Below are 72,089 nucleotides of genomic sequence, written 5' to 3' on the forward strand. Positions count from 1 at the left end.
GTAATATAGTTTGAAGCCAGGAAGTATGATGCCTCTGGCTTTGTTCTTTTGGCTTAGGATTGCCTTGGCAATGCGGGCTCTTTTCGGTTCCATATGAACTTTAAAGTAATTTTTTCCAATTCTGTGAAGAAAGTCATTGGTAGCTAGATGGGGATGGCATTGAATCTTTAAATTACCTTGGGCCCTATGGCCATTTTCATGATATTGATTCTTCCTACCCATGAGCATGGAATGTTCTGCCATTTGTTTGTATACTCTTTTATTTCATTGAGCAGTGGTTTGTAGTTCTCCTTGAAGAGGTCCTTCACGTCCCTTGTAAGGTGGATTCATAGGTATTTTATTATCTTTGAAGCAATTGTGAATGGGAGTTCACTCATGATTTGGCTCTCTGTTTGTCTATTATTGGTGTATAATAATGCTTGTGATTTTTGTACATTGATTTTGTATCCTGAAACTTCGCTGAAGTTGCTTATCAGCTTAAGGAGATTTTGGGCTGAGACGATGGGATTTTTTAGATATACAATCATGCCATCTGAAAAGAGGGACAATCTGACTTCCTCTTTCCCTAATTGAATAACATTTATTTTCTTCTCCTGCCTGATTACCCTAGCCAGAACTTCCATCACTACGTTGAATAGGAGTGGTGAGAGAGGGCATCTCTGTCTTGGGTCAGTTTTCAAAGGGAATGCTTCCAGTTTTTGCCCATTCAGTATGATATTGGCTGTGGGTTTGTAATAGATAGTTCTTATTATTTTGAGATACATCCCATCAATATCTAATTTATTGAGAGTTTTTAGCATGAAGCATTATTGAATGTTGTCAAAGGCCTTTTCTGCATCTATTGAGATAATCATGTGGTTTTTGTCTTTGGTTCTTTTTATATGCTGGATTACACTTATTGATTTGCATATGTTGAAAGAGTCTTGCATCCCAGGGATGAAGCCCACTTTATCATGGTGGATAAGCTTTTTGATGTGTTTCTGGATTTGGTTTGCCAGTATTTTACTGAGGATTTTTGCATCGATGTTCATCAGGGATGTTGGTCTAAAATTCTCTTTTTTTGTTGTGTCTCTGCAGGCTTTGGAATCAGGATGAAGTTGGCCCCATAAAAAGGGTTAGGGAGGATTCCCTCTTTTTCTATTGATTGGAATAGTTTCAGAAGGAATGGTACCAATTCCTCCTTTTAACTCTGGTAGAATTCAGCTGTGAATCTATCTGGTCCTGGACATTTTTTGGATAGTAAGCTATTAATTACTGTCTCAATTTCAGAGCCTGTTATTGGTCTATTCAGAGCTTCAACTTCTTCCTGGTTTAGTCTTGGGAAGGAGTATGTGTTGAGGAATTTATCCATTCCGTCTAGATTTTCTAGTTTATTTGCATAGAGGTGTTTATAGTATTCTCTGATGGTAGTTTGTATTTCTGTGGGATTGGTGGTGATATCCCCTTTATCATTCTTAATTGCATCTATTTGATTCTTCTCTCTTTTCTTCTTTGTTGTTCTTGCTTCAGAGTGCCTCTCCTCCTCCTAAGGAATGCAGCTTCACACCAGCAATGGAACAAAGCTAGATGAAGAATGACTTTGATGAGTTGAGAGAAGAAGTGTTCAGATGATCAAACTTATCCGAGCTAAAGGAGGAAGTTCGCACACATGGCAAAGAAGTTAAAAACCTTGACAAAAAATTAGATGAATGGCTAACAAGAATAACGAATGCAGAGAATTCCTTAAAGGACCTGATGGAGCTGAAAACCATGACACGAGAACTACATGATGAATTCACAAGCCTCAGTAACCAGTTTGATCATAGAGCAGTTTCAAAACACCCTGTTTGTAAGGTCTGCAAGTGGATATTTGGACCTCTTTGAGGCCTTCGTTGGAAACGGGATTTCTTCATATATTGCTACACAGAAGAATTCTCAGTAACTTCTTTGTGTTGTGTGTATTCAACTCACAGAGTTGAACCTTCCTTTCGACACAGCAGATTTAAAACTCTCTTTTTGTGGAATTTTCAGGTGGAGATTTCAAGCGCTTTGAGGCCAATGGTAGAAAAGGAAATATCTTCGTATAAAAACTAGACAGAACCATTCTCAAAAACTACTTTGTTATGTGTAGGTTCAACTCACAGAGTTTAACCTTTCTTTTCATAGAGCAGTTTGGAAACGCTCTGTTTGTAAAGTCTGCAAGTGGATATTTGGACCTCTTTGAGGCCTTCATTGGAAATGGGATTTCTTCATATAATGCTAGACAGAAGAATTCTCGGTAACTACTTTGCATTTTGTGCATTCAACTCACAGAGTTGAACCTTCCTTTAGGCAGAGCAGATTTGAAACACTCTTTTTACAGAATTTGCAAGTGGAGATTTCAAGAGATTTGAGGCCAATGGTAGAAAGGAAATATGTTCGTATAAAAACTAGAGAGAATCATTCTCAGAAACTACTTTGTGAAGTGTGCGTTCAACTCACAGAGTTTAACATTTCTTTTCATAGAGCAGTTTGGAAACACTCTGTTTGTAAAGTCTGCAAGTGGATATTTGGACCTCTTTGAGGCCTTCGTTGGAAACGGGATTTCTTCATATAATGCTAGACAGAAGAATTCTTAGTAACTTCTTTAGGTTGTCAGTATTCAACTCACAGAGTTCAACCTTCCTTTAGACAGAGCAGATTTGAAACACTCTTTTTGTGGAATTTGCAAGGGGAGATTTCAAGAGCTTTCAGGCTGATGGTAGAAAAGCAAATATCTTTGTAAAAAACTTGACAGAATCATTCTCAGAAACTTCGTTGTGATGTGTACGTTCAACTCGCAGAGTTTAACCATTCTTTTCATAGAGCAGTTTGGAAACACACTGTTTGTAAAGTCTGTAAGTGGATATTTGGACCTCTTTGAGGTCTTCGTTAGAAACGGGATTACTTCATATAACGCCAGACAGAAGAATTCTCAGTAACTTTTTGTGTTGTGTGTATTCAACTCACAGAGTTGAACCTTCCTTTAGACAGAGCAGATTTGAAACTCTCTTTTTGTGGAATTTTCAGTTGGAGATTTCAAGCACTTTGAGGCCTATGGTAGAAAAGGAAATATCTTCGCATAAAAACTAGACAGAATCATTTTCAGAAACTACTTTGTGATGTGTGCGTTCAATTGAGAGAGTTTAACCTTTCTTCTCATAGAGCCGTTTGGAAACACTCTGTTTGTAAAGTCTGCAAGTGGATATTTGGACCTCTTTGAGGTCTTCGATGGAAAGAGGATTTTTTCATATAATGCTAGACAGAAGAATTCTCAGTAACTTCTTTGTGTTGTGCATAATTCAACTCGCAGATTTGAACCTTCCTATAGACACAGCAGATTTGAAACTCTCTTTTTGTGGAATTTTCAGGTGGAGATTTCAAGCGCATTGGGGCCAATGGTAGAAAAGGAAATATCTTCATGTAAAAACTAGAAAGAAGCATTCTCAGAAACTACTTTGTGATGTGTGCATTCATCTCACAGAGTTTAACCTTTCTTTTCATAGAGCAGTTTGGAAACACTCTGTAAACTCTGCATGTGGATATTTGGACCTCTTTGAGTCCTTCGTTGGAAACGGGATTTCTTCATATAATGCTAGAAAGAAGAATTGTCAGTAACTTCTTTGGGTTGTGTGTATTCAACTCAGAGAGTTGAACCTTCCTTTAGACAGACCAGATTTGAAACACTCTTTTTGTGGAATTTTCAGGTGGAGATTTCAAGCGCTTTGAGGCCAATGGTAGGAAAGGAAATATCTTCTTATGAAAACTAGACAGAATCATTCTCAGAAACTACTTTCTGATGTGTGCGTTCAACTCACAGAGTTTAACCTTTCTTTTCATAGGGCAGTTTGGAAACCTTCTGTTTGTAAAGTCTGCAAGTGGATATTTTGACCTCTTTGAGGCCTTCGTTGGAAATGGGATTTCTTCTTATAAAACTAGACAGAAGGATTCTGAGAAACTTCTTTGTGATGTGTGCATTCAACTCACAGGTTTGAACCTTACTTTCCAAAGAGCAGTTCTCAGACACTCTTTTGTAGAACTTCCAAGTGCATACTTAGAGTGCTTTGAAACCTACGGTAGACCACTTAATACCTTCATGTAAAAGCTAGACAGAACAATTCTCAGAAAGCACGTTGTGATCTCTGCATTCAACTCGCAGAGTTTCACCTTTCTTTCCATAGAGCAGTTATGGAACACTCTCTTTGTAGAATTTGCAAGGGTGTATTTAGAGGGCTTTGAGGCCTATGGTAGAAAAGGAAATATCTTACAGAAAAACTAGACAGAAGCATTCTCAGAAACTAAGTTGTGATGTTTGCATTCAATTCACAGAGTTCAACATTCCTTTTGATAGAGCGGTTTTGAAATACTCTTTTTGCAGAATCTGCAAGTGGATATTTGGACCTCTTTGAGACCTTCGTTGGAACGGGATTTCTTCATATAGTGGTAGACAGACGAATTCTCAGTAACTTCCTTGTGTTGTGTGTATTCACCTCACAGAGTTGAACCTTCCTTCAGACAGAGCAGATTTGAAACACTCTTTTTTTGGAATTTGAAAGTGGAGATTTCAGGCGCTTTGAGGCCAATGGTAGAAAAGGAAATATCTTCGTATAAGAACTAGACAGAATCATTCTCAGAAACTGCTTTGTGATGTGTGCATTCAACTCACCGAGTTTAACCTTACTTTTCATAGAGCAGTTTGGAAACACTCTTTGTGCTGAATCTGCAAGTGGATATTTGGACCTCTTTGAGGCCTTCGTTTGAAACGGGATTTCTTCACATAATGCTAGACAGAAGAATTCTCAGTAACTTCTTTGTGTTGTGTGTATTCAACTCACAGAGTTGAACCTTCCTTTAGACAGAGCAGATTTGAGACACTCTTTGTGGAGTTTGCAAGTGGAGATTTAAAGCGCTTTGAGGCCAATGGAAGAAAAGGAAATGTCTTCGTATAAAAACTAGACAGAATCATTCTCAGAATCTACTTTGTGATGTGTGCGATCAACTCACAGAGTTTAACCCTTCTTTTCATAGAGCAGTTTGGAAACACTCTGTTTGTAAAGTCTGCAAGTGGATATTTGGACCTCTTTGAGGCCTTCGTTGGAGACGGGATTTCTTCATATCAAACTAGACAGAAGAATTCTGAGAAACTTCCTTGTGATGTGTGCATTGAACTCAGAGTTTTGAACCCTCCTTTCATTACAGCTGTTTTGAAACACTCTTTTTGTTGAATTTCCAAGTGCATATTTAGACTGCTTTGAAGCCTATGGTAGAGGATGAATTATCTTCATATGGAAACTAGACAGAATCGTTCTCAGAAACCACTTTGTGATGTGTGTGTTCACTTCACAGAGTTTAACCTTTCTTTTGATAGAGCAGTTTTGAAACCCTCTTTTTGTAGAATCTACAAGTGGATATTTGGGCCTCTTTGAGGCCTTCGTTGGAAACGGGATTCTTCATATAAAACTAGACAGAAGAATTCTTAGAAACTTCTTTGTGGTGTGTGTATTCAACTCACAGTGTTGAACCTTACTTTGGATAGAGTAGTTTTGAAACACTCTTTTTGTAGAATTTCAAAGTTAATGTTGTGTGAACTTTTATGCCTATATTAGAAAAGGAAATATCTTCAAATGAAAACTAGATAGAATCATTCTCAGAATGTATTTTGTGATGTGTGCCTTCAACTCACAGAGTTTAACGTTTCTTTTGAAAGAGCTGTTTTGAAACACTCTTTTGGTAAAGTAAGCAAGTGGATATATGGACCTCTTTGAGGCCTTCGTTGGAAATGGGAATTCTTCTTATAAATCTAGACAGAAGAATTCTGAGAAACTTCTTTGTGATTTGTGCATTCAACTCACAGTGTTTAACCTTTGTTTTGATAGAGCAGTTTTGAAACACTGGGTAGAATTTGCAAGTGGATATTTAAAGCTCTTTGAGGCCTACGGTATAAAAAGAAATATCTTCATACAAACACTAGACAGATTCATTCTTAGAAACTTCTTTGTGATATGGGGGTTCAACTCACAGAATTTAAACTTTCTTTTGATAAAGCAGTTTTGAAACATTCTGTATGTAAATTCTGCAAGTGGATATTTGGACCTCTTTGAGGCCTTCGTTGGAAATGGGAATTCTTCATATAAAACAAGACCGAAGAATTCTGAGAAACTTCTTTGTGATGTGTGCATTCAAGTCACAGAGTTGAACCATACTTTTGAAAGGGCAGTTTTCAAACACTCTTTTTGTAGTACTTCCAAGTGCATACTTAGAGTGCTTTAAAGCCTATGGGAGACAACGAAATATCTTCATGTAAAAACTAGACAGGATCATTCTCAGAAACCACGTTGTGATCTGTGCATTCAACTCACAGAGTTTAACCTTTCTTTCCATAGAGCAGTTATGAAACACTCTCTTTGTAGAATTTGCAATGGTGTATTTAGAGGGTTTAGTGGCCTATGGTAGAAAAGGAAATATCTTACCATAAAAACTAGACAGAAGCATTCTCAGTAACTACTTTGTGATGTTTGCATTCAACTCACAGAGTTCAACTTTCCTTTTGTTAGAACAGTTTTGAAACCCTCTTTTTGCAGAATCTGCAAGTGGATATTTGAACCTTTTTGAGGCCTTCGATGGAAACGGGATTTCTTCATATAATGCTAGACAGAAGAATTCTCAGTAACTTCTTTGTGTTGAGTGTATTCAACTCACAGAGTTGAACCTCCCTTTAGATAGAGCAGATTTGAAACACTCTTTTTGTAGAATTTGCAAGTGGAGATTTAAAGCACTTTGTGGCCAATGGTAGAAAAAGAAATATGTTCGTATAAAAACTAGACAGAATCATTCTCAGAAATTATTTTGTGATGTCTCCATTCAACTCACAGGGTTTAACCTTTCTTTTGGTAGAGCAGTTTTGAAACACTCTGTTTGTAACGTCTACAAGTGGATATTTGGACCTCTTTGAGGCCTTCACTGGAAACGGTATTTCTCCATATAAAAATGGACCGAAAAATTCTGAGAAACTTCTTTGTGGTGTGCATTGAACTCACAGTTTTGAACCCTCCTTTCTTTAGAGCTGTTTTGAAACGCTCTTTTTGTAGAATTTCAAAGTGCATATTTAGTCTGCTTTGAATCCTATTGCAGAAAAGGAATTATCTTCATAAAAAAATTGACAGAATCATTCTCAGAAACCCCTATGTGATGTGTGTGTTCACCTCACAGAGTTTATCCTTTCTTTTGATAGAGCAGTTTTGAAACCCTCTTTTTGTAGAATCTGCAAGTGAATATTTGGACCTCATTGATGCCTTCATTGGAAACGGGTTTCTTCATACAAAACTAGATAGAGGAATTCTCAGAATCTTCTTTGTGATGTGTGTATTCAACTCACAGTGTTAAACCTTACTTTGGATAGAGTAGTTTTGAAACACTCTTTTTGTAGAATTTCCAAGTTAACATTCTGAGAACTTTTAGGCTTATATAAGGAAAGGAATCTCTTCATATAAAAACTACAAAGAATCATTCTCAGAATCTATTTTGTGATGTGTGCACTCAACTCACATAGTTTAACCTTTATTTTGAAAGAGGTGTTTAGAAACACTATGTTTGTAAAGTAAGCAAGTGGATATTTGGACCTCTTTGAGGCCTTCATTGGAAATGGGATTTCTTCTTATAAAAGTAGACAGAAGATTTCTGAGAAACTTCTTTTGAGGTGGACATTCATCTCCCGGAGTTGAACCTTCCTTTGGCAGAGCAGATTTAAAACACACTTTTTGTAGAATTTCAACGTAAATATTGTGAGAACTTTCAGGCCTATATTATGAAAGGAAATATCTTCATATAAAAACTAGATAGAATAATTCTGAGAATCAATTTTGTGATGTGTGTGTAAAACTCACAGAGTTTAACATTTCTTTTGAAAGAGCTGTTTTGAAACACTCTGTAAAGTAAGCCAGTGGATATTTGGACCTCTTTGAGGTCTTCTTTGGAAACGGGATTTCTTCTTATAAAACTGGACAGAAGAATTCTGAGAAAATTCTTTGTGATGTGTGCATTCAACTCACTGAGTTGAACCATCCTTTCGATAGAGCAGTTTTGAAACACACTTTTTGCATAATTTCCAAGGGCATATTTAGAGTGCTTTGAAGCCTATTGTAAAAAAAAGGAATATCTTCATATAAAAAGTAGACAGAATCATTCTCAGAAACCACTATGTGTTGTGTGTGTTCTACTCACAGAGTTTAACATTTCTTTTGATAGAGCAGTTTTGAAACACTCCTTTTGTAGAATTTGCAAGTGGATTTATAAAGCACTTTGAGGCCTATGTTAGAAAAGCAAACATCTTCATAAAAAACCAGACAGATTCATTCTCAGAAACTACTTTGGGATGTTTTCGTTCAACTCACAGCGTTCAACATTGTTTTTGTTAGAGCTGTTTTGAAACACTTTTTTTGTAGAAGCTGTAAGTGGATATTTGGACGTCTTTGAGGCCTTCATTTGAAAAGGGAATTCTTCATATAAAACAAGACAGAAGAATTCTGAGAAACCCCTTTTTGATGTGTGCATTCAACTCACAATGTTGAACCGTACTTTCGAAAGAGTAGTTTTGAAACACTCCTTTGTAGAAATTCCAAGTGCATACTTAGAGGGCTTTGAAGCCTATGGCAGAAAATGGAATATCGTCATATAAAAAGTAGACAGAATCATTCTCAGAAACCACGTTGTGATGCGTGCATTCAACTCACAGAGTTTAACCTTTCTTTCCATAGAGCAGTTATGAAACACTCTTTTTGTAGAATTTGCAAGGGTGTATTTAGAGGGCTTTGTGGCCTATTGTGGAAAAGGAAATAGCTTACCATGAAAACTAGACAGAAGCATTCTCAGGAACTAATTTGTGATGTTTGCATTCAACTCACAGATTTCAACATTCCTTTTGATAGAGCAGTTTTGAAACACTCTTTTTGTAGAATCTGCAAGTGGATATTCGGACCTCTTTGAGGCCTTCATTGGAAATGAGTTTTTTTTCATATAAAACTAGACAGAAGAATTCTCAGTAACTTGTTTGTATTGTGTGTATTCAACTCACAGAGTTGAAGCTTCATTTAGATAGAGAAGATTTTAAACACTCTTTTTGTTGAATTTGCAAGTTGAGATTTAAAGCACTTTGAGGCCAGTGTTAGAAAAGGAAATATCTGCATATAAAAACTTGATAGAATCATTCTCATAAATTACTTTGTGATGTCTGCGTTCAACTCACAGAGTTTAGCCTTTCTTTTGATAGAGCAGTTTTGAAACACTGTGTGTGTAAAGTCTGCAAGTGGATATTTGGACTTCTTTGAGGCCTGCATTGGAAACAGGATTTCTTCATATAAAACTAGACAGAAGAATTCTGAGAAACTTCTCTGTGATTTGTGCGTTGAACTCACAATTTTCAACCCTCCTTTCTTTAGAGCTGTTGTGAAACACTCTTTGTGTAGAATTTACAAGTGCATATTTAGACTGCTTTGAAGCCTATGGTAGAAAATGAATTATCTTCTTATAAAAACGAGTCAGAATGATTCTAAGAAACCACTTTGTGTTGTGTGTGTTCATCTCACAGAGTTTAAACTTTCTTTTGATAGAGTGGTTTTGAAACCCTCTTTTTGTAGATTCTGCAAGTGGATATTTGGACCTCTTTGAGGCCTTCGTTGGAAACGGGTTTCTTCTTATAAAACTAGACAGAAGAATTCTCAGAAACTTCTTTGGATTAGTGTATTCAACTCAAAGTGTTGAACCTTACTTTCGATAGAGCAGTTTTGAAACACTCTTTTTGTAGAATTTCCAAGTTAATATTTTGAGAACTTTTAGGCCTATATGTGAAAAAGAAATATCTTCATATAAAAACTAGATAGAATCATTCTCAGAATCTATTTTGTGATGTGTGTGTTCAACTCACAGAGTTTAACCTTTCTTGTGAAAGAGCTGTTTTGAAACACTCTGTTTTTAAAGTAAGCAAGTGGATATTTGGACGTCTTTCAGGACTTCATTGGAAACGGGAATTCTTCATATAAAACAAGACAGAAGAATTCTGAGAAACTTCTTTATGATGTGTGCATTCCACTCACAGAGTTGAACCTTCCTTTAGGGAGAGCAGATTTGAAACACTCCTTTTGTAGAATTTGCAAGTGGATATTTAAAGCGCTTTGAAGCCTATGGTAGAAAAGGAAATATCTTCATATAAAAACTAGACAGATTCATTCTCAGAAACTACTTTGTGATGTGTGCGTTCAACTCACAGAATTTAACCTTTCTTTTGATAGAGCAGTTTTGAAACTCTCTGTTTGTAAAGTCTGTAAGTGGGCAGTTTGACCTCTTTGAGGCCTTCGTTGGAAACGGGAATTCTTCCTACAAAACAGGACAGAAGAATTTTGAGAAACTTCTTTGTGATGGGTTCATTGAACTCAGAGAGTTGATCCTTACTTTCAAAACAGCAGTTTTCAAAGACTGTTTTTGTAGAACTTCCAAGTGCATACTTACAGTGCTTTGAAGCCTGAGATAGAAAATGAAATATGTTCATATAAAAACTTGACAGAATCACTCTCAGAAACCACCTTGTGATGTGTGCATTCAACTCACAGAGTTTAACCTTTCTTTTGATAGAGCAGTTATGAAACACTCTTTTTGTAGAATTTGCACGGGTGTAACTAGAGGGCTTTGGGGCCTGTGCTAGAAAAGGAAATATCTTACCATAAAAACTAAACAGAAGCATTCTCTGATACTAATTTGTGATGTTTGCATTCAACCCACAGAGTTCAATATTCCTTTTGATAGAGCAGTTTTGAAACATTCTTTTTGTAGAATCTGCAAGTGGATATTTGGACCTCTTTGAGGCCTTCGTAGAAACGGGATTTAGTCATTTAAAACTAGACAGAAAAATTCTCAGTAACTTCTTTGTGTTGAGAGTATTCAACTCACAGACTTGAACCTTCCTTTAGATAGAGCAGATTTGAAACACTCTTTTTGTAGAATTTGCAAGTGGAGAGTCAAAGCGCTTTTAGTCCAATGGTAGAAAAGGAAATATCTTCGTATAAAATCTAGACAGAATCAATCTCAGAAACTACTTTGTGATGCGTGCATTCAACTCACAGAGTTTAACCTTTCTTTTGATAGAGCAGTTTGGAAACACTCTGTTTGTAAAGTCTGCAAGTGGATATTTTGGCCTCATTGAGGCCTTTGTTGGAAATGGGATTTCTTCATATAAAACTAGACCGAAAAATTCTCAGTAACTACTTCGTGTTGAGTGTATTCAACTCAGAGAGTTGAACCTTCATTTAGATAGAGCAGATTTGAAACACTCTTTTTGTGGGATTTACAAGTGGAGATTTAAAGCACTTTGAGGCCAGTGGTAGAAAAGGAAATATCTTCGTATAAAAACTAGTCAGAATCATTCTCAGAAACTTCTTTGTGTTGTGTGTATTCAACTCAAAGAGTTGAACCTTCCTTTAGATAGAGCTGATTTGAAAATCTCGTTTTTTTGAATTTGCATGTGGAGAGTTAAAGCACTTTGAGACCAGTGGTAGAAAACGTCATATCTTCGTATAAATACGAAATGTCTTCGTATAAAAACTAGACAGAAGTAGTCTCAGAAACTACTCTATCAAAAGGTCAACATTCCTTTTGATAGAGCTGTTTTGAAACACTCTTTTTCTAGAATCTGCAAATGGATATCTGGAACTATTGAGGCCTTTTTTGGAAACGGGACTTCATATAAAGCTAGACAGAAGAATTCTCAGTAGCTTCTTTGTGTTGAGTGTATTGAACTCACAGAGTTGAACTTTCCTTTAGATAGAGAAGATTTGAAACACTCTTTTTCTAGAATTTGCAAGTGTAGATTTAAAGCGCTTTGAGACCTATGTCAGAAAAGGGAATATCTTTGTATAAAAACTAGACAGAATCATTCTCAGAAACTACTTTGTGCTGTGTGTGTTCAACTCACAGAGTTTAACCTTTCTTTTGATATAGCCACTTTGAAACCCTGTTTGTAAAGTCTGCAAGTGCATATATGGACCTCTTTGAGGACTTTGTTGGAAATGGGATTTCTTCAAATAAAACTAGAAAGAAGAATTCTGAGAAACTTCTTTCTGGTGTGTGCATTGAACTCACAGTGTTGAACCTTCCTTTTGATAGAACAGTTTTGACACACACTTTTTGTAGAATTTCCAAGTGCATATTTGGAGTGCTGTGAATCCTATGGTAGAAAACGAAATATCTTCATATAAAAACTAGACAGAGTCATTCTCAGAAACCGCTTTGTGTTGTGTGCTTTCAACTCACAGATTTTAACCTTTCTTTTGATGTAGCAATTCTGAAACACTCTCCTTGTAGAATTTGCAAGTGGACATTTAAAGTGGGACAATGGTAGAAAAGGGAATATCTTCGCATAAAAACTAGACAGAATCATTCTCAGAAACTACTTTGTGATGTGTGAGTTCAACTCACAAAGTTTAACCTTTCTTTTGATAGTGCAGATATGAAACACTCTTTTTGTAGAATTTGCAAATGTATATTTAGAGGGCTTTGTGGCCTATGGTAGAAAATGAAATATCTTACCCTAAAAACTAGACAGAAGCATTCTCAGAAACAAATTTGTGATGTTTGCATTCAACTCACTGAGTTCAACATTCCTTTTGATAGAGTGGTTTTGAAACACTCTTTTTGCAGAATCTGCAAGTGGATATTTGGACCTCTTTGGGGCCTTCTTTGGAAATGGGATTTGTTCTTATAAAGCTAGATAGAAGAATTCTCAGTAGCTTCTTTTTGTTGAGTGTATTCAACTCACCGAGTTGATCCTTCCTTTAGATAGAGCTGTTTTGAAACACTCTTTTTGTAGAATTTGTAAGTGGATATTTAAAGCGCTTTGTGGCCAATGGCAGAAAAGGAAATATCTTCGTATAAAAACTAGACACAATCATTCTTGGAAACTACTTTGTGATGTGTGTGTTCAACTCACAGAATTTAACCTTTCTTTTGATAGAGGAGCTTTGAAACACTCTGTTTGTAAAGTCTTCAAGTGGATATTTGGACCTCTTTGAGGCCATCGTTGGAAATGGGATTTCTTCATATAAAACTAGACTTAAGATTTCTGAGAATCTTCTCTGTGATGTGTGCATTGAACTCAGAGATTTGAATCCTCCTTTCGTTAGAGCTGTTTTGAAACTCTTTTTGTATAATTTCGAAGTGCATATTTAGATTGCTTTGAAGCCTCTGGTAGAAAATGAATTATCTTCGTAGAAAAACTGGACAGAACCATTCTCAGAAGCCACTTTGTGATGTGTGTGTTCACCTCACAGAGTTTAAGCTTTCTTTTGATAGAGCCATTTTGTAACCCTCTTTTTGTAGAATCAGCAAGTGGATATTTGGACCTCTTTGAGGCCTCCGTTGGAAACAGGTTTCTTCATATATAAGTAGACAGAAGAATTCTCAGAAACTTCTTTGTGATGTGTGCATTCTACTCACAGCATTGAACCTTCCTTTCGATAGAGCAGTTTTGAAACCCTCTTTTTGTAGAATCTGCAAGTGGATATTTGGACCTCATTGAGGTCTTCTTTGGAAACGGGATTTCTTCTTATAAAACTAGACAGAAGAATTCTGAGAAACTTCTTTGTGATGTGTGCATTCACCTCATGTATTTGAACCTTACTTTTGATAGAGCAGTTTTGAAGCACTCTTTTTGTAGTATTTTCAAGAGCATATTTAGAGTGCTTCGCAGCCTATTGTAGAAAATGAAATATTTTCATATAAAACTAGACAGAATCATTCTGAGAAACCACTTTGTGATGTGTGTGTTCAGCTCACAGAGTTGAACCTTTCTTTTCATTGAGCAGTTTGGAAACAGTCTTTTTGTAGTATCAGCAAATGGATATTTGGGGTGCATTGAGACCTACGTTGGAAATCAAATATCTTCACATAAAAACTAGACAGAAGCATTCTGAGAAACTTCTTTGTGATGTGTTTATTCATCTCACAGGGTTGAAACTTTCTTTTCACTTAGCAGTTTGGAAACAGACTTTTTATAATATCTCCAAATGTATATTTGGAACTCCTTGAGGCCAATAGTGGAAAAGGAAATATCTTCACATAAAAACTAGACAGAAGCTCTCATAGTTGAACCTTTCTTTCGATTGAGCACTTTTGAAACACGTTTTCTGTAGAATCTGCAAGTGGATATTTGGAGTGCTTTGTGGCCTATAGTCAAAAAGCAAATATCTTCACATAAAAACTAGACAGAAGCATTCTGAGAAACTTCTTTTTTATGTGTGCACTTATCCCACAGAGTTGAATGTTTCTTTTGATTGAGCTGTTTTGAAACACTCTTTTTGCAGAATATTCAATTGGATAAGTATAGCGCTTTGAGGCTTATGGTGGAAAAGGGTATATCTTCACATATAAACTTGACAGAAGCATTCTGAGAAACTGATTTGTGATGTGAGCAATCAAATCACAGAGTTGAACCTTTCTTTTGATTGAGCAGTTTTGAAACACTCTTTTTGTAGAAGCTGCCGGTGGATATTTGGAGCACTTTGAAGTGTATGGTAGAAAAGAAAATATCTTCACATAAAAATGCGGCTGAAGGATTCTGAGAAACTTCTTTGTGATGTGTGCATTCAACTCACACGTTTGAAAGTTTCTTTTGATTGAGCAATTTGGAAACAGTCTTTCTGTAGTATATGCAAATGGATATTTGGAGTGCTTTGAGGCCTATGGTGGAAAAGGGAATATTTTCCCATCAAAACTAGACAGAAGCATTCTGATAAACTTCTTTGTGATGTGCACATTTCTCTCACAGAGTTGAAACTTTCTTTTGATTGCGCAGTTTTGAAACACTCTTTTTGTAGAATATCTAAGTGGATATTTGGAGCGTTTTCCGGCCTATAGTGGAAAAGGAAATATTTTCACTTCAAAACTAGACAGAAGCATTCTGAGAAACTTCTTTGTGATGTATGCATTCATCTCACAGAGTTGAACCTTTCTTTTGATTGAGCTGTTTTGTAGTACTCTTTTTGTAGAATCTGCAAGGGGATATTTGGACCACTTTGAGGCCTATGGTGGAAAGGGTAATATCTTCACCTAAAAACTAGACAGAAACATTCTGAGAAACTACTTTCTGATGTGTGCATTCAACTCACAGAGTTGAACCTTTCTTTTGATTGAGCAGTTTGGAAACAGTCGTTCTGTAGTATCTGCCAATGGTTATTTGGAGTGCTTTGTGGCCTATGGTGGAAAAGGAAATGTCTTCACATTAAAACTAGATAGAATTATTCTGAGAAATTTCTTTGTGATGTGTGCATTCATCTCACAGAGATGAATTTTTCTTTTTATTGAGCAGTTTTGAAACACACTTTTTGCAGAATCTTCAAGTGGATATTTGGAGTGCTTTGAGGCCTATTGTGGAAATGGAAATATCTTCACATAAAAACTAGACAGAAGTATTCTGGGAAACTTCTTTGTGATGTGTGCATTCATCTCACAATGTTGAAACTTTCTTTTGATTGAGCAGTTTTGAGGCATTCTTTTTGTAGAATCTGCATGTGGATATTTGGTGTGCTTTGCGGCCTATAGTGGAAAAGGAATTATCTCCTGATAAAATCTAGACAGAATCATTCTGAGAAACTTCTTTGTGATGTGTGCATTCATCTCACAGTGTTGAAACTTTCTTTTGACTGAGCAGTTTTGAAACACTCTTTTTGTAGTATCTGCAAGTGGTATTTGGAGTACTTTGAGGCCTATGGTGAAACAGGAAATATTTTCACCTAAAAACTAAACAAAAGCATTTTGAGAAACACCTTTGTGATGTGTGCAATCATCTCAAAGGGTTGAACCTTTCCTTTGGCTGAGCAGTTTGGAAACAGTCTTTCTGTAGAATCTGCAAATGGATATTTGGAGCCTTTTGAGGCCCATGGTGAAAAAGGAAATATGAGCACAGAAAAACTAGACAAACGCATTCTGAGAAATTTCTTTGTGATTCCTACATTCGTTTCACAGAGTGGAACCTTTCTTTTTATTGAGCAATTTGGAAAACGTCTTTTTGTACAGTACGCAAAGGGATATTTTGGAGCCGTTTGAGGCCTATGGTGAAAAAGAAATATCTTCTCAGTAAAAGTAGACAGAAGCATCCTGAGAAACTTCTTTTTGATGTGTGCATTCATCTCACAAGGTTGAACGTTTCTTTTGATTGAGCAGTTTGGAAACAGTATTTTCATAAATTCTGCAGGGTTATTTTTGAGCCCCTTACGGCCTATGGTGAAATAGGAAATATTTTCACATAAAACATAGAGAGAAACTTTATCAGAAACTTCCTTGTGATGTATGCTTTCATCTCACCAAGCTGAACTTTTCTGTTCATTGAGCAGTTTGGAAACAGTCTTTTTGTAGAATCTGCAAATGGATAATTGTTGCGCTCTGAGGCCTATAGTGATAATGGAAATATCTCCACATAAAAACCAGACAGAAGCATTCTGAGAAACTTCTTTGAGATTCCTGCATTCATCTCACAGAATTGAACCTTTCCTTTGATTGAGCAGTTTGGAAACAGTCTTTTTGTATGATCTGCAAATGGATATTTCTTAGCCTATGAATTGATATTGAGGCCTATGGTGGAAAAGAAATATCTTCACTTAAAAACTAGACTGAAGCATTCTCAGAAACTTCTCTGTGATGTGTGCATTCATCTCACAGAGTTGAACCTTTCTTTTCATTGAGCAGTTTGGAAACACTCTTTGAGGCCTATGCTGAAAAAGGAAATATCCTCACAGAAAAACTAGGCAGAAGCATTGTGAGGAAATTCTTTGCGATGCCTGCATTCATCTCACAGAGTTGAACGTTTCTTTTGATGAAGCACTTTGGAAACAGTCTTTTTGTAGTATCTGCAGAGGGATATTTGTGACAGGTTTAAGGTATATGGAGAAAAAGGAAATATCTTCACATTAAAACTAGACAGAAGCATTCTGAGAAACATCTTTGTGATGTGTGCTTTCATCTCCCAGAGTTGAAACTTTCTTTTGATTAAGCAGTTTGGAAACCCTCTATTTGTAGAATCTGAAAATTGATATTTGGAGCACTTTGAGGCCTATTGTGAAAAAGGAAATATCTTCAAATGAAAAGTACACAGAAGCTTTCTGAGATACTTCTTTGTGATGTGTGCATTTATCTCACAGAGTTGAATCTTTCCTTTTATTGAGCAGGTTGGAAACACTCTTTGTGTAGAATCTGTAAATGGATATCTGGATCACTTTGAGGCCTTTGGTGAAGAAGAAATATGTGTACGTAAAAACTAGACAGAAGCATTCTGATAAATTTCTTTGTGATGCTCGCATTCATCTCACAGAGTTGAAACTTTCTTTAATGGAGCAATTTGGAATCAGACTTTTTGTAGAATCTGTACAGGTATATTTGTGAGCCCTTTATGGCCTATGGTGAAAGAGGAAATATCATCACATAAAACTAGACAGAAGTTTTCTGAGAAATTCCTTTTTGATGTATGCTTTCTTCTTACAGAGGTGAACTTTTCTTTTGATGGGGCAGTTTGTAAATAGTCTTTTTGTAGAATCTCTAAATGGATTTTTGGAGGTTTTCAGGCTTCTGGTGCAAAAGGAAATATCTTCACATAAAAACTAGACAGAAGCATTCGGATAAACTTCTTTGTGTTGTGTGCATTCATCTCACAGAGATGAAGCTTTCTTTTGATTTAGCAGTTTGGAAACCATCTTTTTTTTAAATCTGCAAATGGATATTTGGAGTGATTTGAGGACTACGGTGAAAAATAAAATATCTTCACATAAAAACTAGACAGAAGCATTCTGAGAAAGTTCGTCATAAAGTGTGCTTTCATCACACAGAGATGAACCAACCTTTTTTTATTGAGCAGTTTGGAAACAGTCTTTTGTAGTATCTGCCGAGGGATATTTGTGACCAATTTAAGATTTATTGTGAAAAAGGAAATATCTTCACATAAAAACTAGACAGAAGCATTCTTAGAAACATCTTTTTGATGTTTTCATTCATCTCACAGAGTTGAAACTTTCTTTTGCTTGAACAGTTTGAAACGGTCTTTTAGTACAATCTGCAAATTTATTTTTGGAGCGCTTCGAGGCCTATGGTGAAAAAGGATATATATTCACATAATAACTAGACAGCAGCATTCTGAGAAACTTCTTTCTGATGTGAGCATTCATCTAACAGATTTGAACGTTTCTTTGATTGAGCATTTTGGAAACAGTCTTGTTGTAGTTCTGCCATGGGATATTTGTTACCAGTTTAAGGCCTGTGGTGAAAAGGGAAATAACTTCACATAAAAAATAGACAGAAGTATTCTGAGAAGCTTCTTTGTGATGTGTGCATTCATCTCACAGAGTTAAACTTTTCTTTTGATTGAGCAGGTTGGAAACACTCCTTTAGTAGAATCTGCAAGAGGATATTTGGAGCGCTTTGAGGACTATGGTGAAAAATGAAATATCTTCACATAAAAATTAATATAAGCTTTCTGAGAAACTTCAATTTGATATGTTCATTCATCTCACAAAATTGAACCTTTCTTTTGATTTAGCAGTTTTGAAACAGTCTTTTCATAGAATCTGCACAGGGATATTTGTGAGCCCTTTGTGGTCTATGGTGAAATAGGAAATATCTTCACATAAACACCAGACAGAAGCTTTCTGATAAACTTCTTTGTGATGTATGCTTTCATCTCACATAGTTTAACTTTTGTTTTGATTGAGCAGTTTGGGAACCGTGTTTTTGTAGAATCTGTAAATGGATATTTAGAGCGTTTTGAGGCCTATGATGAAAATGAAATATCTTCACATGAAAACTAGACGGAAGCATTGTGAGAAACTTCTTTGTGATGTGTTCATTCATTTCACAGAGATGAACCTTTCTTTTGATGGACCAGTTAGGAAACAGTCTTTTTGTAGTATTTGCAGAGGGATATTTGTGTCTGGCTTAAGGCCTATGGTGAAAAAGGAAATATCTTCACATAAAACCTAGACAGAAGTATTCTGAGAAACTTCTTTGTGATGTGTGCATTCATCTCACAGAGTTGAACCTTTCTTTTGATTGAGCAGTTGGAAACACTCTTTTTGTAGAATCTGCAAATGGATATTTAGAGCATTTTGAGGCCTATGGTGAAAAAGGAAATATATTCAGAAAAAAACTAGACAGGCGCATTCTGAGAAACTTCTTTGTGATGTGTGTATTCATCTCACAGAGTTGAAACTTTCTTTTGATTGACCAACTTGGAAAAAGTTTTTTTGTAGAATCTGCAAATGGATATTTGGAGCACTTAGAGGCCTATGGTGAAAAAGGGAATATCTTCACATAAATAGTAGACAGAATCTTTCTGAGAAACTTCTTTATGATGCCTGCATTCATCTCACAGAATTAAACCTTTCTTTTCATTGAGCAGTTCAGAAATAGTTTTTTTGTACAATCTGTAAAGGGATATTTCCGAAGCGATTGAGGCCTATGGTGAAAAAGAAGTATCTTCATATATAAACTAGACAGAAGCATTCTGAGAAACTTCTATATGATGTGTGCATTCATCTCCCAGTCTTGAACCTTTCTTTTGATTGAGCAGGTTGGAAACACTCTTTTTGTAGAATCTGCAAATGGGTATTTGGAGCGCTTTGAGGCCTATGGTGAAAAAGGAAATATCCTCACGTAAATATTAGACAGAAGCATTCTGAGAAAGTTATTTGTGATGTGTGCATTCATCTCACAGAGCTGAACCTTTCTTGTGATTGAGGAGATCGGAAAGAGTCTTTTTGTAGAATCTACAAGTGGATATTTGAAGCATTTTGTGGTCTATGGTAATATAGGAAATACCTTCACATAAAAACTAGACAGAATCATTCTGAGAAACTTCTTTGTGATGTCTGCATTCAGCTCACAGAGTTAAACCTTTCTTTTGAATGAGCAGTTTGGAAACAGTCTTTTTGTACAATCTGCAAAGGGATATTTCCGAGCCTTTTGAGGCCTAGGGTGAAAAAGAAATTTCTTCAGATAAATACTAGACAGGAGCACTCTGAGAAACTTCCTTGTGATGTGGGTATTCATATCACAGAGTTGAACCTTTCTTTTCATTTAGCAGTTTGGAAACAGTCTTTTCATAGAATCTTCACAGGGACATTTGTGGGCCCTTTATGGCCTATGGTGATATAGGAAATATCGTCACATAAAAACTAGACAGAAACGGTCTGAGAAAATTCTTTGTGATGTATGCTTTCATCTCACAGTGTTGGACCATTCTTTTGATTGATCTGTTTGGAAAGAGCCTTTTTGTAGAATTTGCAAAAGGATATTTGGAGCGTTTTGAGGCCGATGGTGAAAAAGGAAATATCTTCACATAAAAACTAGCCAGAAACATTCTGAGAAACTTCTCTGTGATGTGTGCATTCATTTCACAGAGTTGAAGCTTTCTTTTCATGTAGAAGTTTGGAACATTCTTTTTGCAGTATCTGCAGAGGCATATTTGAGACCGGATTAAGGCCTACAGTGAAAAAGGAAATACCTTCAGATAAAAACTAGACAGTAGCATTCTTAGAAACTCTTTTGTGATGTGTGCATTCATCTCACACAGTTGAAACTTTGTCTTCATTGAGCAGGTTAGAAATACTCTCTTTGTAGAATCTACAAATGGATATATGGAACACTTTGTGGCCTGTTGTGAAAAAGGAAATATCTTCACATAAAAAACTAGACAGAAGCATTCTCAGAATCTTCTTTGTGATGTGTACATTCATCACACAGAGTTGAACCTTGCTTTTAATGGAGCACTGTTGAAACAGTCTTTTTGTATTATCTGCAGGGGGATATTTCTCACTGGTTTAAGGGCTATGGTGAGAAAGGAAACATCTTTACATAAAAACTAGCTAGAAGGATTCTGAGAAACGTCTTTGTGATGTGTGCATTCATCTCACAGAGTTGAATTTTTTTTTGATTGAGCAGTTTGGAAACAGTCTTTTCATAGAATCTGCACAGGGATACAAGAGCACTTTGAGGTCTATGGTGAAAAAGGAAATATCTTCAAATAAAAACTAGACATAAGCATTCTGAGAGACTTCTTTGTGATGTGTGCATTCATCTCACAGAGTTGAACCTTTCTTTTGATTGAGCAGGTAAGAAACATTCTTTTTGTAGAATCTGCAAATGGATATTTGGAGTGCTTTGAGGCCTATGGTGAAAAAGGAAATATCTTCACATAAAAACTTGACAGAAGCATTCTGAGAAACTTCTTTGTGATGCCTGCATTCATCTCACAGAGGTGAACCATTCTTTTGATTGAGCAGTTTGGAAACGGTCTTTTTTTACTATCTGCAAACGGATATTTCCTACACGTTTGAGGCCTATGGTGAAAAAGGAATATCTACACAAAAAAAACTAGACAGAAGCATTCTCATAAACTTATTTGTGATGTGTGCGTTCATCTCACAGTGTTGAACCTTTCTATTGATTGAGCAGTTTGGAAACAGTCTTTTTGTAGAATTTGCACATGGATAATTCTGAGCCCTTCATGGCCTACGGTGAAATAGGAAATATCTTCAGATAAAAACTAGACAGAAACTTCCTTGGTAATTTTGTTATGTATACTTTCAGCTCACAGAGTTGAAACTCTTTTTGATTGAGCAGTTTGGCAACTGTCCTTTTTTAGAATCTGCAAATGGATATTTGGAGCACGTTCAGGCCTATGCTGAAAAAGGAAATATCTTCACATAGAAACTAGACAGAAGCATTCTGACAAACTTCTTTGAGATGTGTGCATTCATCTCACAGAGTTGAACCTTCCTTTTGATGGAGCACTTTGGAAACAGTCTTTCTGTAGTATCTGCAGAGGGATATTTGTGACCAGTTTAAGGCCTCTGGTGAAAAAGGAAATATCTTAACATAAAAACTAGACAGAAGCATTCTGTGAAACTTCTTTGTGATGTGTGCATTCGTCTCACAAAGTTGAACCTTTCTTTTGATTGAGCAGTTTGGAAACACTCTTTTTGCAGAATCTGCAAATGGATATTTTGAGCACTTTGAGGTTTATCATGAAAAAGGAACTGAGAAACTTCTTTCTGATGTTTGCTTTCACCTCATAGAGTTGAACATTTGTTTTGATCGAGCAGTTTGGAAACAGTCCTTTATAGAATCTGCAAATGGATATTTGGAGTGCTTTGGGGCCTTTGGTGATAAAGGAAATATCCTCACATAAAAACTAGACAGAAGCATTCTGAGAAACATTTTCGTGATGTATGCATTCATCTCACAGAGGTGAACTTTTCTTTGATGGAGCATGTTGGAAACGGTTTTTTTGTAGTGTCTGCAGAGGGATATTGGAGAGCAGTTTAAGGCTTATGGTGAAAAAGTAAATATCTTGACATAAAAACTAGACAGAAGCATTCTTATAAACTACTTTGTGATGCCTGCATTCACCTCACAGAGTTGAAATTTTCTTTTGATAGAGCAGTTTGGAAACAGTCATTTTGCAAAATCTGCAAAGGGATATTTCTGAGACTTTTGAAGCCTGTGGTGAAAATAAATATCTTCACATAAATACTAGACAGAAGCATTCCAAGAAACTTCTTTGTGATGTGTCCATTCATCACACAGAGTTGAACCTTTCTTTTGATTGAGCAGTTTGGAAACAGTCTTTTCATTGAATCTGCAAAGGGATATTTGTTAGCCCTTAATGGCCTATTGTGAAATGGATAATATCTTCACATAAAAACTAGACAGAAGCTTTCTGAGAAACTTCTTTGTGTTGTATGCTTTCATCTCACAGAATTGAACATTTCTTTTGACTGCACAGTTTGGAAACAGTCTTTTTGTAGACTCTGTAAATGGACATTTGGAGCGCTTTGAGGCCTATGGTGAAAAAGGAAATATCTTCATATAAAAACTAGACAGAAGCATTCTGAGAAACTTCTTTGTGAAGTGGGCATTCATCTCACAGAGGTGAACATTTCTTTTCATGAAGCATTTTGGAAACAGTCTTTTTGTAGTGTCTGCAGATGGATATTGGAGAGCCGTTTAAGGCCTATAGTGAAAAAGTAAATACCCTCACATAAAAACTAGACAGAAGCATTCTGAGAAACTTCTTTGTGATGTGTGAATTCATCTCACAGAGTTGAACGTCTCTTTTGACTGAGCAGTTTGGAAATACTCTTTTCATAGAATCTACAAAGGGATATTTGGAGTGCTATTTGGCCTATGGGTAAAAAGTAAATATCTTCACATAAAAAGTAAACAGAAGCTTTCTGAGAAACTTCTTTATGATGAGCACATTCATCTCACAGTGTTGAAACTTTCTTTTGATTGACCAGTTTGGAACAGTCTTTTAGGAGAATCTGCAAAAGGATATGTGTGGGCGGTTTGAGGCCTAAGGTGATATAGTAAATATCTTCACATAAAAACTAGACAGAAACATTCTGAGAAAATTCTTTGTGATGTGTGAATTCACCTCACAGAATTGAAACTTTATTTTGAATGAGTAGTTTGGAAACAGTCTTTTTGTACAATCTGTAAAGGCAGATCTGTGATCCCTTTGTGGTATACGGTGAAAAAGGAATTCTCTTCATACGAAAACTAAACAGAAGCTTTCTGAGACACATCTTTGTGAAGTGTGCATTTATTTCATGAAGTTGAACCTTTGTTTTGATTGAGCAGTTTTGAAACAGTATTTTTGTAGAATCTGCAAAGGGATATATGAAGGTGGTTTGAGGACTATGGTGAAAAAGGAAATATCTTCATATAAAATCTAGACAGATGCTTTCTGAGAACTTCTTTGTGATTCGTGCTTTCATCACACAGAGTTGAACATCTCTTTTGATTGATCAGTTTGGAAACAGTCTTTTTGGAGAATCTGCAAAGGTATATTTGTGAGCAGTTTGAGACCTATGGTGAGAAAGTAAATATATTCACCTAAAAACTAGAGAGAAGCTTTCTGGGAAAATTCTTTGTGATGTGTTCATCCATCTCACAGAGTTGAACTGTTCCTTTGAGCAGTTTGCAAACAATCTTTTTGTCGAATCTGCAAAGTGATATTTGTGAATGCTTTGAGGCTTATGTTGAAAAAGAAAATAACTTCACATAAAAACTAGACAGAAGCTTTCTGAGAAACTTTCTGTGATGTGTGCATTCATCTTATGGTGTTGAGGCTTACATTAAATTGAGCAGTTTGGAAACAATCTTTTTGTAAAATCTTCAAAGGGATATTTGTGATCCATTTGTGGCCATAAGGTGAAAAAGGAAATGTCTTCACAAAATACCAAGACGCAAGCTTTCAGAGAAACTTCTTTGTGATATTTGCATTCATCTCACAGAGTTGAACTTTTCTTTTGATTGAGCAGTTTGGAAACAGTCTTTTTTGGAATCTGCAAAGAGACATTTGTGAGTGCTTTGAGGCCTATGGTGAAAAAGGAAATTTCTTCATATCAAAACTGACAGAAGCTTTCTGAGAAACTTCTTTGTGATGTGTGCATTCATCTCACGGTGTTGAAGCATACCTTTGATTGAACAATTTGGAAGTGGTGTTTTTGTAGAATCTGCAAAGGGATATTTGGGAGCGTGTTGAAGCCTATTGTGATAAAGGAATTATATTCACATAAAAACAACAAAGAAGCAGAGTCAAGATGGCCGAATAGCAACAGCTCCATTCTACAGCTCCCAGCATGAGTGAGGCAGAAGATGGGTGATTTCTGCATTTCCATCTGAGGTACCGGGTTCATCTCACTAGGGAGTGCCAGACAGTGGGCTCAGGTCAGTGGGTGCAGTGCACTGTGCGCAAGCCAAAGTAGGGCAAGGCATTGCCTCATTCAGGAAGTGCAAGGGGTCAGGGAGTTCCCTTTCCTAGTCAAAGAAAGGGGTGACAGATGGCACCTGGAAAATTGGGTGACTCCCACACGATTGCAAAAATTTTTGCAACCTACTCATCTGACAAAGGGCTAATATCCCGAATCTACAATGAACACAAACAAATTTACAAGAAAAAAACAAACAACCCCATCAAAAAGTGGGTGAAGGACATTAACAGACACTTCTCAAAAGAAGACGTTTATGCAGCCAAAAAACACATGAAAAAATGCTCACCATCACTGGTCATCAGAGAAATGCAAATCAAAACCACAATGAGATATCATCTCACATCAGTTAGAAGGGTGATCATTAAAAAGTCAGGAAACAACAGGTGCTGGAGAAGATGTGGAGAAATAGGAACACTTTTACACTGTTGGTGGGACTGTAAACTAGTTCAATCATTGTGGAAGTCAGTGTGGTGATTCCTTAGGGATTTAGAGCTAGAAATACCATTTGACCCAGCCATCCCATTACTGGGTATATACCCAAATGACTATAAATCGTGCTGCTACAAAGACACACGCACACGTATGTTTATTGTGGCATTATTCACAATAGCAAAGACTTGGAACCAACCCAAATGTCCAACAATGATAGACTGGATTAAGAAAATGTGGCACATATACACCAGGGAATACTATGCAGCCATAAAAAATTGTGACTTCATGTCCTTTGTAGGGACATGAATGAAATTGGAAATCATCATTCTCAGTAAACTATCGCAAGAACAAAAAATCATACATCACATATTCTCACTCATAGGTGGGAATTGAACAATGAAAACATATGGACACAGGAAAGGGAACATCACACTCTGGGGACTGTTGTGGGTTAGGGGAAGGGGGAGGAATAGCATTGGGAGATATGCTAGCATCTAATGCTAGATGACGAGTTAGTGGGTGCAGTGCACCAGTGTGGCACATGTTTACATATGTAACTAACCTGCACATTGTGCACATGTACCCTAAAACTTAAAGTATAATAATGAAAAAAAAACAAACAAAAAAAGCTTTCTGAGTAACTGCTTTGTGATGTGTGCATTCATCACACAGAGTTGAACATTTCTTTTGATGGAGCAGTTTGGAAACAGTCTTTTTGGGGAATCTGCAAAGGTGTATTTGTGAGCAGTTTGTGGCCTATGGTGAGAAAGGAAATATATTCACAAAAAAACAACTAGACCGAAGTTTTCTGATAAACTTCTTTGTGATGTGTTCACTAGTCTCACAGAGTAGAACTGTTCTTTTGATTGAGCAGTTTGGAAACAGTCTTTTTCTAGAATCTGCAAAGTGATATTTGTGTATGCTTTGAGGCTTATGGTGAAAAAGGAAGTATCTTCACATAAAAACTAGACAAAATCTTTCTGAGAAACTTCCTTGTGATGTGTGCATTCATCTCACAGAGTGTAACCGTTATTTTGGTTGAGCAGATTGTAAACAGTCTTTTTGTAGAATCTGCGAAGGGATATATGTAGGCCATTTGAGTCCTATAGTGAAAAAGGAAATATCTTCACATAAAAACTAGACAGAAGCTTTCTGAGAAACTTCTTTGTGATGTCTGCATTCAGCACACAGAGTTGAAACTTTCTTTTGATTGAGCATTTTGGAAACAGTCTTTTTTTGGAATCTGCCAAGGGACATTTTTGAGTGCTTTGAGGCCTATGGTAAAAAAAGGAATTATCTTCACATAAAAACTAGACAAATCTTTCTGAGAAACTTCTTTGTGATGCGTGCATTCATCTCACAGAGTTGAAGCTTACTTTTGTTTGAGCAGTTTGGAAACTGTCTTTTTGTAGAATCTGAAAAGGGATATTTGTGATCCCATGCAGCGTATGGTGAAAAAGGAAATGTCTTCATATAAAAATTAGACTGAAGCTTTCTGAGAAAGTTCTTTGTGACGTTTGCATTCATCTCACATAGTTGGACTTTTGTTTTCATTCAACTCTTTGGAAACGGTCTTTTTGTACAATTTTGAAAGGGACATTCCTAAGCGCTTTGAGACCTATGTTGAAAAAGGAAATATCTTCACATAAAAACTAGAAAGAAGCTTTCTGAGGAACTTGTTTGTGATGTGTGCATTAATCTCATGGAGTTGAAACTTTCTTTTGACTGGGCGGTTTGGAAACAGTCTTTTTGTAGAATCTGCATAGGGATATTTTTGAGCCCTTTGAGGCCTATGGTGAAAAAGGAAATATCTTCACATAAAAACTAGACTGAAGCTTTCTGAGAAACTTCTTTGTGTTGTGTGCATTCATCTCACAGAGTTGAACCTTTCTTTTCAATGAGCCGTTTGGAAACAGTCTCTTTGTAGAATTGGCAAAAGGGATATTTATGATCCATTTTTGGCCTATGGTAAAAAAGGAAATATCTTCACATAAAATCCAGATAGAAGCTTTCTGAGAAACTTCTTTGTGATGTTTGCATTCAGCTCACAGAGTTCAACCTTTCTTTTGATGGAGCAGTTTGGATACACTCTTTTTGTAGAATCTGCAAAGGGATATATGTAGGCTTTTTGAGGCCTATCGTGAAAAAGGTAATGTCTTCACATAAAAATGACACAGAAACTTTCTGAGAAACTTGTTTGTGATGTGTGCATTCATCACACAGAGTAGAACATCACTTTTGATTGAGCAGCTTGGAAACAGTCTTTTTGGAGAATGTGCAAAGGGATATTTGTGAGTGGATGGAGGCCTATGGTGCAAAAGGAAATATATTCACATAAAAACTACACAGATAAATTTCTTCGTGATGTGTTGACTCGTCTCACAGAGTTGAATGGTTCTATTTATTGAGCAGTTTGGAAACTGTCTTTTTGTAGAATCTGCAAAGTGATATTTGTGAATGCTTTGAGGCTTGTGGTGAAATAGGTAATGTCTTCACATAACAACTAAACAGAAGTTTTCTGAGAAACTTCTTTATGATGTGTGCATTCATCTCACAGATTTGAACCTTTCTTTTGATTGAGCAGTTTGAAAACAGTCTTTTTGGAGAATCTGCAAAATTCCTTTTGTGAGCCCTCTGAGTCCTATGGTGAAAAGGAATTATCTTTAAATAAAAACTAGACAGAAGCTTTCTGAGAAACTTGTTTGTGATGTGTACATTCATCTCACAGAGTTCAATGTTTCTTTTGATTGAGCAGTTTAGAAACAGTCTTTTCATAGAATCTCCAAAGGGATACTTGTGATCCCTTTGTGGCCTATGGTGAAAAAGGAAATGTCTACTTATGAAAACCAAACAGAAGTTTTCTAGAGAAACTTCCTGAGTTCTGTGCATTCATCTCACAGACTTGAACCTTTGTTTTAACTGAGCAGTTTAGAAACAGTCTTTTTGGAGAATCTTCAAAGGAATATTTGTGATTCATTTGAGGACAATGGTCAAAAAGGAAATGTCTTCACATAAAAACTAGATAGAAGCTTTCTGAGGAACTTCTTTGTGACGTGTGCATTAATCTCACAGAGTTGAAATTTTTTTTGATTGAGTAGTTTGTAAACAGACTTTTTGTAGAATCTGCAAAGGCATATATGAAGGCAGTTTGAGGCCTATTGTGAAAAAGGAAATATCTTCACATAAAAACTTGACAGAATCTTTCTGAAAAAATTCTTTGTGATGTATGCATTCATCACACAGAGTTGAACCTTTATGTTGATTGATCAGTTTGGAAACAGACTGTTTCAGGAATCTGCAAAGGGACATTTGTGAGCACTTCGAGGCCTATGGTGAAAAAGGAAATATCTTCACATAAAAACTAAATGGAAGCTTTCTGAGAAACTTCTTTTTGATGTGTGCATTCATCTCACAGAGTTGAAGTTTACTTTTGATTGAGTAGTTTGGAAACAGTCTTTTTGAAGAATATACAAAGCAATATTTGTGATCCCATTTTGGCTTATGGTGAAAAAGGAAATGTCTTCACATAAAAACTAGACAGAAGCTCTCTGAGAATCTTCGTTGTGATGTGTGCATTCATCTCACACAGTTGAACCTTTCTTTTGATTGAGCAGTTTGGAAACAGTCTTTTTGTAGAATCTGCAAAGGGATATATATTGGCAGTTTGAGACCTTTGGTGAAAAAGGAAATATCTTCACATAAAAAGCACACAGAAGCTTTCTGACAAAATTATTTGTGATGTGTGCATTCATCACACAGAGTTGAACATCACTTTTGATTGAGCAGTTTAGAAACAGTCTTTGGAGAATGTGCAAGGGGATATTTGTGAGTGGTTCAGGACCTATGGTGAGAAAAACAATATAGTCACATAAAAACTACAGAGATAAACTTCTCTGTGATGTGTTAATTCATCTCACAGAGGTTAACCATTCTTTTGATTGAGCAGTTTGGAAACCGTCCTTTTGTAGAATCTGTAGAGTGATATTTGTGAATGCTTTGAGGCTTATTGTGAAAAAGGAAATGTGTTCACATAACAACTAGACAGAAGAGTTCTGAGGAAGCTCTTTGTGATGTGGGCATTCATCTCACAGAGTTGAAACTTTCTTTTGATTGAGCAGTTTGTAAACATTCTTTTTGTAGAATCTGCAAGGGAGATTTGAGGGTCATCTGAGTCCTATGGTGAAAAAGGAATTATCTTCAAATAAAAGCTGGTAGAAGCTTTCTGAGAAACTTCTTTATGATGTGTGCATTCATCTCACAGAGTTGAACTTTTCTTCCGATTGAGCAGTTTGCAAACAGTCTTTTTGTGGTATCTGCAAAGGCATATATGTAGGCGGTTTCAGGCCTATGGTGAAAAAGGAAATATCTTCATATAAAAACTAGACAGAAGCTTTTGGAGAAACTCTTTTGTGATGTGTTCATTCATAACACAGAGTTGAACAACACTTTTGATTGAGCAGTTTGGAAACAGTCTTTTTGGAGAATCTGCAAAGGGATATTTTTGTGCGGTTTGAGATCAATGGTGAGAAATTAAACATATTCACATAAAAACTAGACAGAAGCTTTCTGAGAAACTTCTTTTTGATGTGTTCTTTCATTTCACGGAGTTGAACCATTCTTTTGATTTAGAAGTTTAGAAACAGTCTTTTTGTAGAATCTGCAAAGTGATATTTGTGAAAGTTTTGAGTCTTATGGTCAGAAAGGAAATATATTCACATAAAAACTAGACAGAATCTTTGTGACAAACCTCTTTGTGATGTGTGCATTCATCTCACATAGTTGAACATTTGTTTTGACTGTGTACTTTGGAAAAAGCCTTTTTGAAGAATATGCAAAGGGATATTTGTGATCCAGTTGTGGTCTATGGTGAAAAAGGAAATGTCTTCAAATAAAAACTAGACACAAGCTTTCTGAGGAACTTCTTGTGATGTGTGCATTATTCTCACAGAGTTGAACTTTTCTTTTGATTGAATAGTTTGGAAACAGTCTTTTTGTGGAATATGCAAAGGGATATATGTAGGCAGTTTGAGGCCTAAGGTGAAAAAGGAAATATCTTCACACAAAAAATAGACAGAAGCTTTCTGACAAACTTCTTTGTGAAGTGCACATTAATCACAAAGGGTTGAACCTTTATTTTGATTGAGATGTTCAGAAACAGTATTTTTGTAGAATCTGAAAAGGGATATATGAAGGTGGTTTGAGGCCTATTGTGAAAAAGGAAATACCTTCATATAAAAACTACATGTAAGCTTTCTGAGAAAATTCTTTGTGATGTGTGCATTCATCACACAAAGTTGATCCTTTCTTTTGATTGTATGGTTTAGAAACAGTCTTTTTCTGGAATGTAGAAAGGAACATCTATTTGCACTTTCAGGCCTGTGGTGAAAAAGGAATTCTCTTCACATAAAAACTAGACAGAAGGTTTCTGAGAAACTTTTTTTTTATGTGTGCATTCATCACACAGAGTTGAACATCTCTTTCAATTGAGCAGTTTGGAAACAGTCTTTTTGGGAATCTACAAAGGGATATTTGTGAGCAGTTTGAGGCCTATGGTGAGAAAGGAAATATATTCACATAAAAACTACACAGAAACACTTCTTTGTGAAGTGTTCATTCGTTTCGAAGAGTGAACTTTCCCTTTGATTGAGCAATTTGGAAACAGTCTTTTTGTAGAATCTGCAAACTGATATTTTTGAATGCTTTGGGGCTCATGGTGAAAAAGTAAACATCTTCACATAAAAACTAGACAGAAGCTTTGTGAGAAACTTCCTTGTGATGTGTGCATTCATCTCACAGAGTTGAACCTTTGTTTTGATTGAGCAGTTTGGAAACAGTCTTTCTGGGGAATCTGCAAGGGATATTTTTAATCCATTTGTGGCCTATGGTGAAAAAAGAAATGCCTTCACATAAAAAATTAGACAGAAGCTTTCTGAGAAACTTCTTTGTAATGTGTGCATTCATCTCACAGAGTTGAAGCTTACTTTTGATTGAGCAGTTTGGAAACAGTCTTTTTGGGGAATCCGCAAGGGATATTTTTGATCCATTTGTGGCCTATGGTGGAAAAGGAAATGCCTTCACATAAAAAAATTAGACAGAAGTTTTCTGAGAAACTTCTTTGTCATGTGTGCATTCATCTCACAGGGTTGAAATTTTCTCTTGATTGAGCAATTTGGAAGCAGTCTTTTTGTAGAATCTGCAAAGGGATACATGTAGGTGGTTCGAGGCATATTGTGAAAAGGGAAATATCCTCACATAAAAGCTAGACAGAAGTTTTCTGAGAAACTTCTTTGTGATGTGTGCATTCATCACACAAATTTGAACATCACTTTTGCTTGAGCAGTTTGGAAACAGTCTTTTTGGAGAATCTAAAAAGGGATATTTCTGAGTGGATGGAGGCCTATGGTTAGAAAGGAAATTTATTCACAGAAAAACTACACAGAAAAACTTCTTTGTGTTGTGTACATTTGTCTCACAGAGTTGAACCATTCTTTTGATTGAGCAGTTTGGAAACTGTCTTTTTGTAGAATCCACAAAGTGATATTTTTAAACGCTTTGAGTCTTATGGTGAAAAAGTAAATATCTTCACATAAAAACTACAGAGAAACTTTCTGAGAAACTACTTTGTGATGTGTGCATTCATCTCACAGAGTTGAACCTTTGTTTTGATTGAGCAGTTTGGAAATAGTCTTTTTGGAGAATTTCAAAGGGATATTTGTGATCCATTTGTGGCCTATGTTGAAATAGGAAATGTCTTCACATAAAAACTAGACACATACTTTCTGAGGAACTTCTTTGTGATGTGTGCATTCATCTCACAGAGTTTAACTTTTCTTTTTATTGAATACTTTGGAAACAGTATTTTTTGGAGAATCTGCAAAGGGATATATGTAGGCAGTTTCAGGCCTATGGTGAAAAAGGAAATATCTCCACATAAAAACAAGACAGAAGCTTTCTGAGAAACTTCTTTGTGATGTGCGCATTCATCACACAGAGTTGAACCTTTCTTTTCATTGAGCAGTTTGGAAACAGTCTTTTTGTAGGATCTCCAAAGGGATATTTGTGATCCATTTGTGGCGTATGGTGAAAAAGGAAATGTCTTCATATAAAAGCAAGAATGAAGATTTCTGAGAAACTTTTTTGTGAAGTGTGCATTCATCTCAGAGATTGGAACCATTCTTTTGACTGAGCAGTTTGGAAACAGTCTTTCTGTAGAATCTGCAAAGGGGTATTTGGGAGCACGTTGAGGTCTATGGTCAAATAGGAAATATCATCACAAAAAAATTAGAAAGAAACTGCTTTGTGATGTGTGCATTCATCTCACAGAGGTAAAAGTTTCTTTTCATTGAACAGATTAGAAACTCTGTTCTAGGATTGGCAAAGGGATACATGTAAGCACTTTGAGGCCTATGGTGAAAAATGAAATATTTCCACATAAAAACTAGACAGAAGCTATCTGAGAAGCTTCTTTGTGATGTGTGCATTCATACTACAGAGTTCTCTGTTCTTCTAAAACCTGCAAAGGGATATTTGTGAGTGCTTTGAGGCCTATGGTGAAAAAGTAATTATCTTCACATAAAAACTAGACAGAAGCTTCCCAGAAAAATTGGTTGTGATGTGTGTATTCATCTCACAGAGTTGAACCATTCTTTTAATTGAGCAGTTTGGAAACAGTTTTCTGTGGAATCTGCAAAGGGATGCTGTGATTGATTTGAGGACTATGGTGAAAAAGGAAATAACTTCAAATAAAGCTAGAAAGAAGCTTTCTGAGAAACGTCTTTGTTATGTGCACATTCATCTCACAGAGGTAAAAGTTTCTTTTCATTGAGTAGTTTGGAAACTGTTCTTCTAGAATCGGCAAAAGGATATTGATGAGTGCTTTGAGGCTCATGGCAGAAAATGAAATATCATCAAATAAACACTAGACAGAAGATTTCTGAGAAACTTCTTTGTGATGTTTGCATTCATCTCACAAAGTTGAACCATTCTTTTGATGGAGCAATTTGGAAACAGTCTTTTTGTAGAATCTGCAATGGATATATGGGAGCACGTGGAGGCCTATGGTGAAAAAGTAAATATCTTCACTTTAAAACTGGTAAGAAGCTTTCTGAGAAACGGCTTTGTGATGTGTGCATTCATCCAACAGAGGTAAATTTTTCTTTTCATTGAGCAGTTTGGAAACTCTGTCTTCTAGAATTGGCAAAGGGATATTTGTGAGTGCTAATGTGGCCTATGGTGAAAAAGGAAATATCTTCACATAAAAACTATACAGAAGTTTTCTGGGAAAATTCTTGCTGATGTGTGCATTCATCTCACAGATTTGAACCGTTCTCTTGATTGAGCAGTTTGGAAACAGTCTTTTTGCAGAATCTGCAAAGGGATAATTGGGAGTGCATTGAGGACTATGGTGTAAAAGGAAATATCTTGATATAAAAACTAGAAAGAAGCTTTCTCAGAAACTAATTTGTAATGTGTGCATTCATCTCACAGAGGTGAACCTTTTTTTGATTGAGCAGTTTGGAAGAAGACTTTTTATACAATCTCCAATGGGATATTTGGGAGAACATTGAGGCTTATGGTGAAAAAGGAAATATCTTCACATAAAAACTACATAGAAGCTTTCTGAGAAACTGCTTTGTGATGTGTGCATTCATGTCACAGGGGTAAAAGTTTATTTTCAATGAGCAGTTTGGAAACTCTCTTCTTCTAGAATTTGCAAAGGGAAATTTGGGATCATCTTGAGGCCAATGGTGAAAAAGTAAATATGTTCACATAAAAACAAAAAGAAGCATTCTGAGAAAGGCTTTGTGATGTGTGCATTCATATAACAGAGGTAAAATATTCTTTTCATTTAGGAATTTGGACACTGTTCTTCTGGAATCATGAAAGAAATATTTGTGAGCACTTTGAGGCCTATGGTGAAAATGGAATTATCTTCACATAAAAACTAGACAGAAGATTTCTGAAAACTTCTTTGTAATGTGTGCATTCATCTCACAGAGTAGAACCTTTCTTTTGATTAAGCAGTCTGCAGAAAGTCTCTTTGTAGACTCTGCAAAGGGATATTTGTGAGCACTTTAAGGCCTATGGTGAAAAAGAAAATATCATCACATAAAAACTAGACAAAAGCTTTCTGGGAATATTCTTTGTGATGTGTCCATTCATCTCACAGAGTTGAACCATTCTTTTGAATGAGCAGTTTGGCAACCGTCCTTTTGTAGAATCTGCAAATGGCTATTTAGTAGCGTGTGGAGGCCTATGGTAGAAAAGGAAACATTTTCACATAAAAACGACAAAGAAGTTTTCTGAGAATCTGCTTTGTGATGGGTGCATTCATCTTACAGAGGTAAACATTACTTATTATTGAGTAGTTTGAAAACTCTATTCTTCTAAGATCAGCCAAGGGGTATTTTTGAACCCTTTTTGGCCTATTGTGAAAAAGAAATATCTTCACACAAAAACTAAACAGAATCTTTATGAGAAATTACTTTGTGATGTGTGCTTTCATCTCACAAAGTTGAACCATGCTTTTGCTTGAACAGTTTGGAAATAGTCTTTTTGTAGAATCTGCAAAGGGATATTTTAGAGCATATTTGAGGCCTATGGTGAAAAAGTAAATATCTTCACATAAAAACTGCCAAGAAGCTTTCTGAGAAACTGCTTTTTCTTTGAGGGGTATCATGTAAAAGGAAATATCTTCACATAGAAACAAGACACAAGATTTTTGAGAAACTTCTTTCTGATGTGTGCATTCATCTCACAGTGTTGAATGATCTTTTGATGAGCAGTTTCAAAGAAATCTTTCTGTAGGATCTGCAAAGGAATATTTGGAAACCAGTTGAGGCCAATGGTGAAAAAGGATATATCTTCACATAAAAACTAGACAGATGCTTTCTGAGACAGTTCTTTGTGATGTATGCATTCATCTGACAGAGTTGAACATTTCTTTTGATAAAACAGTTTCAAAACACTCTTTTTGTGGAATCTGCAAGTGGATATTTGGATTGCTTTGAGGCCTATGGTGGAAAAGGAAATATCTTCACATAAAAATTAGACAGATGCATTCTGAGAAACTTCTTTGTGATGTGCGCATTAAACTCACAGAGGTAAATGTTTCCATTCATTGAGAAGTTTGGAAACTCTGTTCTTCTAGAATCTGCAAAGGGATATTAGAGAGTGCTTTGAGGCTTATGGTGAAAATGGAAATATGTTCCCATAAAAACTAGACATAAGCTTTCTGGGAAAATTCTTTGTGATGTGTGCATTCATCTCACAGAGTTGAACCATTCTTTTGATTGAGCAGTTTGTAAAATGTCTTTTGTAGAGTCTCCAAAGGGATAAGTGGGAGCACGTTGAGGCCTATGGTGAAAAAGGAAATAACTTCAAATAAAAGCTACAAAGAACCTTTATGAGAAAATGCTTCATGATGTGTCCATTCATCTCACAGAGGTAAACATTTCTTTTTCATTGAGGAGTTTGGAAACTCTTTTCTTCTAGAATATGGAAAGGGATATTTGTGAGTGCTTTGAGGCATATGGTGAAAAATGCAATATCTTCACATAAAAACTAGACAGAAGCTTTCTGGGAAAATTATTTGTGATGTGTGCTTTAATCTCACAGACTTGAACCACACTTTTTATTGACCAATTTGGAAACAGTCTTTTTGTGAAATCTGCAAAGGGATATTTGGGCACACATTCAGGCTTAGGGTGCAAAAGGAAATATCTATGCAGAAAAACTAGAAAGAGCATTCTGAGAAACTGCTCTGTGACTTGTGCATTCATCTCCCAGAGCTAAATGATTCTTTTCATTGAGGAGTGCAAAACAGTATTTTTGTAGAATCTGCAAAGGGATATTTGTGAGGCTTCCAGACTTATGGTGAACAGGAAATATCTTCATATAGAAACTAGACAGAAGCTTTCTGAGAAGTTTATTCCTGATGTGTGCATTCAACTCACAGAGTTCAACAATTATTTTGATTCAGCAGTTTGGAAAAAGTCTTTCTGTAGAATACGCAAAAGGATATTTGGGAGTGCATTGAGGCTTATGTTGAAAAAGGAAATATCTTCACATAAAAACTAGACATAATCTTTCTGACAAGCTTCTTTGTGATGTGTGCATTCACCTCAAAGAGTTGAACCTTTGTTTTGATTGGGCAGTTTGGAAACAGTCTTTTTGTAGAAACTGCAAGGAGATATTTGGGAGCACATTGAGGCCCATGGTGAAAAAGGAAATATCTTCACATAAAAACTACAAAGAAGCTTTCTGAGAAACTGCTTTGTGATGTGTGCATTCATCTCACAGAGATAAAGGTTTCTTTTCATTGAGCAGTTAGGAAATTCTTTTCTTCTAGAATCTGCAAAGGTATATTTGTGAGCTTTTTGAGGCCTAAGGTTAAAAAAGAAATATCGCCCCTTAAAAGCTAAAGATAAGCTTTCTGAGAAACTTCTTTTTGATGTGTGCATTTATCTCACAGAGATGAACCATTCTTTTGACTGAGCAGTTTGGAAAGTCTTTTTGTAGAATCTGCAAAGGGATATTGGGGATCACTTTGGGACCTATGGTGTAAAAGGAAATACCTTCACATAAAAAATACAAAGAAGCTTTGTGAGAAACTGCTTTGCTATGAGTGCATTCAACTCACAGAGGTAAACCTTTCTTTTCATTGTGCAGTTTGGAAACTCTGTTCTTGAAAATCTGCAAAGGGATAATTTTGAGTGCTTTGAGGCCTATGGTGAAGAAGGAAATATCTTCACATAAAAACTAGACAGAAGCTTTCTGAGAAACTTCTTTGTGATGTGTGCATTGATCTCACAGAGCTGAAACATTCTTTCAATTGAGCAGTTTGGAAACAGTCTTTTTGTATTATCTGCAAAGGGATATTTTGGAGCACATTGAGGCCTATGGTGAAAAAAGAAATATCTTCACATAAAAATTAGAAAGAAGCTTTCTGAGAAACGGCTTTGTGATGTATGCATTCATCTCATGGTGGTAAGCATTCCTTTTCATAGAGAAGTTTGGAAACTTTGTTCTTCTGTAATCTGCAAAGGGATATTTTTCAGTGTTTGTGTCCTATGGTGAAAAAGGTACTATCCTCACATAAAAACTAGACAGAAGCTTTCTAGGAAACTTCTTTGTGATGTGTACATTCATCTCATGGAGCTGAACCTTCCTATTAATTGAGCAGTTTGGAAACAGTCTTTTTGTATAATCTGTGAAGGGATATTTGGGGGCACATTGAAACCTAAGCTGAAAAAGGAAATATCTTCACATAAAAACTAGGAAGAAGATTTCTGAGGAATGGCTTTTTGATGTGTGCATTCATCTTACAGAGGTAAATGATTCCTTTCATTGAGCAGTTTGGAAATTCTGTTCTTCTGGAGTCTGCAAATTTATATGTGTGAGTGCCTTGAGGCCTGTGGTGAAAAAGGAAATATCTTCATATAGAAACTAGACAGAAGCTTTCTGGAAAAGTTCTTTGTGATGTGTGTATTCATCTCACAGAAGTGAACCATTCTTTTGATTGAGCAGTTTGTAAAATTTCTTTTTCTGGAATCTGCAAAGGGATATTTGGGAGCGTGTTGGGACCTATGGTGAAAAAGGAAATATCCTCACGTAGAAATCAGAAAGAAGCTTTCTGGGAAAATTCTTTGTGATGTGTGCATTCATCTAATAGAGATGGACATTCTTTTGATTGAGCAGTATGGAAACTTTCTTTTTCTAGAATCTGCCAAGTGTTATTTGGGAGTATGTTGAGGCCTAGGGTGAATAAGGAAATATCTTTATGTAAAACTAGAAATAAGCTTTCTGAGAAACTGCTTTGTGATGCGTGCATTCATCTCACAGAAGTGAACGTTTCTTTTCATTGAGTAGTGTCAAAACAGTCTTTTTGTGGAATCTGCAATGTGGTATTTGTGAGCGCTTTGAGGACTATGGTGATAAAGGAAATATCGTCACATAAAAACTAGATAGAAGCTTTCTGAGAAACTTTTTTGTGATGTGTGCATTTATCTCACAGAGATGAACCACATTTTTTATTGAGGAGTTTGGAAACAGACCTTTTGTAGAATCAGTAAAGGGATATTTGTGAGTGCTTTGAGGCCTATGGTGAAAAAGGAAATATCATCACAAAATAACTAGAGAGAAGCTTTCTGAGAAACATCTTCATGATGTGTGCATTCATCTCACAGATTTGAACCATTCTTTTGATTGGGGAGTTTGAAAACAATCTTTTTGTAGAATCTCCAAAAGGATATTTGGGAGTTTATTGAGGCCTGTGGTGAAAAAGGAGATATCTTCACATAAAAATTAGAAAGAAGCTTTCTGAGAAACCTCTTCATGATGGGTGCATTCGTCTCATGGAGTTGAACCTTTCTTTTGATTGAGCAATTTGGAAACTGTCTTTTTTAGAATCTGAAAAGGATTGTTTGGGAGCGCATTGTGACCTACTGTAAAAAACGAAATATCTTCACATAAAAACTGGAATGAACCATTCTAAGAAAGTTCTGTATGATGAGTGCATTCATCTCACAGAGTTGAATCATTGTTTTGATAGAGTAGTTTGGAAACAGTCTTTTTGTAGAATCTGCAAATGGATATTTACAAACACGGTGAGGTCTATGGTGAAAAAAGAAATATCTTCACATAAAAACTAGAAAGAAGATTTCTGAGAAACTGCTTTGTGATGTGTGCATTCATCTCTCAGAGTTAAATATTTCTTCTTATTGAGGAGTTTGGAAACTCTGTTCTTCTAAAATCTACAAAGGGATATTTTTGTGCGCTTTGAGGCCTATAATGAAAATGTTAATTTCATCACATAAAAAATAGACAGAAGCTTTCTGAGAAACTTCTTTGTGATGTGTGCATTCATCTCACAGAGTTGAACCATTCTTTTTGTTGAGCAATTTCAAAACAGTCTTTTTGTAGTATCTGCAAAGGGATATTTGTGAGTGGTTAGGGGCCACTGGTGAAAAAGGAAATACCTTCACATAAAAACTAGACAGAATCTTTCTGAGAAATTTCTTTGTGATGTGTGCATTCATCTCACAGAGTTGAACCTTTGTTTTGATTGAGCAGTTTAGAAACAGTCTTTTTTCAGAATCTGCAAAGGGATATTTGGGAGAGTGTTGAGGTATATGGTGAAAAAGGAAATATATCTTCCCATACAAACTATAAAGAAGTTTTAGAGAAGCTGCTTTGTGATGTGTGCATTCATCTCACAGAGATTAAATTTTCTGATGATTGAGTAGTTTGGAAACTCTGTTCTTCTAGAATCTGCAAAGGAATATTTCTGAGCACTTTGAGGCCTATGGTGAAAATGGAAATATCTTCACATAAAAACTACAAAGGAACTTTCTGAGAAACAGCTTTGTGATTTGCCCATTCATCTCACAGAGGTAAATGTTTCTTTTCATTGAGCAGTTTGGAAACTCTGCTCTTATAGAATCTGCAAAGAAATATTAGTCAGTGCTTTGAGACCTATGTTGAAAAATGAAATATCTTCACATAAATCTAGAGAGAAGCTTTCTGAGAAATTTCTTTGGATGTATGCATTCATCTCACAGAGTTGAACAATTCTTTTGACTGAGAAGTTTGGAAAGAGTGTTTTTTTTGCAGAATCTGAAAAGGGATATTTGGGAGCATGTCACAGCCTATGGTGAAAAAGGAAATATCTTCACATAAAAACTAGAAAGAATCTTTCTGAGAAACTGCTTTGTGATGTTTGCATTCATCTCAAAGAGGTAAACGTTCCTTTTCATTGAGCACTTTGGAAACTCGAATCTTCTAGTATCGGCAAAGGGATACTTGTGAGTGCTTTGAGACATATGGTGAAAAAGGAAATATGTTCACATAAAAACAAGACAGAAGCTTTCTGAGAAACTTCTCTGTGATGTGTGCATTCATTTCCCAGATTTGAAACACTCTTTTGATTGAGCAGTTTGGAAACAGTCTTTTTGTAGAATCTGCAAAGGGATATTTGGGAGCGCATTGAGGCTTATGGTTAAAAAGGAAATATCTTCCCATATAAACTAAAAAGAAGCTCGCTGATAAACCGTATTGTGATGTGTACATTCATCTTACAAAGGTAAACATTTCTTATAATTGAGCAGTTTGGAATTTCTCTTCTTCTAGAATCTGCAAAGGGATATTTGTGATTGCTTTGAGGCCTATGATAAAAAAGGAAGTATCTTCACATAAAAACTAGACAGAACTTTTCTGGAAAAATTATTTGTGATGTGTGCATTCATCTCACAGAGTTGAAACATACTTTTGATTGAGAAGTTTGGAAACTGCCTTTTTGTAGAATTGCAAAGGGATATTTTTGAGCGTGTTGAGTCCTATGGTGAAAAAGGAAATATCTTCACATAAAACCTATAAAGAAGCTTTCTGAGAAATGGCCATGTGATGAGTGCATTCATCTCACAGAGCTAAATGTTTCTTTTCATTGAGGAGTATGGAAACTCTGTTCCTCTAGAATCTGCAAAAGGATATTTGTGAGTGCTTTGAGACCTATGGTGTAAAAGGAAATATCTTCATATAAAAAGTAGAAAGAAGCTTTCTGAGAAACTGATTCGTGATGTGTTCATTCATCCCACAGAATTGAACACTTCTTCCAATTGAGCAGTTTGGAAACAGTCTTTTTGTAGAATCTGCAAAGCAATACTTGGGCAAGCACTGAGGCCTTTGGTGAAAAAGGAATTATCTTCACATACAAACTAGAAAGAAGCTTTCTGAGCAACTGCTTTGTGATGTGTGCATTCATCTCAAAGAATTAAGCTTTTCATTTTATTGAGCAGTTTGGAATCAGTCTTTCTGCAGAATCTGAAAAGGGATATATGGGAGCATTTTGAGGCCTATAGTGAAAAAGGAAATACCTTCACATGAATACTACAAAGAAGCTTTCTGAGAAACTGCTTTGTGATGAGTGCATTCATCTCACAGAGGTAAATGATTCCTTCTTTGAGCAGTTTGGAATATCTGTTCCTCTAGAATCTGGAAAAGGATATATGTGAGTGCTTTGATGCATATAGTGTAGAAGGAAATATCTTCACATAAAATCTAGACAGAAGCTGTCTGAGAAACTTCTATGTGCTGTCTGCATTCATCTCACAGAGTTGAAAAAGGCTATTGATTGAGTAGTTTGGAAACAGTCTTTTTATAGAATCTGCAAAGGAATATTTGGGAGCGTGTTGAGGCCTATGGTTAAAAAGGAAATATCTTCACAAAAAAGCTATAAAGAAGCATTCTGAGAAACTGCTTTGTGATGTGTGCCTTCACCTCAGAGAGGTAAGTGATTCTTTTCATGGAGCCGTTTGGAAACTCTGATCTTCTAGAATCTGCAAAGGGATATTTGTCAGTGATTTCAGGCCTTGGGTAAAAAAGGAAATATCTTCACATAAAAACTAGGCAGGAGCTTTCTGAGAATTTTCTTTGTGATTTGTGCATCCATCTCACAGATGTGAACCATATTTTTATTAATCTGTTTTGGAACGTCTTTTTGTAGAATCTGGAAAGGGATATTTGGGAGCAATTTGAGGCCTATGGTGAAAAAGGAAATACATTCACATAAAAACTACAAAGCTTTTTTATGCTGAGAAACAGCTTTGTGATATATGCATTCATCTCACACAGTTAAATGTTTCCTTTCATTGAGAAGTTTGGAAACTGTTCTTCCATAATTGGCAAAGGGATATTTGTGAGCACTTTGAGGCCTATGTTGAAAATGAAATATCTTCACATAAAAAATAGACAGAATCTTTCCGAGAAACTTCTTTGTGATGTGTGTATTCATCTCACACAGTTGAACCTTTCTTTTGATTGAGCAGTTTGCAAACAGTCTTTTTGTAGAATCTGCAAAGGGATATTTGGGAGGACGTTGAGGCCTATGGTGAAAAAGGAAATATCTTCACATAAAAACTACAAAGATATTTTCTGAGAAACTGCTATGTGATATGTGCATTCATCTCACAGAGCTAAAAGTTTCCTTTTATTGAGGAGTTTCAAAGCCCTGTTCTTCTAGAATCTGCAAAGGGATATTTGTGAGTGCTTTGAGACCTGTGGTGAAAAAGGAAATATCTTCACATAAAAACTAGACAGAAGCTTTCTGAGAAACTCCTCTGTGATGTGTGCATTCATCTCACTGAGTTGAACCATTCTTTTGATTGAGCAGTTTGTAAACTGTCTTTTTGCAGTATCTGCAAAGGGATAATTGGGAATGCATTGAGGCCTATGGTGAAAAAGGAAATATCTTGACATAAAAACTAGAATGAAGCTTTCTGAGAAACTGCTTTGTGATGTGTGCATTCATTACTCAGAGGTAAATGTTTCATTTCATTGAGCACTTTGGACACACAGTTCTTCTAGAATCAGCAAAGAGATATGTGTGAGTGCTTTGAGAGCTATGGTGAAAAAGGAAATATCTTCACATCAAAACTAGACAGAAGCTTTCTTAGAAACTGCTTTGTGATGTGTGCATTCATCTCACACAGTTGAACCATTCTTTTGATAGAACAGTTTGGAAGCAGTATTTTTGTAGAATCTGCAAAGTCATGTTTGGGAGCGTTTTGAGGCCTATTGTGAAAAAGGAAATCTCCTCATATAAAAATTACAAAGAAGCTTTCTGAGAAACTGCTTTTTGATGTGTGCATTCATCTCACAGAACTAAACCTTTCTTTTTGTTGAGCAATTTGGAACCTCTGTTCTTCTAATATCTGCAAAGGGATATTTTTGAATCCTTTGAGGTGTGTGGTGAAAAAGGAAATATCTTTACATAAAAACAAGACAGAAGCTTTCTGAGAAACGTTTTTGTGATGTGTGCCTTCATCTCACAGAGTTGAAACGTTCTATTGATTGAGTAGTTTGGAAACAGTCTTCTTGTACAATCTGTAATGGGGTATTTGGGAGCGCTTTTAGGCTTATGGTGAAAAAGGAAGTATCCTCATATAAAAACTGCAAAGAAGCTTTCTAAGTAACTCCTTTGTGATGTGTGCATTCATCTCACAGAGTTAAACGTTTCTGTTCATTGAGCAGTTTTGAAACTCTCTTTTGCTGAAATCTGCATAAGGATATTTTTGAGCACTTTGAGGTCTATGGTGAAAAAGTATATATCGTCATAGAAAAACTACAAGGAAGCTTTCTGAGAAACTACTTTGTGATGTGCACCTTCATTTCACAGAGTTAAATGTTTATTTTCATTGAGCAGTTTGGAAATTTTGTTCTTCTAGAATCTGTAAAGGGACATTTTTCAGTGCTTTGAGACCTACGTTGAATAATGAAATATCTTCACATAAATCTAGACAGAATCTTACTGAGAAACTTCGTTGGATGTGTGCATTCATCTCACAGAGTTGAACCTTTCTTTCAATGGAGCAGTTTGGAAATAGTCTTTTGGTAGTATATGCAGAGGGATATTTCTGAACAGTTTAAGGCCTATGGTGAAAAAGGAAATATCTTCACATGAAAACTAGACAGAAGCATTCTGAGAAACTTCTTTGTGATGTGTGAATTCATCTCACAAAGGTAAACGTTTGTTTTTCTTTCTTTTTTTATTCCTTAAAATATTGTTCTATATATATATTATTTTATTATTATACTTTTTTAAATTTTAGAGTACATGTGCACAACATGCAGGTTAGTTACATACGTATACATGCGCCATGCTGGTGTGCTGCACCCATTAACTCATCATTTAGCATTAGGTATATCTCCTAATGCTATCCCTCCACCCTCCCCTCACCCCACAACTGTCTCCGGTGTGTGATGTTCCCCTTCTTGTGTACATGTCTTCTCATTGTTCAATTCCCACCTATGAGCAAGAACATGCGGTGCTTGGTTTTTTGTCCTTGTGATAGTTTACTGAGAATGATGATTTCTGATTTCATCCATGTCCCTAAAAAGGACATGAACTCACAATTTTTTATGGCTGCATATGTGTATATGTGCCACATTTTCTTAATCCAGTCTATCATTGTTGGACATTTGGGTTGGTTCCGAGTCTTTGCTATTGTGAATAGAGCCGCAATAAACATACGTGTCCATGTGTCTTTATAGCAGCATGATTTATTGTCCTTTGGGTATATACCCAGTCATGGGATGGCTGGGTCAAATGGTATTTCTAGTTCTAGATCCCTGAGGAGTCACCACACTGACTTCCACAATGATTGAACTAGTTTACAGTCCCACCAACAGTGTAAAAGTGTTCCCATTTCTCCATAACCTCTCCAGAACCTGTTGTTTCCTGACTTTTTAATGATTGCCATTCTAACTGGTATGAGATGGTATCTCATTGTGGTTTTGATTTGCATTTATCTGATGACCAGTGATGGTGAGCATTTTTTTCATGTGTTTTTTTGGCTGCATCCCATTCACAATTGCTTCAAAGAGAATAAAATGCCCAGGAATCCAACTTACAGGGAATGTGAAGGACTTCTTCAAGGAGAACTACAAACCACTGCTCAACGAAATAAAAGAGGATACAAACTAATAAAAGAACATTCCATGCTCATGAGTAGGAAGAAACAGTATCATGAAAATGGCCATAATGCCCAAGGTTATTTATAGATTCAATGCCATCCCCATCAAGCTACCAATGACTTTCTTCACAGAATTGGAAAAAACTGCTTTAAAGTTCATATGGAACCAAAAAAGAGCCTGCATCACCAAGTCAATCCTAAGCCAAAAGAACAAAGCCAGAGGCATCCTGCTACCTGACTTCAAACTATACTACAAGGCTACAGTAACAAAAACAACATGGTACTGGTACCAAAACAGAGATATAGATCAATGGAACAGAACAGAGCCCTCAGAAATAACGCCACATATCAAAAAACATATGATCTTTCACAAACCTGAGAAAAACAAGCAATGGGGAAAGGATTCCCTATTTAATAAATGGTGTTGGGAAAACTGGCCAGCCATATGTAGAAAGCTGAAACCGGATCCCTTCCTTACACCTTATATAAAAATTAATTCAAGATGGATTGAAGACCTACATGTTAGAAGTAAAACCATAAAAACCCTAGAAGAAAACCTAGGCAATACCATTCAGGACATAGGCATGGGCAAGGACTTCATGCCTAAAACACCAAAAGCAATGGCAATAATATCCAAAATTGACAAATAGGATCTAGTTAAACTAAAAAGCTTCTGCACAGCAAAAGAAACTACCATCATAGTGAACAGGCTACCTAAAAAATGGGAGAAAATTTTCACAACCTATTCAACTGACAAAGGGCTAATATCCAGAATCTACAATGAACTCAAACAAAATTTACAAGAAAAAAAACCATTGAAAATTGAGTGAAGGATATGAACAGACACTTCTCAAAAGAAGACATTTATGCAGCCAAGAAACACATGAAAAAATGCTCATCATCCCTGGCCATCAGAGAAATGCAAATCAAAACCACAATGAGATACCATCTCACACCAGTTAGAATGACAATCATTAAAAAGTCAGGAAACAACAGGTGCTGGAGAGGATGTGGAGAAATTGGAACACTTTTATGCTGTTGGTGGGACTGTAAACTAGTTCAACCATTGTGGAAGTCAGTGTGGTGATTCCTCAGGGATCTAGAACTAGAAATACCATTTGATCCAGCCATCCCATTACTCCAAACTGCTCAATCAAAAGAAAGGTTCAACTCTGTGAGATGAATGCACACATCACTAAGAAGATTTTCAGAAAGCTTCTGTTTAGTTTTTATGTGAAGATATTTCCTTTTTTACCATAGCGCTCAAAGCATTTCAAATATGCATTTCCAGATTCTACAAAAAGAGTGTTTCCAAACTGCTCAGCCAAAAGAAAGTTTCAGAGCCAAGATGGCCGAATAGGAAGAGCTCCAGTCTACAGCTCCCAGCCTGAGCGATGCAGAAGACGCGTGATTTCTGCATTTCCATCTGAGGTACCGGGTTCATCTCACTAGGGAGTGCCAGAGAGTGGGCGCAGGTCAGTGGGTGCACGCACCATGCGCGAGCAAAAGCAGGGTGAGGCATTGCCTCACTCGGGAAGCGCAAGGGGTCAGGGAGTTCCCTTTCCTAATCAAAGAAAGGGGTGATGGACGGCACCTGGAAAATCGGGTCACTCCCACCCGAACACTGCACGTTTCCGACGGGCTTAAAAAATGGCACACCACGAGATTATATCCCGCACATGGCTCGGAGGGTCCTACCCCATGGAGTCTCACTGATTGTTAGCTCAGCGGTCTGAGATCAAACTGCAAGGTGGCAGCGAGGCTGGGGGAGGGTCGCCCACCATTGCCCAGGCTTGCTTATGTAAACAAAGCAGCCCAGAAGCTCGAAATGGGTGGAGCCCACCACAGCTCAAGGAGGCCTGCCTGCCTCTGTAGGCTCCACCTCTGGGGAGCCTACACAGAGTGTATAAAAAACACTCTTTTTTTTACATGTTAGACAAACAAAAAGACAGCAGTAACCTCTGCAGACTTAAATATCCCTGTCTGACAGCTATGAAGAGAGCAGTGTTTCTCCCAGTATGCAGCTGGAGATCTGAGAACCGGCAGACTGCCTCCTCAAGTGGGCCCCTGACCCCTGACCCCCAAGCAGCCTAACTGGGAGGCACCCTCCAGCAGGGGCACACTGACACCTCACACTGCAGGGTACTCCAACAGACCTGCAGCTGAGGGTCCTCTCTGTTAGAAGGAAAACTAACAAACAGAAAGGACATCCACCCCAAAAACCCATCTGTACATCACCATCATCCAAGACCAAAAGTAGATGAAACCACAAAGATGGGGAAAAAACAGAACAGAAAAACTGGGAACTCTAAAAATCAGAGCGCATCTCCTCCTCCAAAGGAAGGCAGCTCCTCACCAGCAACGGAACAAAGCTGAATGGAGAATGACTTTGACGAGCTGAGAGAAGAAGGCTTCAGACAATCAAATTACTCGGAGCTATGGGAAGCATTCAAACCAAAGGCAAAGGAGTTGAAAACTTTCAAAAAAATTTAGAAGAATGTATAACTAGAATAACCAATATAGAGAAGTGCTTAAAGGAGCTGATAGAGCTGAAAACCAAGGCTTGAGAACTACGTGAAGAGTGCAGAAGCCTCAGGAGCCAATGCGATCAACTGGAAGAAAGGGTATCAGCAATGGAAGATGAAATGAATGAAGTGAACTGAGAAGGAAAGTTTAGAGAAAAAAGAATAAAAAGAAATGAGCAAAGCCTCCAAGAAATATGGGACAATGTGAAAAGACCAAATCTACATCTGATTGGTGTACCTGAAAGTGATTGGGAGAATGGAACCAAGTTGGAAAACACTCTGCAGGATATTATCCAGGAGAATTTCCCCAATCTAGCAAGGCCGGCCAATGTTCAGATTCAGGAAATAAAGAGAACACCACAAAGATACTCATTGAGAAGAGCAACTTCAAGACACATAATTGTCAGATTCACCAAAGTTGAAATGCAGGAAAAAATGTTAAGGGCAGCCAGAGAGAAAAGTCGGGTTACCCTCAAAAGGAAGCCCATTAGACTAACAGCGGATCTCTCGGCAGAAACTCTACAAGCCAGAAGAGAGTGGGGACAAATATTCAACATTTTTAAAGAAAAGAATTTTCAAACCAGAATTTCATATCCAGCCAAACTAAGCTTCATAAGTGAAGGAGAAATAAAATACTTTACAGACAAGCAAATGATGAGAGATTTTGTCACCACCAGGCCTGCCCTAAAAGAGCTCCTGAAGGAAGTGCTAAACATGGAAAGGAACAACCGGTACCAGCCGCTGCAAAATCATGCCAAAATGTAAAGACCATCGAGACTAGGAAGAAAATGCATCAACTAACGAGCAAAATAACCAGTTAACATCATAATGACAGGATCAAATTCACACATAACAATATTAACTTTAAATGTCAATGGACTAAATGCTCCAATTAAAAGACACAGACTGGTAAATTGGATAAAGGGTCAAGAAACATCAGCGTGCTGTATTCAGGAAACCCATCTCAGGTGCAGAGACACACATAGGCTCAAAATAAAAGGATGGAGGAAGATCTACCAAGCAAATGGAAAACAAAAAAAGGCAGGGGTTGCAATCCTAGTCTCTGATAAAACAGACTTTAAACCAACAAAGATCAAAAGAGACAAAGAAGGCCATTACATAATGGTAAAGGGATCAATTCAACAGGAAGAGCTAACTATCCTAAATATATATGTGCACCCAATATGGGAGCACCCAGATTCATAAAGCAAGTCCTGAGTGACCTACAAAGAGACTTAGACTCCCACACATTAAGAATGGGAGACTTTAACACCCCATTGTCAACATTAGACAGATCAATGAGACAGAAAGTCAACAATGATACCCAGGAATTGAACTCAGCTCTGCACCAAGCAGACCTAATAGACATCTACAGAACTCTCCACCCCAAATCAACAGAACATATATTTTTTTCAACACCACACCACACTTATTCCAAAATTGACCACATACTTTGAAGTAAAGCTCTCCTCAGCAAATGTAAAAGAACAGAAATTATAAGAAACTATCTCACAGACCACAGTGCAATCAAACTAGAACTCAGGATTAAGAATCTCACTCAAAACCGTGCAACTACATGGAAACTGATCAACCTGCTCCTGAATGACTACTGAGTACATAACTAAATGAAGGCAGAGATAAAGATGTTCTTTGAAACCAACGAGAACAAACGCACAACATACCAGAATCTCTGCGACACATTCAAAGTAGTGTGTAGAGGGAAATTTATAGCACTAATGCCCACAAGAGAAAGCAGGAAAGATCCAAAATTGACACCCTAACATCACAATAAAAAGAACTAGAAAAGCAAGAGCAAACAGATTCAAAAGCTAGCAGAAGGCCAGAAATAACTAAAATCAGAGCAGAACTGAAGGAAATAGAGACACAAAAAACCCTTCAAAAATTAATGAATCCAGGAGCTGGTTTTTTGAAAGGATCAACAAAATTGATAGACCATTAGCAAGACTAATAAAAAAAAAAAGAGAGAAGAATCAAATAGATGCCATAAAAAATGATAAAGGGGATATCACCACTGATCCCACAGAAATACAAACTACCATCAGAGAATACTACAAACACCTCTATGCAAATAAACTAGAAAATCTAGAAGAAATGGATAAATTCCTCGACACATACACTCTCCCAAGACTAAGCCAGGAAGAAGTTGAATCTCTGAATAGACCAATAACAGGATCTGAAATTGTGGCAATAATCAATAGCTTACCAACCAAAAAGAGTCCAGGACCAGATGGATTCACAGCCGAATTCTACCAGAGGTACAAGGAGGAACTGGTACCATTCCTTCTGAAACTATTCCAATCAATAGAAAAAGAGGGAATCCTCCCTAATTCATTTTATGAGGCCAGCATCATTCTGATACCAAAGCAGGGCAGAGACACAACCAAAAAAGAGAATTTTATACCAATATCCTTGATGAACAGTGATGCAAAAATCCTCAATAAAATACTGGGAAACCGAATCCAGCAGCATATCAAAAAGCTTATCCATCATGATCAAGTGGGCTTCATCCTGGGGATGCAAGGCTGATTCAATATATGCAAATCAATAAATGTAATCCAGCATATAAACAGAACCAAAGACAAATACACATGATTATCTCAATAGATGCAGAAAAGGCCTTTGACAAAATTCAACAACCCTTCATGCTAAAAACTCTCAATAAATTAGGTATTGATGGGACATATTTCAAAATAATAAGAGCAATCTATGACAAACCCACAGCCAATATCATACTGAATGGGCAAATACTGGAAGCATTCCCTTTGAAAACTGGCACAAGACACGGATGCCCTCTCTCACCACTCCTATTCAACATAGTGTTGGAAGTTCTGTCCAGGGCATTTAGGCAGGAGAAGGAAATAAATGGTATTCAATTAGGAAAAGAGGAAGTCAAATTATCCCTGTTTGCAGATGACATGATTGTATATCTAGAAAACCCCATTGTCTCTGCCCAAAATCTCCTTAAGCTGATGAGCAACTTCAGCAAAGTCTCAGGATACAAAATCAATGTGCAAAAATCACAAGCATTCCTATACACCAACAACAGACAAACAGGGAGCCAAATCATGAGTGAACTCCCATTCACAATTGCTTCAAAGAGAATAAAATACCTAGGAATCCACCTTACAAGGGATATGAAGGACTTCTTCAAGGAGAACTACAAACCGCTGCTCCAGGAAATAAAAGAGGATACAAACAAATGGAAGAACACTCCATGCTCATGGGTAGGAAGAATCAATATCATGAAAATGGCCATACTGCCCAAGGTAATTTACCGATTCAATGCCATCCCCATCAAGCTACCAATGACTTTCTTCACAGAATTAGAAAAAACTACTTTAAGGTTCATATGGAACCAAAAAAGAGCCCGCATTGCCAAGCCAATCCTAAGCCAAAAGAACAAAGCTGGAGGCATCACACTACCTGACTTCAAACTATACTACAAGGCTACAGTCACCAAAACAGCATGGTACTGATACCAAAACAGAGATATAGACCAATGGAACAGAACAGAGCCCTCAGAAATAACGCCACATATCTACAACTATCTGATCTTTGACAAACCTGAGAAAAACAAGCAATGGGGAAAGGATTCCCTATTTAATAAATGGTTCCGGGAAAACTGGCTAGCCATATGTAGAAAGCTGAAACTGGATCCCTTCCTTACACCTTATACAAAAATCAATTCAAGATGGATTAAAGACTTACATGTTAGACCTAAAACCATAAAAACCCTAGAAGAAAAACTAGGCATTACCATTCAGGACATAGGCATGGGCAAAGGCTTCATGTCCAAAACACCAATAGCAATGGCAACAAAAGCCAAAATTGACAAATGGGATCTAATTAAACTAAAGAGCTTCTGCACAGCAAGGGAAACTACCATCAGAGTGAACAGACAACCTACAAAATGGGAGAAAATTTTCACAACCTACTCATCTGACAAAGGGCTAATATCCAGAATCTACAATGAACTCAAACACATTTACAAGAAAAAAACAAACAACCCCATCAAAAAGTGGGCGAAGGACATGAACAGACACTTCTCAAAAGAAGACATTTATGTAGCCAAAAAACACATGAAAAGATGCTCTCCATCACTGGCCATCAGAGAAATGCAAATCAAAACCACAATGAGATACCATCTCACACCAGTTAGAATGGCAATCATTAAAAAGTCAGGAAACAACAGGTGCTGGAGAGGATGTGGAGAAATAGGAACACTTTTACACTGTTGGTGGGACTGTCAACTAGTTCAACCATTGTGGAAGTCAATGTGGCTATTCCTCAGGGATCTAGAACTAGAAATACCATTTGACCCAGCCATCCCATGACTGGGTATATACCCAAAGGGCTACAAATCATGCTGCTATAAAGACACATGCACACGTATGTTTATTGTGGCATTATTCACAAGAGCAAAGACTTGGAACCAACCCAAATGTCCAACAATGATAGACTGGATTAAGAAAATGTGGCACATATACACCATGGAATACTATGCAGCCATAAAAAATGATGAGTTCATGTCCTTTGTAGGGACATGGATGAAATTGGAAAGCATAATTCTCAGTAAACTATCACAAGAACAAAAAATGAAACACCACATATTCTCACTCATAGATGAGAATTGAACAATGAGATCACATGGACACAGGAAGGGGAACATCACACTCTGGGGACTGTTGTGGCATGGGGGGAGGGGGGAGGGATGGCATTGGGAGATATACCTAATGCTAGATGACGAGTTAGTGGGTGCAGCACACCAGCATGGCACATGTATACGTATGTAACTAACCTGCACAATGTGCACATGTACCCTAAAACTTAAAGTATAATAATAAACAAATAAATAGCAAATAAAAAAAAGAAAGTTTCAAATACGTGAGATGAATGCACACACCACAAAGCAGTTTCTCAGAATGCTTCTGTCTAGTTTTTATGTGAAGTTATTTCCTTTTTCACCATGGGTGTTAAACCGGTCACAATCATCCCTCTGCAGATACTACAAAAAAACTTTTCCAAACTGTTCCATCAAAAGAAATTTTCAACTCTATGAGATGAAAGCACACATCACAAAGAAGTTTCTCAGAATTCTTCTCTCTAGTTTTTATGTGAAGATATTTACTTTGTCACCATTGGCCTTAAAACGGTCTCAAATATCCCTCTGTAGATACTACAAAAAGACTCTTTCAAAAGTGCTCCATCAAAAGAAAGTTCAGCTCTGAGAGATGAATGCACACATCACAAAAAATTTCTCAGAATGCTTCTGTCTAGTTTTTATGTGAAGATATTTCCTTTTTTACCATAGGCCTCAAAGCGCTCCAAATATCCACTTGCAGATTATACAAATAGACTGTTTCCAAACTGCACAGTAAAAAGAAAGGTTTAACTCTGTGAGAGGAAAGCATACATCACAAAGAAGTTTCTCAGAAAGCTTCTGTCTAGTTTTTATGTGAAGATATTTCCTTCTCCACCATAGGCCTCAAACATCTCTGATATATCTCTTTGCAGATTCTACAAAAAGACTGTTTCCAATCTGCTCAATCAAAAAAAAGGTTCAACTCTGTGAGATGAATGCAGGCATCACAAATAAGTTTCTCAGAATGCTTCTGTGTAGTTTTCATGTGTAGATATTTCCTTTTTCACCATAGGCCTAAAATCACTCCAAATATCCATTTACAAATTCTACAAAAAGAGTGTTTCCAACTTGTTACACCAAAAGAAAACTTCAACATTGTGAGATGAATGCACACATCAAAAAGAATTTTCTCAGAATGCTTCTGTCTAGTTTTTTGTGAAGAAATTTCCTTTTTCACCATAGGCCTCAAAGCGCTCCAAATATCCATTTGCAGATTCTACAAAAAGAATGTTTCCTACCTGCTCAATCAAAAGAAAGGTTCAACTTTGTGAGATGAATGGACACATCACAAAGAAGCTTCTCAGAGAGTTTCTGTCTAGTTTTTATGTGAAGATATTTCCTTTTTCACTAAAGGCCTTAAACCGGTCACATGTATCCCTTTGCAGATTCTACAAAAAGACTGTTTCCCAAATGCTCCATCAAAAGAAGAGTTGAACTCCATGAGATGAATGCATACATCACAAAGAAGTTTCTCAGAAAGTTTCTGTCTAGTTTTAATGTGAAGATATTTCCTATTTCAGCATAAGCCACAAAGGTTTCACAAATATCTCTGTGCAGATTCTCTGAAAAGACTGTTTCCAAACTGCTCCATCAAAAGAAAGGTTCAACTCTGTGAGATGAATGCACACATGAAGTTTCTCAGAATGCTTCTGTTTAGTTTTTATGGGAAGAAATTTCCTTTTTCACCATAGCCCTCAAAGCATTCCAAATATGCATTTGTAGATTCTACAAAAAGAGTGTTTCCAAACTGCTCAAATGAAAGAAAGTTTCAAATACGTGAGATGAATGCACACATCACAAAGTAGTTTCTCAGAATGCTTCTGTCTAGTTTTTATGTGAAGATATTTCCCTTTTCACAATAAGGCTCAATGAGCTCCAAATATCCATTTGCAGATTCTACAAAAAGACTGTTTCCAAACTGCTCAATCAAAAGAAAGGTTCAACTGTGTGAGGTGAAAACATGCATCACAAAGAATTTTCTCAGAATGCTTCTGTCTAGTTGTTATGTGAAGACATCTCCTTTTTCACCAGAGGCCTCAAAGCGCTCCAAATATCCATTTGCAGATTCCACAAAAAGAGTGTCTCCAACCTGCTCAATCAAAGGAAAGTTTCAACACTGTGAAATGAATGAACACATCACAAGGAAGTTTCTCAGAACGCTTCTCTCTAGTTTTTATGTGAAGATATTTCCTTTTTCAACATAGGTGTTAAACCAGTCACAAATATCCCTCCACAGATACTACAAAAAGACTGTTTCCAAACTGCTCCCTCAAAAGAAAGGTTCAAGCCTGTGAGATGAATGCACATATCAGAAAGAAGTTTCTCTGAAAGCTCTGTCTAGTCTTTATGTGAAGATATTTCCTTTATCACCATAGGCCTCAAAGAACTCCAAATATCCATTGGCAGATTCTGCAAAAAAACTGCTTCCAAACTGCTCCATCAAAAGAAAGGTTTAAATCCCTGAGATGGAAGTACAAATCCAAAGCAGTTTCTCAGAATGCTTCTGTCTAGTTTTTATGTGAAGATATTTCATTTTTCACCATAGTCCTTAAAACAGTCACAATCTCCCCATGCAGATGTTACAAAAAGGCTGTTTCCAAATTGCTCCAACAAAAGAAATGTTCAACTCTGTGAGGTGAATGCACACATCACAAAGAAATATCTCAGAATGCTTCTCTGTAGTTTTCATGTGACAATATTTCCTTTCCCACCATAGGCCCCAAAGCGGTCCAAATATCCACTTGCAGATTCTACAAAAAGAACGTTTCCAAACTGCTCAATCAAAAGAAAGTTTCAAGTCTGTGAGATGAAAGCATAGATCACAAAGAAGTTTCTCAGAAAGCTTCTGTCTAGTTTTTATGTGAAGATATTTCCATTTCACCATAGGCCATAAAGGACTTACAAATATCCTAGTGCAGATTAGACGAAAAGACTGTTTACAAACTATTCAATAAAAAGAAGGTTCTACTCTGTGGGATAAATGCACTCATCAGAAAGAAGTTTCTCAGAATGCTTCTGTCTAGTTTTTCTGTGAACATATTTTTTTTTCACCATAGGCCTCAAACGGCTCAGAAATATCCCTTTGCAGATAGGACAAAAAGACTCTTGCCAAACTGCTCAATGAAAAGAAAGGTTCAACTTTGTGAGACGAATGCACACATCACAAAGAAGTTTCTCAGAATGCTTCTGTCTAGTTTTTATGTGAAGATATTTCCTTTTTCACCATCAACCTCAACATGCTCCAAATAAACATTTGCAGATTCTACAAAAAGGCTGTTTCCAAACTGCTCCATCAAAAGAAAGGTTCAACTCTGTGAGACTTATGCACACATCACAAAGAAGTTTCTCAGAAAGCTTCTGTCTCGTTTATATGTGAAGATATTTCCTTTTTCACCATACGCCTCAAAGCTCTCCAACTATCCATTTGCAGATTCCACAAAAAGAGTGTTTCCATCCTGCTCAATCAAAAGAAAGGTTCAACTCTGTGAGATGAACACTCACATCAGAAATTCGTTTCTCAGAATGCTTGTGTGTAGTTTTTATGTGAACATATTTCCTTTTTCACCAGAGGCCTCAAAGCGCTCCAAATGTCCATTGGTAGATTCTACGAAAAGACTGTTTCCAAACTGTTCAATCAAAAGAAAGGTTCAACTCTGTGAGATGAATGCACACATCACAAAGAAGTTTCCCAGAAAGCTTCTGTCTAGTTTTCCTCTGAAGGTATTTCCTATTTCAGCATAGGCCATAAAGGGCCCACAACTATCTCTGTGCAGATTCTATGAAAAGACTGTTTCCAAACTGTTCAATCAAATTAATGTTCAACTCTGTGAGATGAATGCACACATCACAAAAAAATTTCTCAGAATGCTTCTGTCTAGTTTTTATGAGAACATATTTACTTTTTCACCATAGGCCTCAAAGTGCTCCAAGTATACATTTGCAGATTCTACATGAAGAATGTTTCCAAACTGCTCAATCAGAAGAAAGTTTCAACTCTGTGAGATGAAAGCATACAGCAAAAAAAGAATTTCTGAAAGCTTCAGTCTAGTTTTTATGTGAAGATATTTCCTATTTCACCATAGGCCACAAAGTGCTCATAAATATCCCTGTGCAGATTCTAGGAAAAGACCGATTCCAAACTCCTAAATCAAAAGAAAGTTTCAACTCTGTGAGATGAATTCACACATCATAAAGAAGTTTCTCAGAAAGCTTCTGTCTAGTTTACTCTGAAGGTATTTCCTATTTCAGCATAGGCCATAAAGGGCCCACAACTATCCCTGTGCAGATTCTATGAAAAGACTGTTTCCAAACTGTTCAATCAAAAGAAAGGTTCAACTCTGTGAGATGAATGCATGCATCACAAAGAAGTTTCCCAGAAAGCTTCTGTCTAGTTTTTATGTGAAGATACTTCCTGTTTCACCATTGGCCATAAAGGGCTCAGAAATATCCCTGTGCAGAGTCTATGAAAAGGTTGTTAACAAACTGCTCAATCAAAAGAAAGTTTCAACTCTGTGAGGTGAATGCAGACATCACAAAGAAGTTTCTCAGAATTCTTCTGTCTAGTTTTTATGTGTAAATATTGGTTTTTCACCATAGGCCTCAAATGGATTGGAAATATCCATTACCAGATTGTACAAAAAGACTGTTTCCAAACTGCTCAATCAAAAGAAACTTTCAACTCTGAGAGATGAACGCCCATATCACAAAGAAGTTTTACAAAATGCTTCTGTCTAGATTTTCTATGAAGATATTTCCTTTTTCACTATAGGCCTTAAACCAGTCACAACTATCCCTCTGCAGATACTACAAAAAGACTGTTGCCAAAGTGCCCCATCAAAAGAATGGCTCAACACTGTGAGATGTATGCACACATCAAAAAGAAGTTTCTCAGAATGCTTCTGTCTAGTTTTTATGTGAAAATATTTCCTTTTTCACCATAGGCCTCAAAGTGTTACAAGTATCTATTTGCTGATTTTACAAAAAAACTGTTTCCAAACTGCACAATCATGGGACAGTTTCAATTCTGTGAAATGAAAGCATGTATCAAAAAGAAGTTTCCTGGAAAGATTCTGTCTACGTTTTATATGAAGATATTTCCTATTTCAACTTAGGCCATAAAGGGCTCACAAATATGCCTCTGCATATTCTATGAAAAGGATGTTTCCAAAAGGCTCAATCAAAAGAAAGATTCACCTCTGTGAGATGAATGCACACATCACAAAGAAGTTCCTCCGAATGCTTCAGTGTAGTTTTTATGTGAAAATATTTCTTTTTCACTATAGGCCTCTAACGGCTCAAAAATATCCATTTACAGATTCTACAAAAAGATGGTTTCCAGACTGCTCAAGCAAAAGAAAGGTTCAACTCTTTGAGATGAATGCATACAACACAAAGAGGTTTCTCTGCATGCTTCTCTCTAGTTTTTATGAGAATATGTTTCCTTTTTCACCATAGGACTCAAAGCGTTCCAAATATCCATTTGCAGATTCTACTAAAAGAGTGTTTCCAAACTGCTCAATCAAAAGAAAGTTTCAACTCTGTGAGACGGAAGCATACATCGAAAGGAAGTTTCTCAAAATGCTTCTGTCTAGTTTTTATGTGATGATATTTCCTATTTCACCATAGGCCTTGAAGGGCTTAAAACTATCCCTGTACAGATTCTATGAAAAGACTGTTTCCAAACTGCTGAATCAAAAGAAAGTTTCACCTCTGTGAGATGAGTGCACACATCTCAAAGAAGTTTCTCAGAATGCTTCTGTGTAGTTGTAATGTGAAGATATTTCTTTTTCACCATAGGCCTGTAACGGCTCATAAATATCCCTTTGCAGATTGTACAAAAACACTGCTTCCAAACTGCTCAATCAAGAGAAAGCTTCAACTCTGTGAGATGAATGCACACTTCAAAAAGAAGTTTCTCAGAATGCTTCTGTCTAGTTTTTATGTGATGATGTTTCCTATTTTACCATAGGCCATGAAGGGCTCAAAACTATCCCTTTACAGATTCTACAAAAAGACTGTTTCCAAAGTGCTGAATCAAAGGAAAGTTTCACCTCTGTGAGATGAATGAACACATCTCAAAGAAGTTTCTCAGAATGCTTCTGCATAGTTATTATGTGAAGATATTTCTTTTCCACCATAGGCTTCTAATGGCTCATAAATATCCCTTTGCAGATTGTACAAAAAGATTGTTTCCAAACTGCTCAATCAAAAGAAAGGTTCAACTTTGTGAGATGAATGGACATATCAAAAAGAAGTTTCTCAGAATGCTTCTGTCTAGTTTTTATGTGAAGATATATCCTTTATCACCATAGGCCTCAAAGCGCTCCAAATGTCGATTTGCAGATTCTACAAAAAGAGTGTTTCCAACCTGCTCCATCAAAACAAAGTTTCAACTCTGTTAGATGAATGCACACATCACAAAGTAGTTTCTCAGAATGCTTCTGTCTAGTTGTTATGTGAAGATATTTCCTTTTTCACCGTAGGCCTCAAAGCGCTCCAAATATCCATTTGTGGATTCTACAAAAAGAGTGTTTCCAACCTGCTCAATCAAAAAGAACATTCAACTCTGTGAGATGAATGCCCAAATCACAATGGAGTTTCTCAGAATGCTTCTGTCTAGTTTTTCTATTAAGATATTTCATTTTTCACTGTAGGCCTTAAGCCGGTCACAAATATCCATCTTCAGATACTACAAAAAGACTGTTTCCAAACTGGTCAATGAAAAGAAAGGATGAACTCTGTGAGATGAATGCACACATCACAAAGAAGTTTCCCAGAATGCTTCTGTCTAGTTTTTATGAGAACATATTTCCTTTTTCACCATAGGCCTCAAAGCACTCCAAATATCCATTTACAGATTGTACAAAAAGAATGTTTCCAAACTGCTGAATCAAAAGAAAGGTTACACTGTGTGAGATGAAAGCATACATCACAAAGAAGCTTCTCAGAATGCTTCTGTCTAGTTTTTATGTGAAGATATTTCCTATTTCACCATAGGCCATAAAGGGCTCACAAATATCCCAGTGTAGATACTATGAAAAGACTTTTTCCAAACGGCTCAATCAAAAGAAAGATTCAACTCAGTGAGATGAATGCACACATCACAAAGTCGTTTCTCAGAATGCTTCTGTGTAGTTTTTATGTGAAGATATTTCCTTTTTCACCATAGGCCTCAAATTGCTCCAAATATCAATGTGCAGATTCTACAACAAGACTGTTTCCAAAATGCTCAATCAAAAGAATGGTTCAACTCTGTGACATGAATGCACACATCACAAAAAAGTTTCTCAGAATGCTTCTGTCTATTTTTTATGTGAGAATTTTTCCTTTTTCACCATAGGCATCAAAGCACTCCAAATGTAGATTTGTAAATTCTACAAAAAGAGTGTTTCCAACCTGCTCAATCAAAACAAAGATTCAACTCTGTGAGATGAATGCACACATCAAAAAGAAGTTTCTCAGAATGCTCCTGTCTAGTTTTCATGTGAAGATATTTCCCTTTTCACCAGAGGCCTCAAAGCACTCCAAATATCCATTTGCAGATTCTACAAAAAAGAGGTTTCCAACCTGCTCAATCAAAAGAAATGTTCAACTCTGTGAGATGATTGCCCACATCACAAAGGAGTTTATCAGAATGCTTCTGTGTAGTTTTTATGTGAAGATATTTCCTTTTTCACCATAGGCCTCAAATTGCTCCAAATATCAATGTGCAGATTCTACAACAAGACTGTTTCCAAAATGCTCTATCAAAAGAATGGTTCAACTCTGTGACATGAATGCACACATCACAGAAAAGTTTCTCAGAATGCTTCTGTCTAGTTTTTCTGTGAAGATATTTCCTTTTTCACCACAGGCCTTAAACTGGTCACAAATATCTCTCTGCACATACTACCAAAAGACTATTGCCAAAGTGCTCTATCAAAAGAAAGGTTCAACTCTGTAAGGTGAATGCACAAACAAAAAAGAAGTTTCTCAGAATGCTTCTGTCTAGTTTTTATTTGAAGATATTTCCTTTTTCACCATAGGCCTCACAGTGCTAAAAATACACATTTGCAGATTCTACAAAAAGTGTTTCCAGCCTGCTCCATCAAAAAAAGATTAAACTCTGTGAGATGAATGCACACGTCACAAGGAAGTTTCTCAAAATGCCTCTGTCTTCATTTATGTGAAGTTATTTCCTTTTTCACCATGGGCCTCACAGCGCTCCAAATATCCATTTGCAGATTCTACAAAAAGATTGTTTCCAAACTCCTCAATCAAAAGAAAGGTTCAACTCTGTGAGATGAATGTGCACATCAGAAATTCGTTTCTCAGAATGCTTGTGTGTAGTTTTTATGTGAACATATTTCCTTTTTCACCAGAGGCCTCAATGCACTCCAAATATCCATTTGCAGGTTCTACAAAAAGACATTTTCCAGATTGCTCAATCAAAAGAAAGGTTCATCTCTGTGAGATGAATTCACACATCATAAAGAAGTTGCTCAGAAAGCTTATGTCTAGTTTTTCTGTGAAAGTATTTCCTATTTCAGCATAGGCCATAAAGGGCCCACAACTATCCCTGTGCAGATTCTCTGAAAAGACTGTTTCCAAACTGTTCAATCAAAAGAAAGGTTCAACTCTGTGAGATGAATGCACGCATCACAAAGAAGTTTCCCAGAAAGCTTCTGTCTAGTTTTTATGTGAAGATATTTCCTGTTTCACCATTGGCCATAAGGGGCTCAGAAATATCCCTGTGCAGAGTCTATGAAAAGGCTGTTAATGAAGTGCTCAATCAAAAGAAAGTTTCAACTCTGTGAGATGAATGCAGACATCATAAAGAAGTTTCTCAGAATTCTTCTGTCTAGTTTTTATGTGTAGATATTGGTTTTTCACCACAGGCCTCAAACGGATTGGAAATATCCGTTAGCGGATTGTACAAAAAGAATGTTTCCAAACTGCTCAATCAAAAGAAAGTTTCAACTCTGTGAGATGATTGCAGACATCACAAAGAAGTTTCTGAGAATACCTCTGTCTAGTTTTGATGTGAAGATATTTCCTTTTTCACTATAACCTTAAACTGGTCACAACTATCCCTCTGCAGATACTACAAAAAGACTGTTGCCAAAGTGCTCCATCAAAAGAATGGTTCAACTCTGTGAGATGAATGCACACATCAAAAAGAAGTTTCTCAGAATGCTTCTGCCTATTTTTTATGTGAAGATATTTCCTTTTTCACTGTAGGCCTCAAAGCACTGGAAGTATCCATTTGCTGATTCTACAAAAAGACTGTTTCCAAACTGCACGATCACAGGACAGTTTCAACTCTGTGAGATGAAAGCATATATCAAAAGGAAGTTTCTCAGAATGCTTCTGTGTAGTTTTTATGTGAAGATATTTCTTTTTCACCATAGGCCTCTAACAGCTCATAAATATCCCTTTGCAGACTGCACAAAAAGACTGTTTCCAAACTGCTGAATCAAAACAAAGGTTCAACTCTTTGAGATAAATGCACACACCACAAAGAGGTTTCTCAGCATGCTTTTCTCTAGTTTTTATGAGAATACATTTCCTTTTTCACCATAGGACTCAAAGCACTCCAAATATCCATTTGCAGATTCTACTAAAAGAGTGTTTCCAAACTGCTCAATCAAAAGAAAGTTTCAACTCTGTGAGATGAATGCACCCATCAAAAAGAAGTTTCTCAGAATGCTTCTGTCTAGTTTTTATGTGAAGATATATCCATTATCACCATAGGCCTCAAAGTGCTCCAAATGTTGATTTGCAGATTCTACAAAAAGAGTATTTCCAACCTGCTCAATCAAAGCAGAGGTTCAACTCTATGAGATGAATGCACATGTCAAAAAGAAGTTTTTCAGAATGTTTCTGTCTAGTTTTTCTCTGAAGATATTTCCTTTTTCACCATAGGCCTCAAAGTGCTCAAATATCCATTTGCAGATTCCACAAAAAGAGTGTGTCCAACCTGCTCAATCAAAAGAAACGTTCAACTCTGTGAGATGAATGCACAAATTACAATGCAGTTTCTCAGAATGCTTCTGTCTAGTTTTTCTGTTAAGATATTTCCTTTTTCACTGTAGGCCTTAAACCAGTCAAAAATATCCGTCTGCAGATACTACAAAAAGACTGTTTCCAAAATGCCCCATCAAAAGAAAGTTTCACCACTGTGAGATGAATGCACACATCAGAAAGAAGTTCCTTAGAATGCTTCTGTCTAGCTTTTATGTGAAGACATTTCCTTTCCCACCATAGGCCTCCAAGCACTCCAAGTATCCCTCTTTAGATTCTACAAAATGACTGTTTCCAAACTGCTCAATCAAAAGAGAGGTTCAACTCTGTGAGAAGAAAGCATACATCACAAACTAGTTTCTCAGAAACCTTCTGCCTAGAGTGTATGTGAAGATATTTCCTATTTCACCGTAGGCCATAAAGTGCTCGAAAATATCCCTGTGCACATACTATGAAAAGACTGTTTCCAAACTGCTCAATCACAGAAAGGAAGAACTCTGTGCCATGAATGCACACATCACAAAGAAGTTTCTCAGAATGCTTCTGTCTAGTTTTTATGAGAACATATTTCCTTTTTCACCATAGGCCTCAACGCACTCCAAATATCCATTTGCAGATTCTACAAAAAGAATGTTTCCAAACTGTTGAATCAAAAGAAAGGTTATACTGTGTGAGATGAAAGTATACATCACAAAGAAGTTTCTCAGAAAGCTAATGTCTAGTTTTTATGTGAAGATAGTTCCCATTTCACCATAGGCCATAGAGGGCTTAAAAATACCCCTATGCAGATCCTACAAAAAGACTTTTACCAAACTGCTCAACCTAAAGAAAGTTTCAACTCAGTGAGATGAATGCACACATCACAAAGTAGTTTCTCAGAATGCTTCTGTGTAGCTTTTATGTGAAGATATTTCCTTTTTCACCATAGGCCTCAAAGTGTTCCAAATATCCATGTGCAGATTCTACAGACTGTTTCCAAAATGCTCAATCAAAAGAATGGTTCAACTCTATGACATGAATGCACACATCACAAAAAAGTTTCTCAGAATGCTTCTGCCTAGTTTTTATGGGAAGATATTTCCTATTTCACCATTGGCCATAAAGGGCTCACAACTAACCCTGTGGAGATTCTATGAAAAGACTGTTTCCAAACTGTTCAATCAAAACAAAAGTTCAACTCTTTGAGATGAATGCACACATCACAAAGAAGTTTCTCAGAATGCTTCCATCTGGTTTTTATATGAAGATATTTCTTTTTCACCATAGGCCTCTAATGGCTCATAAATATCCCTTTGCAGATTGTAGAAAAAGACTGTTTTCAAACTGCTCAATCAAAAGAAAGGGTCAACACTGTGAGCTGAATGTACACGTCATAAAGAAGTTTCTCAGAATGCTTTTGTCTGGTTTTTATGAGAACATATTTCGTTTTTCACCATAGGCCTCCAAGTGCTCCAAATATCCATTTGCAGATTCTACAAAAAGAGTGTTTCCAACATGCTCAACAAAAGAAAGGTTCGATTCTGTGAGATGAATAAACACATCACAGAGAGGTTTCTCAGAATTCTTGTCTAGTTTTTATGTGAAGATATTTCCTTTTTCACCGTAGGCCACAAAGCACTCTGAAAATACATTTGCAGATTCTACAAAAAGTGTTTTTCCAAACTGCTCAGTCAAAAGAAAGGTTCAACTCTGTGAAATGAATGCACATATCACAATGAGGTTTCTCAGAATGGTCTGTCTAGTTTTTATGTGAGGATATTTCTTTTTTCACCACAGGCCTTAAACCAGTCACAAACATCAATCTACAGACACTACAGAGAGACTGTTTCTAAAGTGCCCCATCAAAAGAAAGGTTCAACTCTGGGAGATGAATGCACACATCACAAAGAAGTTTCTCAGAATGCTTCTGTCTAGTTTTTATGTGAAGATATTTCCTTTTTCACCATGGGCCTCAAAGCATTCCAAATATCCATTTGCAGATTCTACAAAAAGAGTGTTTCCAACCTGTTCAATGAAAAGAATGGTTCAACTCTGTGAGATGAATGTGCACATCAGAAAGAAGTTTCTCAGAATGCTTCTGTCTACTTTTTATGTGTAGATATTCCTTTTTCACCATAGGCCTCAAGTGGCTCAGAAATATCCGTTTTCCGATTGTACAAACAGACTGTTTCCCAACAGCTCAATCAAAAGAAAGGTTCAGCTCTGTGAGATAAATGCACACATCACAAAGAACTTTCTCAGAATGCTTCTGTCTAGTTTTTATATGAAGATGTTTCCTTTTTCACCATAGTCCTCAAAATGCTCCAAATATCCACCTGCAGATTCTACAAAAAGACAGTTTCCAAACAGCTCAATCAAAAGAAAGGTTCACCTCTGTCAGATGAATGCACACATCACACAGAGGTTTCTCAGAATGTTTCTGTCTAGTTTTTATGTGATGATATTTCCTTTTTCAACATAACCCTTAAACATGTCACAAATATTCCTCTACAGATACTACAGAAAGACTGTTTCCAAAGTGCTACATCAAAGGAAAGGTTCAATTCTATGAGATGAAAGCACACACCACAAAGAAGTTTCTCAGAATGTTTCTGTCTAGTTTTTATGTGAAGATATTTCCTTTTTCACCATAGGCCTGAAAGCGCTCCAAATATCCATTTTCAGATTATACAAAAAGAGTGTTTCCATACTGCCCAATCAAAAGAAACGTTCAAGTCAGTGAGATGAAAGCATAGATCACAAAGAAGTTTTTCAGAAAGCTTCTGTCTGGTTTTTATGTGAAGATATTACCTCTTTCACCATAGGCCATAAAGGGCTCACAAATATCACTGTGCAGTTTCTACGAAAGCACTGTTTCCAAACTGCCCAATCAAAAGAAAGGTTCAACTCTTTGGGATGAATGCACACATCACAAAGGAGTTTCTCAGAAACTTTCTATTTAGTTTTTATTTTAAGATATTTCCTTTTTCACCATAGGCCTCAAAGCACTCCAAATCTCCATTTGAAGATTCTACAAAAAGAGTGTTTCCAAAATGCTGAATCAAAAGAAACGTTCAACTCTGTGAGATGAATGCACACATCACAAAGAAGTTTGTCAGAATGATTCTGTCTAGTTTATATGTGAAGATGTTTCTTTTTCACCATAGGCTTCAAACGGCTCAGAAATATCCCTTTGCAGATTGTATGAAAAGATTGATTCCAAACTGCTCAATCAAAAGGAAGGTTCAACTCTGTGAGATCAATGCAGGCATCACAATGGAGTTTCTCAGAATGCTTCTGTCTAGTTTTTATGTGAAGATATTTCCTTTTTCGCAGTAGGCCTTAAACCAGTCACAAATATCCCTCTGTTGATACTACCAAAAGACTATGTCCAAACTGCTCAATCAAAACAAAGGTTCAACTCTGAGATGAATGCACACATCACAAAGCAGTTTCTCAGAATGCTTCTGTCTAGTTTTTATGTGAGGATATTTCCTTTTTCACCATAGGCCTCAAAGCACTCCAAATATCCATTTGCAGATTCTACAAAAAGACTGTTTCCAAACTGCTCAATGAAAAGAAAGGTTCAGCTCTGTGGGATGAAAGCATATATCACAAAGAAGTTTCTCAGGATGCTTCTGTCTAGTTTTATGTCAAGATATTTCCTTTTTCACTATTGGCCTTAAAGCAGTCACAAATATCCCTCTACCGATAATACAAAAATACGGTTTCCAAACTGCTGCATCAAAAGAAAATTTCAAATCTGTGAAATGAATGCACACAACACAAAGAAGTTTCTCAGAATCCTTCTGTCTACTTTTTATGTGAAGATGTTTCCTTTTTCATCATAGGCTGAAAAGCGCTCCAAATGTCCACTTGCAGATTGTACAAAAAGACTGTTTCAAAACTGCTCAATCAAAAGACAATTTTAACTTCGTGACATGAATGCATACATCACAAAGAAGTTTCTCAGAAATTTCTGTCTACTTGTAATATGAAGATATTCCCTATTTCAGCATAAGCCTCAAAGGGTTCAAAAATATCCCTGTGCAGATTCTAAGAAAAGACTGTGTCCTAACTGCTCAATCAAAAGAAAGTTTCAACTCTGTGAGATAAATGCACACATCACAAAGAAGTTTCTCTAAAAACTTCTGTTTAGTTTTTCTGTGAAGATATTTCCTTTTTCACCATAGCCCTCAAAGCCCTCCAAATATCCATTTGCTGATTGCACAAAAAGAGAGTTTCCAAACTGCTCAATCAAAATAAATTTTCAACTACATGAGATGAATGCACACATCACAAAGTAGTTTGTCGGAATGCTTCTGTCTAGTTTTTATGTGAAGATATTTCCTTTTTCACCATAGGCCTTCAACTGGTCACAAATATTCCTCTACAGATACTACAAAAGACAGTTTCCAAACTGCTCCATCTAAAGAAATGTTCAACTCTGTGAGCTGAATGCACACATCACAAAGAAGTTTCTCAGAATGCTTTTGTCTAGTTTTTACGTGCAGATATTTCCTTTTTCACCACAGGCCTCAAAGCACTCAAAATATCCATTCACAAATTCTACAAAAAGACTGTTTCCAATCTGCTCCACAAAAGAAATGTTCAACTGTGTGAGATGAAAGCATACATCACAGAGAAGTTTCTCAGAAATCTTCTGTCGAGTTTTAATATGAAGATATTTCCCACTTCACCATAGGCCATAAAAGGCTCACAAATATCTCTGTGCAGATTCTACGAAAGACTCTTTCCAATCTTCTCAGTCAAAAGATAGATTCTGTAGTGTGAGATGAATGCACGCATCACAAAGAAGTTTGTCAGAATGCTTCTGTCTAGTTTTTATGAGAAGATATTTCCTTTTCACCATATGCCTCAAACAGCTCATGATTATCCCCCTGCAGTTTGTACAAAAAGACTGTAACCAAACTGCTGAATCAAAAGAAAGGTTCAATTCTGTGAGGTGAATGCACACATCACAAAGAAGTTTCTCAGAATGCTTCTGTCTAGTTTTTATATGAAGATGTTTCCTTTTTCACCACAGGCCTCAAAGCACTCCAAATATCCATTCGCAGATTCTACAAAAACACTGTTTGCAATCTGTTCAATCAAAAGAAATGTACAAATCTGTGAGATGAATGCACACATCACAAAGAAGATTCTCATAATGCTTCTGTCTAGTTTATATGTGAAGATGTTTCTTTTTCACTGTAGGCTTCAAATGGCTCACAAATATCCCTTTGCAGATGGTATAAAAAGATTGTTTCCAAACTGCTCAATCAAAAGGAAGGTTCAACTCTGTGAGATCAATGCAGGCATCACAAAGAAGTTTCCAGAATTTTGTTGTCTATTTTTTATGGGAAGATATTTCCTTTTTCACCATAGGCCTTAAACCAGTCAGAAATATCCCTCTGCAGATATTACCAAAAGACTGTTTCCAAACTGCTCCATCAAAGGAACGTTCATCTCTGTGGGACGAATGCACACATCACAAAAAAGTTTCTCAAAATGCCTCTGTCTAGTTTTTATGTGAAGATATTTTCTTTTTCACCGTAGGCCTCACAGCATCGAAATATACTTTTACAGATTTTACAAAAAGAGTGTTTCCAACCTGCTCTATCAAAAGAAAGGTTAAACTCTGAGAGATGAATGCACACATCACAACGAAGTTTCTCAGAATGCTTCTGTCTAGTTTTATGTGAAGATATTTCCTTTTTCAACATATGCCTCAAAGTCTCCAAATATCCACTTGCAGATTCAACAAAACGACTGTTTCCAAACTGGGCAATGAAAAGAAATGTTCAACTCTCTGATTTGAGAGCATACATCACAAAGAACTTTCTCAGGAAGATTCTGTCTAGTTTTTATGTGAAGATATTTACTATTTACCCATAGGCCATAAAGGGCTCAGAATTATCCATGGGCAGATTCTATGAAAAGACTGTTTACAAACTGCTCAGTCAAAAGAAATGTTCAACTCTGTGAGATGAATGCATACATCACAAAGAAGTTTCTCAGAATGCTTCTGTCTAGTTTTTCTTTGACGATATTTCCTTTTCCACTATAGGCTGCAAAGCGCTCAAAATATCAACTTGCAGATTCTACAAAAAGAGTGTTTCAAAACTACTCAATCAAAAGAAAGATTCAACTCTGTGAGCTGAATGCACACATCAAAAAGCAGTTTCTCAGAATGCTTCTGTCTAGTTTTTATGTGAAGATATTTCCTTTTTCACCATGGGCCTCAAAGCACTCCAAATATCCATTTGCAGATTCTACAAAAAGAGTGTATCCCAACTTCTCTATCAAAAGAAAGGTTTAACTCTGTGTGATGAATGCACACATCAGAAAGGAGTTTCTCAGAATGCTTGTGTCTAGTTTTTATGTGAACATATTTCCTTTTTCACCATAGGCCTCAAAGTGCTCCAAATATCCATTTGCAGATTCTATAAAAGACAGCTTCCAAATTGCTCAATCTAAACAAAGGTTCAACTATGTGAGATGAAAGCATACATTACAAAGAAGTTTTTAGAAAGCTATTGTCCATTTTTTATGTGAAGATATTTCCTATTTTACCACAGGAAATGAAGGGCTTACAAATATCCCTTTGCTGATTCTATGAAAAGACTGTTTCCATACTCAGTCAAAAAGGTGGTTCAACTCTGTGAGTTGAATGCACACATCACAAAGAAGTTTCTCAGAATGCTTCTGTCTGTTTTTTATGTGAACATATTCCCTTTTCACCATGGGCATCAAGCAGTTCGGTAACATCCCTTTGGAGATTGTACAAAAAGACTGGTTCCAAACTGCTCAATCAAAAGAAACTTTCAACTCTGTGAGATGAATGCAGGCATCACAAAGAAGTTTGTCAGAATGCTTCCATCTAGTTTTTATGAGTAGATATTTCTTTTTTCACCAGAGGCCTCAAAGCACTCCAAATATCCATTTGCAGATTCCACAAAAGACTGTTTCCAAACTGCTCGATCAAAAGAAAGGTTCAACTCTGTGAGATGAATGCACACATCAGAAGGAAGTTTCTCAGAATGCTTCTGTCTAGTTTTTATGTGAAGATATTTCCTTTTTCACCATAGGCCTTCAACTGGTCACAAGTATCCCTCTACACATACTACAAAAAGACTGTTTCCAAACTATTTCATCGAAAGAAAAGTTCAACTCTGTGAGATGAATGCACATGTCACAAAGAAGTTTCTTAGAATGCTTCTGTCTAGTTTTTACGGGCAGATATTTCCTTTTTCACCAGAGGCCTCAAAGCGCTCAAAATATCCATTTGCAGATTCTACAAAAAGACTGTTTCCAATCTGCTCAATCAAAAGAAAGGTTCAACTGTGAGGTGAAAGCATACATCACAATGATGTTTCTCAGAATGCTTCTGTCTAGCTTTTATGTGAAGTTATTTCCTATTTCACCATAGGCCATAAAGGGCTCACAAACATCCCTGTGCAGATTCTACGAAAAGACTGCTTCCGAACTGCTCAGTCAAAATAAAGATTCAACATTGTGAGATGAATGCACACATCATAAAGAAGTTTCTCAGAATGCTTCTCTCTAGTCTTGATGAGAACATATTTCTTTTTCACCATGTGACTCAAATGGCTCTGAAATATCCCCTTGCAGATTGTACAAAAAGACGTAACCAAACTGCTCAGTCAAAAGAAAGGGTCAACTCTGTGAGATGAATGAGCGCATCACAAAGAAGTTTCTCAGAATGCATCTGTGTCATTTTTATGTGAAGATATTTCCTTTTCCACCATAGGCAATAAAACAGTCACAAATATCCCTCTGCAGATACTACAAAAAGATTAATTCCAAAATGCTCCATTAAAAGAAAAATTCAACTCTGTGACATGAATGCACACATCACAAAGAAGTTTCTCAGATTTTTTGAAAAGTTTTTTGTGTCTCTATTTCCTTCAGTTCTGCTCTGATTTTTGTTATTTCTAGCCTTCTGCTAGCTTTTGAATGTGTTTGCTCTTGCTTTTCTAGTTCTTTTAATTGTGATGTTAGGGTGTCAATTTTGGATCTTTCCTGCTTTCTCATGTGGGCATTTAGTGCTATAAATTTCCCTCTACACCCTGCTTTGAATGCATTCCAGAGATTCTGGTATGTTGTGTGTTTGTTCTCGTTGGTTTCAAAGAACATCTTTATTTCTGCCTTCATTTCGTTATGTACCCAGTAGTCATTCAGGAGCAGGTTGTTCAGTTTCCATGTAGTTGAGTGGCTTTGAGTGAGATTCTTAATCCTGAGTTCTAGTTTGATTGCACTGTGGTCTGAGAGATAGTTTGTTATAATTTCTGTTCTTTTACATTTGCTGAGGAGAGCTTTACTTCCAAGTATGTGGTCAATTTTGGAATAGGTGTGGTGTGGTGTTGAATAAAATGTATATTCTGTTGATTTGGGGTGGAGAGTTCTGTAGATGTCTATTAGGTCTGCTTGGTGCAGAGCTGAGTTCAATTCCTGGGTATCCTTGTTGACTTTCTGTCTCGTTGTTCTGTCTAATGTTGACAGTGGGGTGTTACAGTCTCCCATTCTTAATGTGTGGGAGTCTAAGTCTCTTTATAGGTCACTCAGGACTTGCTTTATGAATCTGGGTGCTCCTGTATTGGATGCATATATATTTAGGATAGTTAGCTCTTCTTGTTGAATTGATCCCTTTACCATTATGTAATGGCCTTCTTTGTCTCTTGATCTTTGTTGGTTTAAAGTCTGTTTTATTAGAGACTAGGATAGCAACCCCTGCCTTTTTTTGTTTTCCATTTGCTTGGTAGATCTTCCTCCATCCTTTTATTTTGAGCCTATGTGTGTCTCTGCACCTGAGATGGGTTTCCTGAATACAGCACACTGATGGGTCTTGAATCTTTATTCAATTTGCCAGTCTGTGTCTTTTAATTGGAGCATTTAGTCCATTTACATTTAAAGTTAATATTGTTATGTGTGAATTTGATCCTGTCATTATGATGTTAGCTGGTGATTTTGCTCGTTAGTTGATGCAGTTTCTTCGTAGTCTCAATGGTCTTTACATTTTGGCATGATTTTGCAGCGGCTGGTACCGGTTGTTCCTTTCCATGTTTAGCACTTCCTTCAGTAGCTCCTTTAGGGCAGGCCTGGTGGTGACAAAATCTCTCATCATTTGCTTGTCTGTAAAGTATTTTATTTCTCCTACACTTAAAATCAATGAATCCAGGAGCTGGTTTTTTGAAAGGATCAACAAAATTGATAGACCACTAGCAAGATTAAAAAAGAAAAAAAGAGAGAAGAATCAAATAGACACAATAAAAAATGATAAAGAGGATATCACCAGCGATCCCACAGAAATACAAACTACCAACAGAGAATACTACAAACACCTCTACGCAAATAAACTAGAAAATCTAGAAGAAATGGATAAATTCCTCGACACATACACTCTCCCAAGACTAAGCCAGGAAGAAGTTGAATCTCTGAATAGACCAATAACAGGAGCTGAAATTGTGGCAATAATCAATAGCTTACCAACCAAAAAGAGTCCAGGACCAGATAGATTCACAGCCGAATTCTACCAGAGGTACAAGGAGGAACTGGTACCATTCCTTCTGAAACTATTCCAATCAATAGAAAAAGAGGGAATCCTCCCTAACTCATTTTATGAAGCCAGCATCATTCTGATACCAAAGCCAGGCAAAGACACAACCAAAAAAGAGAATTTTAGACCAATATCCTTGATGAACATTGATGCAAAAATCCTCAATAAAATACTGGCAAACCGAATCCAGCAGCACATCAAAAAGCTTATCCATCATGATCAAGTGGGCTTCATCCCTGGGATGCAAGGCTGGTTCAATATACACAAATCAATAAATGTAATCCAGCATATAAACAGAACCAAAGACAAAAACCACATGATTATCTCAATAGATGCAGAAAAAGCCTTTGACAAAATTCAACAACCCTTCATGCTAAAACTCTCAATAAATTAGGTATTGATGGGATGTATTTCAAAATAATAAGAGCTATCTATGACAAACCCACAGCCAATATCATACTGAATGGGCAAACACTGGAAGCATTCCCTTTGAAAACTGGCACAACACAGGGATGCCCTCTCTCACCACTCCTATTCAACACAGTGTTGGAAGTTCTGTCCAGGGCAATTAGGCAGGAGAAGGAAATAAAGGGTATTCGATTAGGAAAAGAGGAAGTCAAATTGTCCCTGTTTGCAGAT

Source organism: Pan troglodytes, chromosome 8, assembly GCF_028858775.2.
Source record: "Pan troglodytes isolate AG18354 chromosome 8, NHGRI_mPanTro3-v2.0_pri, whole genome shotgun sequence".
NCBI classification, from domain to species: domain Eukaryota; kingdom Metazoa; phylum Chordata; class Mammalia; order Primates; family Hominidae; genus Pan; species Pan troglodytes.